This window comes from Scyliorhinus canicula, chromosome 6 (genome assembly GCF_902713615.1).
Source record: "Scyliorhinus canicula chromosome 6, sScyCan1.1, whole genome shotgun sequence".
Classification (NCBI taxonomy): domain Eukaryota; kingdom Metazoa; phylum Chordata; class Chondrichthyes; order Carcharhiniformes; family Scyliorhinidae; genus Scyliorhinus; species Scyliorhinus canicula.
Window position 1 is genome coordinate 20070538 of NC_052151.1, and position 72089 is coordinate 20142626.

Below are 72089 nucleotides of genomic sequence, written 5' to 3' on the forward strand. Positions count from 1 at the left end.
GGCAGTACAATGCTCCTCCTGCAGAATGTTTGAGGTGAGGGACACCGTCAGTGTCCCTGCTGATTTCATCTGTGGGAAGTGCACCCAACTCCAGCTCCTCAAAAACCGTGTTAGGGAACTGGTGCTGGAGCTGGATGAACTTTGGTTCATTCGGGAGGCAGAGGGGGGTCATAGATAGAAGCTTCAGGGAGGTAGTTACACCAAAGAATAAAGATAGATGGGTGACAGTGAGAGGGGCTGGGGGTAAGCAGTCAGTACAGGGATCCCCTGTGGTCATTCCCCTTAGTAACAGGCATACCGCTTTGGATACTGTTGGGGGGGGGGGGGGGGACTTACCAGGGGTCAGCCATGGGTACAGGTCTCTGGCACAGAGTCTGTCCCTGTTGCTCAGAAGGGAAGGGGGGAGAGGAGAAGAACATTAGTCATTGGAGACTCCATAATTAGGGGGATAGGTAGGAGATTCTGTGGGAACGGGAGAGACTCGCGGTTGGTGTGTTGCCTCCCAGGTGCCAGGGTCCGCGATGTCTCGGATTGTGTTTTCGGGATGCTTAAGGGGGAAGGGGAGCAGCCTCAAGTCATGGTCCACATAGGTACCAACGACTCAGGTAGGAAAAGGGATAGGGATGTAAGGCAGGAATTCAGGGAGCTAGAGTGGAAACTTAGATCCAGAACAAACAGAGTTATTATCTCTGGGTTGTTACCCCTGCCACGTGCTAGTGAGTCGAGGAATAGGGAGAGAGAGCAGTTGAACACATGGCTGCAGGGATGGTGCATGAGGGAGGGTTTCAGATTCCTGGACAATTGGGGCTCATTCTGGTGTAGGTGGGACCTCTACAAACGGGATGGTCTACACCTGGACCAGAGGGGTACTAATATCCTGCGAGCGAGGTTTGCTAATGCTCTTCGGGAGGGTTTAAACTAGTTCAGCAGGGGATTGGGAACTTGAATTGTAGCTCCAGTACATAAGAAGCTGAGAGTAGTGAGGTCATGAGTAAGGTATCAAAGTTGCAGGAGTGTACCGGCAGGAAGGAAGGTGGTTTAAAGTGTGTCTACTTCAATGCCAGGAGCATCCGGAATAAAGTGGGTGAGCTTGCGGCATGGGTTAGTACTTGGGACTTTGATGTTGTGGCCATTTCGGAGACATGGATAGAGCAGGGCGAGGAATGGTTGTTGCAGGTGCCAGGGTTTAGATATTTCAATAAGCTCAGGGAAGGTGGTAAGAGAGGGGGAGGGGTGGCATTGTTAGTCAAAGACAGTATTACGGTGGCTGAGAGGACATTTGATGAGGACTCGAATACTGAGGTAGTATGGGCTGAGTTAAGAAACAGGAAAGGAGAAGTCACCCTGTTAGGGCTTTTCTATTACCCTCCGAAAAGTTCCAGAGATGTAGAGGAAAGGATTGCAAAGATGATTCTGGATAGGAGCAAAAGAAACAGGGTAGTTGTTATGGGGGACTTTCACTTTCCAAATATTGACTGGAAACACTATAGTTCGAGTACTTTAGATGGGTCCGTTTTTGTCCAATGTGTGCAGGAGGGTTTCCTGATGCAGTATGTAGATAAGCCAATGAGAGGCGAGGCCATATTGGAATTGGTACTGGGTAATGAACCAAGACAGGTGTTAGATTTGAAGGTAGGTGAGCACTTTGGTGATAGTGACCACAATTCGATTACGTTTACTTGAGCGATGGAAAGGGATAGGTATACACCACAGGGCAAGCGTTATAGCTGGGGGAAAGGCAATTATGATGCGATGAGGCAAGACTTAGGATGCATCGGCTGGAGAGGAAAACTGCAGGGGATGGACACAATGGAAATGTGGAGCATGTTCAAGGAACAGCTACTGCGTGTCCTTGATAAGTATGTACCTGTTAGGCAGGGAGGAAGTCATCGAGCGAGGGAACCATAGGTTACTAAAGCAGTTGAAACACTTGTCAAGAAAAAGGAGACTTATGTGAAGATGAGATGTGATGGTTCAGTTGGGTCGTTTAAGAGTTACAAGTTAGCTCGGAAGGACCTACAGAGAGAGCTAAGAAAAGCCAGGAGGGCACATGAGACGTCTTTGGCAGGTAGGATTAAGGATAACCCTAAAGCTTTCTATAGGTATGTCAGGAATAAAAGAATGACTAAGGTAAGAGTAGGGCCTGTCAAGAACAGTCGTGGGAAGTTGTGCGTGGAGTCCGAGGAGATAGGAGAGGTGCTAAATGAATATTATTCATCTGTATTCACACATGAAAAAGACAAAGTTGTCGAGGAGAATACTGAGATACAGGCTACTAGACTAGAAGGGCTTGAGGTTCATAAGGAGGAGGTGTTAGCGATTCTGGAAAGTGTGAAAATAGATAAGTCCCCTGGGCCGGATGGGATTTGTCCTAGGATTCTCTGGGAAGCTAGGAAGGATATTGCTGAGCCTTTGGCTTTTACCTTTAAGTCATCTTTGTCTACAGGAACAGTGGCAGAGGACTGGAGGATAGCAAATGTTGTCCCCTTGTTCAAGAGGGGGAGTAGAGATAACCACGGTAACTATAGACCAGTGAGCCTTACTTCTGTGGTGGGAAAAGTCTTAGAAAGGTGAGGCCTTTCTAAGGTCTAAAGAAAGGTGGGGCCTCACGGTAGCATGGTGGTTAGCATCAATGCTTCACAGCTCCAGGGTCCCAGGTACGATTCCCGGCTGGGTCACTGTCTGTGTGGAGTCTGCACGTCCTCCCCGTGTGTGCGTGGGTTTCCTCCGGGTGCTCCGGTTTCCTCCCACAGTCCAAAGATGTGCGGGTTAGGTGGATTGGCCATGCTAAATTGCCCGTAGTGTAAGGTTATTGGGCGGATTGTTGGGTTACGGGTATACGGGTTACGTGGGTTTAAGTAGGGTGATCATTGCTCGGCACAACATCGAGGGCCGAAGGGCCTGTTCTGTACTGTTCTATGTCTATGTTTATATGAGATAGGATGTATATAAGAGATAGGATGTATAATCATCTGGAAAGGAATAATTTGATTAGAGATAGTCAGCATGGTTTTGTGAAGGGTAGGTCGTGCCTCACAAACCTCATTGAGTTCTTCGAGAAGGTGACCAAACAGGTGGATGAGGGTAAAGCAGTTGATGTGGTGTATATGGAGTTCAGTAAAGCGTTTCATAATGTTCCCCCCGTGAGGCTGTTGCAGAAAATACAGAGGCATGCGATTCAGGGTGATTTAGCAGTTTGGATCAGAGGTTGGCTAGCAGATAAAAGACAAAGGGTGGAGGTTGATGGAAATGTTCTGACTGGTGTCCAGTTACTAGTGGTGTACCACAAGGATCTGTTTTGGGGCCACTGCTGTTTGTCATTTTTATAAATGACCTGGAGGAGGGCGTAGAAGGATGGGTGAGTAAATTTGCAGATAACACTAAAGTCGGTGGAGTTGTGGACAGTGCAGAAGGATGTTACAAATTGCAGAGGGACATAGATAAGCTGCAGAGCTGGGCTGACAGGTGGCAAATGGAGTTTAATGCAGAAAAGTGTGAGGTGATTCATTTTGGTAGGAATAACAGGAAGGCAGAGTACTGGGCTAATGGTAAGATTCTTGGTAGTGTGGACGAGCAGATAGATCTCGGTGACCATGTCCATAGATCTCTGAAAGTTGCCACCCATGTTGAGAGGGTTGTTAAGAAGGCGTACGGTGTGTTAGCTTTTATTGGCAGAGGAATTGAGTTTCGGAGCCATGAGGTCATGTTGCAGTTGTACAAAACTCTGGTGCGGCCGCATTTGGAGTATTGCGTGCTGTTCTGGTCGCCACATTATAGGAAGGATGTGGAAGCATTGGAAAGGGTACAGAGGAGATTTACAAGGATGTTGCCTGGTATGGAGGGAAGATCATATGAGGAAAAGCTGAAGGACTTGAGGCTGTTTTCATTAGAGAGAAGAAGGTTAAGAGGTGACTTAATTGAGGCATACAAGATGATCAGAGGATTAGATAGGGTGGACATTGAGAGCCTTTTTCCTCGGATGGTGATGTCCAGCACGAGGGGACATAGCTTTAAATTGAGGGGAGATAGATATAGGACAGATGTCAGAGGTAGGTTTGTTACTCAGAGAGTAGTAAGGGCGTGGAATGCCCTGCCTGCAACTGTAGTGGACTCGCCAACACTAAACGCATTCAAATGATCATTGGATAGGCATATGGACGATAAGGGAATAGTGTAGAGGGACTTAAGAAGGGTTTCACAGGACGGCGCAACATCGAGGGCCGAAGGGCCTGTCCTGCGCTGTAATGTTCTATGTTCTATGTGGTGCATCAACAAATAGTGATTGGTTCCAGTGCAAACAAGACCAAACAAGAGCAGCATAGGGCATCGTGAATAGTGTTCTTACAGGGAACAGATCAGTCCTAGGGGGAGTCGTTGAGGAGTCTAGTAACTGTGGGGAAGAAGCTGTTCCTATGACTGGATGTGCGGGTCTTCAGACTTTTGTATCTTCTGCCTGATGGAAGGGTCTGGAAGAAGGAAAAGCCTGAGTGTGAGGGGTCTCTGACAATGCTGTCTGCCTTCCTGAGGCAGAGGGAGGTGTATACAGAATCATTGGGAGGATGTTAAGCTTGTGTGATGTGCTGGGCTGAGTTCACCACACTCTGCAGTTTCTTGCGACCTTGGGCCGAGCAGTTGCCATAACAGTCTGTGGTGCAGCCGGATAGGATTCTCGCTATCGCACATCTGCAGAAGTTTGTGAGAGTCAATACAAACATGCCGAATTTCTTTAGCTTCCATAGGAAGTAGAGATGTTGTTGGGCTCTTTTGATAGTGAATCTGTGGAACTCTCTACTGCAGAGAGCTTTAAGGCTGGGTTGTTAAGTATGTTCAAGGTTGAGACAGACAGAGTTTTAATGAGGATTATGGGGATAAGGTGGGAAATTTGAGTTGAGGATTATCATTTCAGATCAGATGATCCCATCAGATTTGTACTTTCAGTGGAAGAATGAGGGATGAATATTCATCTGTCAATTTTATAGTGGGTGGAGGAATAGAGCAACCTGGGGATGTATGTACATAATTAGCCTGGGAATGTATGTACATAATTGACACTGAGGTGTAAATTATTATTTGTGAAGGATCGATATTCCTCTGGCTTAAAATATCCAAAGATTCTGCTTCCCCGCCTATTGAGGAAGGCAGTTCCAAATACTAACTACCCTCTGAGAAAGAAATATCTCCTCATCTTTCTCTATTGGGCAATTCACAACTTTGAAGAGAGACCCTTAGCTGATGACCCACTGCTCAACTCCACTTTCCTGACTGCCCTGCATAACACTTGACTCCCTTGTCGAACAAAATTCTGAGGAGAATTCCACAGATTCACAGTCTTCAGAGACAAAATGTCCTCACATCTGCCTAAAAAGGGAGATTTTGGGCCCGATTTTACGGCCATGTTGCGCTGAAGCGAGAGCGGGACATTTGTCTCCAAAATTATGAGGGGCATAGACAGAGTGAATAGTCAGTGGCTTTTTCCCAGGGTAGAGGGGTCAATTACTAAGGGGCATAGGTTTAAGGTGCGAAGGGCAAGGTTGAGAGGAGATATACGAGGCAAGTTCTTTACACAGAGGGTAGTGGGTGCCTGGAACTCCCTGCCGGAGGAGGTGATGGAAGCAGGGACTATAGTCACGTTTAAGGGGCACCTTGACAAATACATGAATAGGATGGGAATAGAGGGATACAGACTCCGGAAGTGCAGAAGATTTTACTTTAGACGGGCAGCATGGTCGGTGCAGGCTTGGAGGGCCGAAGGGCCTGTTCCTGTGCTGTACTTTTCTTTGCTCTTTGTTCTTTGGGACAAGGCTCTTAAATCACAGGAGAGGCCAACAATGAGAATAGCGCTGGGTGCCAATCTGCAATCCAATCGGTCTCACCCGTTGGCGAAATCCGGATCCAAAGCATGGTGAGAAACCAATGATCACCACTTAAAGCCAATCTCTATATAATTAATGGGAGCAACCCTCTATCCAACGACCTCCCATGATCTAACCCCCTTCCCAGCAAGTGGTCACACTGGCGCCCATTAGTATTTCATTTTAAAAACGTGAAGTTGGTAGAAGAGGTGCTGCGGGGACCCAGCGAGGTGAGTAACCAAATTCACTCACAGGCAGAGAACCTCAGTGCCCTGAGGGTGGGGGTCGGGAGTAGACCTCAGGCTCTCAGTCTCGGTCAGGGTGGGCTGCCATTGGTGGTGGGGCTTGTGGAGCGGGGATGGGGGTGGATAAAGAGATGTGTGACTCAGCACCCACGGGTCCACCATGCCAATCCCTGGATTGTGTGCCTTGTTTCGGGTGCATCCCTAGCCAAGCCTACCTGCCCGACCGACTATCCAAAACCCCCACTGACCACGGAGGCCTCAGTCTGTGCAGCTGAGGGCTATTGAAAATAGGGAATTGGCAATCGTAGTTAAGTGAGCATTTCATACCACCCAAGAAGACCCCTGTGGGTAGGCATGCCATGTAGCATCTGGGGGTTCTTGTCTAGTAACCCAATCAGGCTGTGATGCCTGGACACTGGGCCTGGAAACTGTGGGAGGCAACACCCCTGCTTCAGCGGCCAATATCCAAGCACTCAGCGGGATCCAAGCACAGCACCGGGGATAGTTCAATGACCAGAGGGTGGTGTGTGCATTGTGGAGGGATCCAGTGCCGGGCCCAGATAACGTTATGTGCTGGTGCCTGGGTTCAGGGTCTGGGGCCTGATGAGCAGGGGCCCTTGCAGCGATCAGCGGTACACGGGCAGAATGTGTGAGATGACAGGGGACGGTGGAATGGAGGGACCCGGGTTGGAAGACACCACTGGTTATCAGTCTGATCTCCAATTCCTTGCAGCTATCAGACAGAATGGATGATATTTTGGATCCAGTGGAAGCTGTCCTTGTGATGCTGCTGGCAGTCTAGACGGCCAGACGCCGAAGGAAGCGGCAGCAGCAGCGTCGACAGACGTTCGAGGCAGCGGCACATGTGCAGTTCCCCACCCCACACCTTGAGGACCTGGCCGCCCATCAGGCCAGGGAGGGACCCAGAGGGGGAAATCAGCAACTAGCCAAGGTGTACAGACACCGCTGGACGTTCGAACAGATGGCTGACAGCGTGTGCCACAGGACCTGTGGGCATCTCACAAGCTACAGCCCACAAATGTGAGGTCACAGATGCCCTGTTTGCCCTGGGCAGTGAACTTTGTCATGAATCAGGCCCAGCAAGATGCCTGGGCAGCAGCATTCTCCATCATTGCTGGGATGCTTCAGGCCCAGATGGTAGTGGATAGCACGCATGCACCTTGCACTCGCCATCTGGGAGTGCCCAACATCAACAGGAACACTTGCGACCAGTACTTGAAGATCATGCACGTGTGTGCACGCTTCCCAGAGAATGTGCACAACAATTACATCCTGGGGCAGTCGGACATCCTCGGACTCTTTGAGGACCATCCGAGAATGACTGGTTGCCTCTTGGAGGATAAGTGCTACCCGCTGAGGACCGTAAGACCATAAGACCATAAGACATAGGAGTGGAAGTAAGGCCATTCGGCTCATCGAGTCCACTCCACCATTCAATCATGGCTGATGGGCATTTCAACTCCACCTACCAGCATTCACCCCGTAGCCCTTAATTCCTTGCGACATCAAGAATTTATCTATCTCTGCCTTGAAGCCATTTAGCGTCCCGGCCTCCACTGCTCTCCGCGGCAATGAATTCCACAGGCCCACCACTCTCTAGCTGAAGAAATGTCTCCGCATTTCTGTTCTGAATTTACCCCCTCTAATTCTAAGGCTGTGCCCACGGGTCCTCGTCTCCTCGCCTAACGGAAACAGTTTCTTTGCGTCCACCCTTTCTAAGCCATGTATTATCTTGTAAGTTTCTATTAGATCTCCCCTTAACCTTCTAAACTCCAATGAATACAATCCCAGGATCCTCAGCCGTTCATCATATGTTAGACCCGCCATTCCAGGGATCATCCGTGTGAATCTCCGCTGGACACGCTCCAGTGCCAGAATGTCCTTCCTGAGATGTGGGGCCCAAAACTGGACACAGTACTCCAAATGGGGCCTAACCAGAGCCTTATAAAGGCTCAGTAGCACATCGCTGCTTTTATATTCCAACCCTCTTGAGATAAATGACAACATTGCATTCGCTTTCTTAATCACAGATTCAACCTGCATGTTTACCTTTAGGGAATCCTCGACTAGCACTCCCAGATCCCTTTGTACTTTGGCATTATGAATTTTCTCACCGTTTAGAAAGTAGTCTATGCTTGGATTCTTTTTTCCAAAGTGCAAGACCTCACATTTTCTCACCTTGAATTGCATCAGCCATTTCCTGCACCACTCTCCCAAACTGTCTAGATCCTTCTGCAGCCTCCCCACTTCCTCAGCACTACCTGCCTGACCACCTAACTTCGTATCATCGGCAAACTTCGCTAGAATGCCCCAGTCCCTTCATCCAGATCATTAATATATATGGTGAACAGCTGCGGCCCCAACACTGAACCCTGTGGGACACCGCTGGTCACTGGCTGCCATTCCGAAAAAGAACCTTTTATCCCAACTCTCTGCCTTCTGTCAGACAGCCAATCCTCAACCCATGCCAGTAGCTCACCTCGAACACCATGGGCCCTCACCTTACTCAGCAGCCTCCTGTGTGGCACCTTATCAAAGGCCTTTTGGAAATCCAGATAGACCACATCCACTGGGTTTCCCTGGTCTAACCTACTTGTCACCTCCTCAAAGAATTCTAACAGGTTCGTCAGGCACGACCTCCCCTTACTAAATCCATGTTGACTTGTTCTAATCCGACCCTGCTCTTCCAAGAATTTAGAAATCTCATCCTTAACGATCGATTCTAGAATTTTACCAACAACCGAGGTTAGGCTAATTGGCCTATAATTTTCCATCTTTTGTCTTGATCCTTTCTTGAACAAGGGGGTTACAACAGCGATCTTCCAATCGTTCGGGACTTTCCCTGACTCCAGTGATTTTTGAAAGATCTCAACCAACGCTTCCGCTATTTCTTCAGCCACCTCCCTCAGAACTCTAGGGTGTAGCCCATCGGGGCCAGGAGATTTGTCAATTTTAAGACCTTTTAGCTTTTTTAGCACCATCTCTTTTGTAATGGCAACCATACTCAACTCAGCCCCCTGACCCTCTATAATTTTTGGGATATTACTCATGTCTTCCACTGTGAAGACAGACGCAAAGTACTTATTAAGTTCTCCAGCCATTTCCTCGTCTCCCATCACTAGCCTTCCGGAATCAGTTTGAATTGGCCCAATGTCTACTTTGGCCTGTCGTTTGTTTCTTATGTATTGAAAGAAACTTTTACTATCATTTCTTATATTACTGGCTAGCCTGCCTTCATATTTGATCCTCTCCTTCCTTATTTGTCTCTTTGTTAACCTCTGTTTGTTTTTGTAGCCTTCCCAATCTTCTGATTTCCCAGTGCTTTTGGCCACTTTATAGGATCTCTCTTTTTCTTTGATACATTTCCTGACCTCCTTTGTCAGCCATGGCTGTCTAATCCCTCCCCGGATAATCTTTCTTTTCTTGGGGATGAACCTCTGTACAGTGTCCTCATGCATACAAACTCCTGCCATTTTTGCTCTGCTGTCTTCCCCACTAGGGTCTGCTTCCAGTCGATTTTCGCCAGTTCCTCTTTCATGCCCTCGTAATTACCTTTATTTAACTGTAACACCATTAGATCCGATTTTGCCTTCTCTCTTTCAAACTGCAGACTGAACTCAACCATATTATGATCACTGCTTCCTAAGTGTTCCCTTACTTTAAGATCTTTTATAAAGTCTGGTTCATTACATAGCACTAGGTCCAGAATAGCCTGCTCCCTTGTGGGCTCCATGACAAGCTGTTCCAAAAAGCCAACTTGTAAGCATTCCATGAATTCCTTTTCTTTGGATCCACTGGCTACGTTATTTACCCAATCCACCTGCATATTGAAGTCCCCCATGATCACCGTGACCTTGCCTTTCTGACATGCCTTTTCTATTTCCCGGTACATGTTGCGCCCCTGGTCCTGACCACTGTTAGGAGGTCTGTACATAACTCCCATTATGGTTTTTTTGCCTTTGTGGTTCCTCAATTCTACCCCACAGACTCCACATCATCCGACCCTATGTCGTTTAGTGCAATAGATTTAATTTTGTTCTTAACTAACAAGGCAACCCCACCCCCTCGGCCCACCTCCCTGTCTTTTCGATAGGTTGTATATCCTTGGATGTTTAACTGCCAGTCCTGAACCCCCTGCAGCCATGTCTCTGTGATGCCTACCACATCATAATCATTCACGATGATCTGTGCCATTAGGACCTGGCTATTGATGCCAGTACGGGAGCCAGTGACCAAAGCGGAGACCCGATACAACGAGGCCCGTGTGACTGTCATTGAACGGTGCATCGGACCGATGCCTAGACCACTGCAGTGTTGCACTGCAGCACACACCCTTCTCACACCCAGAGGACCACCCGCTTTGTGGTGGTCTGCTGTTTCCTCCACAACCTGGCACAGCAGCAGGGTGACATGCTGGAGGTGGAAGGGGAGGAACATGTGGCCACCTCAGAGGAGGATGACAAGGATGAGGAGGAGGAGGCATCGGACCAGGAGGGGCTGGAGGACAAGCCTGTGGATGACCCACAGGACCAGTCTTAGGGTGGAGGTCAGACGGCAGCGGTGAGGGACCAGCAGGCTGGGGAGGCCTCATCCTCGCACACTTCACATAGGACCTGGCTTTGTCCGGCCTCCCCACCCACCCCCCAAATGTTTTTTTTTTATAAATTTAGATTACCCAATTATTTTTTCCAATTAAGGGGCAATTTGGCGTGGCCAATCCACCTACTCTGCACATTTTTGGGTTGTGGGGGCAAAACCCACGCAGACACGGGGAGAATGTGCAAACTCCACACGGACAGTGACCCAGAGCCGGGATCGAACCTGGGACCTCAGCGCCGTGAGGCGGTTGTGCTAACCACTAGGCCACCGTGCTGCCCTTACCCCCCCAAATGTTTGCCCATTCATTTAACCGTCCATATCTCTTTATAAACTTTCAACCTCTCCTTGGTAACTTGGTGCTTTCAGATAATTTAACAACCATACTATCTTGTTATGCTCTAGGTGTAGCATAAGCGGCTTCCTTGTGGTGCACTCGACAAAGGAAGGATCAGACGTGGAGATAACTCCAACACGTTTATTAAACTATATACACTATGATAACTTGGGTTCGACACTACTGTAAATCCTCCTATAGCTCCTCAGACTGACTAACCAGATTGCTACACTCCACGTGGTAAGAATGATATCGAATCAACCTTGTCTCTGTACTCTTTAACTGTCTCTACTGGAAAGAGGCAGATCATGTGTGTGGTGTCCTTTATATATGAGTTGGTGTAATGCCCTCCTGTGATCGTGTCACCTCTGTGAATATTGTGAGTGCCCATTGGTCGTGTCCTATCTAACTGATGTATTGGTTGAGTGTGTGTGTATGATGTCTCTGGTGCTCCCTCTAGTGTCTAACTATTCCACATTAACATCATCACATCCCCCCTTTTTTATACGTTACATTTTTCTGTATAGTAAGAAAATTTAACACAAAACAGGTAGATAAGTTAAGATATGTACAAGTCAGGAAAATAGTGATTAAACAATAAGTCTAAATTATATGTGTGAGTCCAAAAAAAAATCAAACAGCGAGGTCAAATGTCTCTCTTGATGGTTTGGTGAATTTGATGATTTTGATGGTGGCATGACCTTGTGAACGCCATCATTGTCCCTGTGCCACAGGAACCAAGAAGTGGTCAAATCACTTCACAGACTGTGTTGAAGTCTCTTTTTTTTTCTTACGATTCCTGTGATAGCGATCAATTTTATCTCCAAATATTGTTTCTGTCAGATGCTCAATTAGTTCAACCATTCTTCGTTGATCATTCTCTCTTTGAGTGTCCTGGTTAGATCGCATTGAGCGGGTGCTGTCCCACTTGCTTTTGTGAAAACACACAGTGAAAGGAGATACATCTCGAAGAGATCCCTTCCCTTTTTTCTGTTTGTCCAGATCACACTGAAGCAGCTCTGTATCCTTCTCACGGCGTACCCTCCCGCACATTTTAGTGGCATCTTGAAAATTAGATTGACATTCAGCATCGCATTTATCCACAAACATTTCTTCACATGATTCTGTTGTACTAGTACTATCCTCAGAATCTTCAAATGTGTCAGATATGCTTATTTCCGGACAGATGAATTCACAAGCTGTAATATCAGATTGACATGCAGCATTACTACTAGCCATCCCTGAATTGGTACCCCTGCATGGTTCTGATAATGTAGTCAGATTTTGTTGATTAGATTTTTCATCTGGATAATTAGGGTGACAAGGAGTAGGATCTTTGTTGGTCAATGAACATACACTTCTATCTTATGAGAGAGTAGATATTCCATGGCAACTTCCTATTGTAAAATTCAATCCATCATCTTGCTGACTGAATTCACAGGTGTCATTGTTTGAGCCTTCAGTCATACACTGTTTACTTTGTGTTGGAGATTTTGATTTGATATCTGGGAAACTGAATTGACACAGTGAAACCTTTGTCCATCAGTGAATGCCCATTGTTTATTGAGGTTGTCCCTGGCAGTTCCATCGAAGAGTTTTGTGTGATATCTGTACATGGAGAGCGGTTGATGGCATTTGATGAACATTTACTTTCACATTGCTCTTTTTCATCTCCCATCTCATCCTCAGGTGCCTCTGAACCTGTGGTATACTCTTCAACTTCAGAATACATCACTTACTGCTTCAGCTGCAAACTCCAGTTTTGCAAAAGTGAAAAAGTTGTAACATCTCCGATTTTCTGTCCGTTCAATGAATTAGGTTCAGCTAAGATGTCAAAATCAAGCTCCTGTTCCGCAGAAAGATGTGTGTTTGCATTACTTCCCTCCGTGTTACAGAATGGCACACAAACAACATTCTTGTGCTGCAAGACATCACAGTACAATTGACTGACTGGTACTGAAGTAACATTGCCATTTTGAAGCTGATTGGCAAATTTGACAACACGATCCCGCACTTTACAACCTGTGCTTGCCTGAAGAGGATCAAACCGTAGTACTTTCTGCTTCCAGCAAGGGTAGAACCCAATGCCAGGAGTAGGCAGCTGGTTGTTTATGGAAAGAGACATTACTTGTTCTGGGTCATGATGTGGAGATGCCGGCGTTGGACTGGGGTGAGCACAGTAAGAAGTCTTACAACACCAGGTTAAAGTCCAACAGGTTTGTTTCAAACACGAGCTTTCGGAGCACGGCTCCTTCTTCAGGTGAATCAGGTGAATAGGGAGATTCACCTGAAGAAGGAGCCGTGCTCCGAAAGCTCGTGTTTGAAACAAACCTGTTGGACTTTAACCTGGTGTTGTAAGACTTCTTACGTTGTTCTGGGTGATACTGGCAATGGGAGAGGTCAGTGCATTGGAAAAAGTTTTTATATTTTGTGCAGGGCAACCAACTTATAGTTCCCCATAATCGCCAGTACACAGCTTGCCAAGACTTCAAGTCTACATAAAGACTATTAATGTACTCGTGCACATCCCAGCTTTTATCTCCAATGTGCAAGTATATTATATTTTCTCGAAGATTGATATTTATTTTCAGAGGAGTACAAGGAAGCATTTTCTCAGTTTCTTTGGTAAGAAGTTTCTTACATAGGCTACCTCTGTACAATGTATCAACACTTGCTGGGGAGTCTGGGTCCTTGTACTCTGGATCAAGCAGCCGCTCAACTTTCTTGCAAAATAGTTTACTTTTAAACTTATCTTTTGTTTCTTTTATTTCGTCAGCTTCATTGTGTGTGAAAAGGTCAACAACACGCGAGGCCCGTGTTCCATTAGTACAGTTCATATTACAGTTGGTGCAATGCCCTCCTGGGGTTGTGTCACATCTGTGAGTATTGTGAGTGCCCATTGGTCGTGTCCTAATGAAAGTTCCTAAACATCAGTCCGGATGCAAATATCAGTCAAACACCAGATGACTTCAAAGATTCTTTTATTCACCGCGGGGCTGCACCAGAGTAACTCGTAAGGTTACAGCAAGTGAAAAAGCAATTTCTTTTATTTACAGTTACAAAACCCCTCAAACTCCTCCTCCATACATTTACCCCTTTGTCGCACCAATCACACAGTAATACATTAGTCATATACCGCAGCATTTTTATCTTTAGAAGGAGGAACCCATTCCCCCAGCTACATCTTGTTATTGCAAACTGTTGCTGCCAGGAATGTATTTTTAGCAACAGCGACCATACTCAGCCGAGTGCAAAAGCAGAAGCGATTCATCTCAGAAGTTATGTACACACTCCACACAAAACATTGACATTCCATTTCCCATCAAGCTCTGATTCTATCTTGAGCCAAACTCTCACTATCTAACTGATGTATTGGTTGAGTGGTGTGCATGATGTCTCTGGTGCTCCCTCTAGTGTCTAACTATTCTATAAAACTATAAAAACTATAAAACTATTCTATAAACTATTCTGTAGTCAATAAATAGGAGTCTGACATCGGTGTATTTGGTATCTAGGTTTTTCAGTGCTGAGTGCAGGGCCAGGGAGATGGTGTCTGCTTTGGACCTGTTGCAGCGGTAGATGAACTGCAGTGGATCAAGGCAATTTGGAGGAGAGAGTTGATTTGTGCCATGACTAACTTTTCGAAGCACTTCATACCAGGGTAGCATGGTAGCACAGTGGTTAGCACTGTGGCTTCACAGCACCAGGGTCCCAGGTTCAATTCCTGGCTGGGACACTGTCCGTGCAGAGTCTGCACGTTCTCCCCGTGTCTACGTGCTGTTAGGTAATTTCGACATTCTGAATTCGCCCTCTGAAATGAAAAATGAATGAAAATCGCTTATTGTCACGAGTAGGCTTCAATGAAGTTACTGTGAAAAGCCCCTAGTCGCCACATTCCGGCGCCTGTCCGGGGAGGCTGGAACGGGAATCGAACCGTGCTGCTGGCCTGCTTGGTCTGCTTTAAAAGCCAGCAATTTAGCCCTGTGTGCTAAACCAGCCCCTGTGTACCTGACCAAGTGCCGAATGTGGTGACCAGGGGCTTTTCACAGTAACTTCATTGCAATGTAAGCCTACTTGTGACAATAAAGATTATCATTATGTTGCACTACTGCCCAGGAGGAGATTCCAGCCTTTCTTGTGTCTAAAATTGTCTTTGGTTATCTCCTGATCTCTGTGAGGGGAAGTTCCCCTGGGATGTGGAACTGAAACATATCGTATCAGGAATGTCCCACCTTTAGCGGGCAGCACGGTGGCACAGTAGTTAGCACTTCTGCCTCATGGCACCGAGGTCCCGGGTTTGATCCCTGGTCTGGGTCACTGTCCGTGTGGAGTTTGCACATTGTCCCCGTGGTTGCGTGGGATTCACCCTCACAACCCAAAGGCGTGAGTAGGTGGATTGGCCACGCTAAATTGCCCCACAATTGGAAAAAATGAATTTGGTACTCTAAATGTATTAAAAAAAAGAATGTCCCACCTTTACTCTGCAGTCTGTGCTGACTTCTCTGATCTCAACCTGCTGGCAGCTGGGCCAACAACAGGTAGTTTATTCCTGGTCTGGGAAAGGGAAAAATTAAAACAGTAGTGTTCCTGCTCCTGGTGGAATCCATCGTCCTCTACTCTAAAAACTCCAGGGCCGGGAATCTCCCCGCGGGGCAGGGGGGTCCCGGCGTATTAGAGTGGCGTCAACCACTCTGGCGTCGGGCCTCCCCAAAGGTGCAGAATTCTCCTCACCTTTAGGGGCCAAGCCCTCACATTGAGGGGCTAGGCCCGCGCCAGAGTGGTTGCCGCTCCGCCGACCAATGCGAACGCGTTTGGCGCCGCGGCAGCCAGGGCCGAAAGGCCTATGGCGGCCACGGAAGTCCACGCATGCGCCGGTGCGTCAGCGGCTGCTGATGTCTGTAGCCCTCTAAAATGGACACCAGTCTACGAAATGGAGAACTGCTCAGACTGCAGGGAAAAACAGCCATAGTAAGGACACACAGCTTGCAGAAGCATTTAGCATTTTGCACGTACAAAACCGGTTTCAAGGCAGGTGCAGAGACTCAGCCAAAGGTGCAAATAGGAAAGCGATCTGCATACTAATGAGATGATATCGGCCCAGTCCCAGATACAATAGAAACATTTTAAGTATCGATTGATACTTTCTATAGCTACCCAGCCAGAATGGCGCCAGAGAACCCAGGTCAATGACCCCTAGGAACCGCCCCCGCCATCGAGGAACGACTCCAGGATAGGGGAATTCAAATGATATCGATTGGGAAAGACCCAATCGATACCTAGCAGGTGAAAGAGCCCGCCCCAAGGGGCACGGACCTCTAGGACCTATAAAAAGGAGGTCAAGCACATGATTCGGTCTGTTGCTTCCAGACTCCGGCCCAGATCTGTTGCTTCCAGACTCCGGCCTAGGCTGTTGCATCCTGACTCCGACCCCAGCCTCCAGATCCTGTCTTTCATCACCGGCTGTTGAGCATCAGCCATCTTTCAGTAAGTTCCAAAACAACGATCGCTACGTGACCCAGGCATTGCTTATACTCTTGCCGACTATTAGTGAACAGAAGGTGCAGTCCAGAAAGGAACAAAGGCCTTGTCCCCTGACCTTGCTGGTTCCTACTTAGATAAGTATTTAGTCGTTTAATAGTAGAAATAAGTATTAGTCTTTTAGCGTGTGCGTGAGTATTTATTATATCTGTTATAATAAACACTAATTGTTTAGACTTACTGATCGGTGTTTAGACTTATTGCTTTGAACTTGACCTTGATAACTTGTGACGGTGTCTCTGACGGCACCTGGCGACTCCTGAGCATAGATACAGATACAGAGCCAAACCAGTGTTAAGCACATGTCCTTTAAATGGAGGCGTGTTAATCACACTAACAGTAGAACGAGCAACATTTAGTGGCGACATCCAGACGGGACGCGATTAGAAGTGGCATCCCCACTCCGTGAGAACCCCAGAAATTTGAATTAGAAATCTGTTGGAAAAAAGGAAAAACAAATCACAAGTGGTCAAGGTGTTCAAACCAATAACGATAATTCGGAAGTGTGTTTTGTGCATGCGTACTAACAGGGTTGTCAGGTTAATCTGAGAGCTTTTTGTTGCGACGAACTATCGGGAGTTTTGTAAGCGGAACATAGCGAAAGCCTGACCCGTCTTTTAAAACATTACCTCAACAACCCCTGTTCCAAATTTATGTAAAAAAGAGAAAATGGCCATGCAGGCAATGGAACGCCTCATGAATCCACAGCAGTTCTTGGTCGCAGCGACCAGCAGTAGCCGAGTAGGTCAGTGTCCCGTGTGGGAGCTGGAACTCCGCAAGTATCTGAAAGGAAAGGGATGGCCCCTTTGGAACGAGTTTAGTATGAATGAGGAGACAGGTCCCGGGAGTATAGGACATACTTGGTGGGAAAACATCTCTCAAATTCATAAAAAGAATTTAAGTAAATCACGCAAGCCGATGGCAATCGTGTCCTGTTTGGCACAGTTGCGAGGCACTGAGGAGGTCGTTCGGACGCTCCGAGCAGAATTAGAAGAACGCAATTGAATGAGTAAAGTGGATGTCAGGGACATCAAGAAGGAAAACTTAGAACTAAGAGGGAAGCTGGCAGAGAAGGGTAGAGAGGTGGATGATGCCAAGAGGGTACATCAGTCATGTCTAGCCCATCTGAGCAGTTCCCAGACACAATACGAAAAAGCCTATCAAGATGTGCAACGTGCAGTCCTGATAAGAGAGGAATCGGAAAAGCAGGTAGAGGCATTGCAGAGGCAATGCTCTGACCTAAAGGCAGCTTTAAGATCTGCCACCACTGAGCAAAGACAGAGCACAGTAGACCATGCAAAATGCAGGAAGCAGATTGCGGAGCTGCAATCTCTGCTTTCAGTGCAGAATGGGTTCCAAAGCACCTTTGGAACGCAGTTAGATGAGGAGAATGCCCCAGACTGGCAGGAACTGAGTGCGACAGCGCAGCATTATGTTCAAGGAACACGTGCGCCAGCAGCGCAGCAGAAGAGGAAAGCACCCCAACCCCCCACAGATCAGATAGCACCCGTACCTATGAATCCAGTCACCACCCAAAGAAAGGCCACCACAGACGGCGCACCCAATATCACCTACACCACCCCCTTAACTGTAACCCAACTCAGGGACGCGTGTGAGAAAATAACTCCGTTTCTCCCCACCGCAGACCCCCACCAATTTTTCGCAAATGTTAAACAGCAGGCTACCATGTATGGCCTGGACGAGAGAGAGCAGGTTAAGCTCACGGTTCTGAGCTTAGACCCATCCGTAGTAGCAGCCCTCCCTGACCCACAGAACGTTGGAGGAGGCACACTAGAGGAAATGCACACCTCCATTTTAGATGCAATAGGGTATAACCGAGGAGACCCAGTTGAAGGACTAAATAAATGCAGACAAAAGAGAACAGAGCATCCCACAGCATTTGCAGGAAGGCTGTGGATCCATTTCACGGCAGTTTTCGGCGAATTAAACCGAGCGCATTTGAACCGTGACAACATGGTTAAATGGACGCGCACCATAATCTCCCATGCCACAGATGCAGGACAGAGTGCTTGCAATAGCTATGACCCCTCAGAGGAGGCCCATAACGAGAAATGGGTTCTGAAAAGATTGTCCCGCGCTTGGGAACAATCGGTTCAGGGCAAAATTAAAATAAAGACCCCAGATGAAGCTCAGGCTGCAGCGGACATTCAGGCAGTGAGAGCGCACCAAAACCCCGCATGGGTAAATGAAGGGAAGACCAGCCCCCCACAGAAGTCGCAGGAATGCTACAACTGTGGTCAGTTAGGACATTTTGCTAAGGAATGCAATGCCCCACAGAGATCACAGAGAGGCCAGTAGATAGGCACTCTGAACAGAAATAGAGCGAAGCCTATTCACAGTATAGGAATACAGTCAAGACAGACCAATGTGGACGGAACGGACTGACGGTGTTCGGGCTCCCCCACTTGGGTCTGTGACACCCTCTGGGATCAATCTGGGAGACCGGTAGTCACAGCAAAGGTTCGAGGGAAGCCCATAGAGTTACTTTGGGACACAGGAGGGTCCCGCACCACAATTAATTCCACCATTACAGCACAGGCAGACACGTGGCCGACTACATCCACCATTACACTCAGCGGTTTTACAGGTCACTCACAGCAGGGACACATTACAGCCCCCGTAGCAATTCAGCTAGGGAACATCTCCACCAGACACCCCGTTGTATTAGTTAATCTACCCCGTACAGCAGAACACATACTGGGTGTAGATTTCATGAATGCCCATAGCCTGTCGTTCGATCCAGTAAACCAGTGTGTCTGGCGAATGGCAAAATCAGACAGAGCACCCGCTACTCTCACAGTAGGAGAGTATGCGAATAGGATTAGCGCAGTAGGCGACTTTTGTTTTGACCCGACAACGCTTAGTACGGACAGACAAGTGAGAGTAGTTTTGAATAAACACAGGACAGCATTTGCCAGTCACCGGCACGACTGCGGCAGAATGACTGGACAAGTTCACGTTACCGGACCTGACCCCCGACCACAGAGACAATACCGATTTCCCCTAGAAACAGAGGGAGAAATAGGAAAAGTAATAGATAGCTTATTGGAGCAAGGTGTACTTAGGACAGTAGCCTCGACCAATAATGCTCCTATTTGGCCAGTGAGAAAGCCCGACGGATCATGGCGTCTGACCATTGATTATCGGGAGCTCAACAAAGTAACCCCAGCAGTAGCCCCCACGGTAGCAACAAGTCCCGAGACCATGCTCAAACAGGGACTCCACTCCAAATATTTCACGGTATTGGACATTAGCAATGGCTTCTGGTCAATCCCATTGGCAAAGGCGTGCCAGTACAAATTTGCTTTCACATTCAAAGGACAGCAGTATACGTGGACATGCCTCCCACAAGGATTCCACAATTCACCCTCCATTTTCCACCGACAGCTGGCAAATGGTTTACTAAAATTTTCCAGCCCCGAATGTCTGGTACAGTATGTGGACGACCTATTACTGCAGACAGACACAAAGGCAGAACACATTACGCTTCTGGCCGAGCTCCTGAAACTTTTAACCTCGATCGGATGTAAAGTTAACCCCAGAAAGGCCCAGATATTAGAAAACAAAGTGATGTATTTGGGTACAGTCATCACACATGGCAAACGCGAGCCGGTAGCATGGTGGTTAGCATCAATGCTTCACAGCTCCAGGGTCCCAGGTTCGATGCCCGGCTGGGTCACTGTCTGTGTGGAGTCTGCACGTCCTCCCCGTGTGAGCGTGGGTTTCCTCCGGGTGCTCCGGTTTCCTCCCACAGTCCAAAGATGTGCGGGTTAGGTGGATTGGCCATGCTAAATTGCCCGTAGTGTAAGGTTAATGGGGGGATTGTTGGGTTACGGGTATACGGGTTACGTGGGTTTAAGTAGGGTGATCATTGCTCGGCACAACATCGAGGGCCGAAGGGCCTGTTCTGTGCTGTACTGTTCTATGTTCTATGTTCTATGAATTCAAAAGGATTGATTCTATTGTCAAATTGCCCCTTCCCCAGAATGTTTCAGCCCTCCGGTCGTTTTTAGGACTGGTTGGTTACTGTCGGAACCATATCGATGGTTTTGCGACAAAGGCAGCCCCACTCTCAGACCTCCTTAAGAAAGGAGCCCCATGGGAATGCAGCATACAGAGGCTGTGGAAGATTTTTTAAAAGCCCTTAGCGCAGCACCCGCGCTACAAGTCCCAGACCAACTCTCCCCCTATGCAATAGAGGTAGCGAGCACAGATCTGACCCTCTCGGCCGTGTTACTTCAGGAACGGCACGAGCAGCTAAGACCAGTGGCTTATGCCTCCTGACTTTTAGACCCCGTAGAGCAAGGATTTTCAGCCTGCGAGAGGCACCTCCAAGCAGTTTTTTGGGCAGTACAGTACTTCGCGTACATTACCGGACTCAATCCCATCACCATTTTGACCGAGCACACCCCCACACAGTTACTTCTAGACGGTCGACTGAAGGACGGTTCAGTTAGCCAGATTAGAGCAGCTAGATGGACACTACTTTTACAAGGACGGGACATCACAGTTAAACGGACCTGGACACAAATTTTTAGCCGACAACCTCCAATATCCAGGACAGCCCCATGAATGCAAAATTGTAGCACCCCTACACAACACAGGACCCTTCATAGCAAAGACACCCCCCAGAAAGATAGGGAATTCAAGCCAGAGCCCCCAGCACACAGACACGTGTGGCCCACTGAAAATATATGTGGACGGTTCATCCACAGTTTTAGATGGAGAACGCATCACTGGATGCGGAATCTATGTTGAGGATGTGCAGGGTCGCGCATTAGAAGAAATCTCTTTAAAATTACCAGGACACTTAGACGCGCAGGCAGCAGAGCTCACGGCCATCGCATACATAGTGGACCACCCAGATTCGTTCCCCAGCCCAGCAGACATATATTCGGACAGTTTGTATGTCTGTAACAGTTTAACAGATTTTCTACCCCTGTGGAGGACACGAGGTTTTGTCTCCGCAGACGGGAAGCCCCTTCCATCAGCCCCATTACTCCGCCATATCTTAGACAAGGCAAAGGATAGGACGTATGGCATAATCAAAGTTAGAAGTCACCAAAGGTCATCCCCCCCCGGAAATGTAAAAGCCGACGCACTGGCGAAAGCAGGTTCCAGGCGAGGACACTTTGGACACCCCCAGCTAGCGCACCAGCTAGCGCCCCTGTGAGTGCAGTTCAGGTCTCACAGACGGAAATTAAAGATTTAGTTGAGGCACAGAAACAGGATAGAGATCTCAGGGAGATTTTTAAAGGAAATTTTGTGCACCAATACGATAAGTTCAGACACTCTTTGACCACACATGAGGGTGTGATCATTAAGGATAAACTTTATGTGGTTCCGGAACAGGATAGGAATCAGATGATTGCCTTGTTCCATGACAGTCATGGACACCAAGGGATCGACCCGACCACAAGGCACCTCAGGCAACTCTGTTGGTGGCCAAATTTAAGAAACGATGTGACCCATTACATCGAGAATTGCCTAATTTGTGCACAAAATAACCCGGAGAGGTACTCGAAAAAGGCACAACTTAGACATACTCGACCAGTTAATGGCCCCTGGACTAACCTCCAGATCGATTTTATAGGACCATTGCCCCCTTGTAGGAATGCCTATGAATATGTTCTGGTCGTTATAGACACCTTTACCAAATGGGTAGAGGCATTCCCCTCACGAACGAATACAGCTAAGACAGCTGCAAAGATCCTGACCCACCACATCTTCACGAGATGGGGTCTCCCAAGAAGTATTGAGTCAGATCAGGGATCTCACTTCACAGGACGGGTCATGCAGAACGTCCTGACAATATTTGGCATTAAGCAAAAGTTCCACATTGCGTATCACCCCCAGTCAAGCGGGATAGTTGAACGCATGAATCGGACCCTAAAATCGACCCTTAGAAAAATGGTTCAGGAGCACAATTCAACATGGGATTCAGTACTCCCATTTGCACTAATGTTCATCCGCAACACGGTTTCATCATCCACAGATTCACCCCACACACACTCATGACCGGACGCCCTATGAAAGGTACAGAATTCCTTTTAGGACTGGACATGACTAGCCCCGAAGTGACGGCCCTCACACATGAGAAGGCAGTCAAAGACCTAGTTGAGACTGTGAGGTCTGCACAGTTAGCAGCCGCAGTAAAATTGGGTAAAAGACGAAAACAAAGCACAGCTTGCTTTAATAAGTACGCACACCCCACAGAATTTCAGGTTGGACAACAGGTAATGTTATCTGTTTATAACCCCAGCAGCTTTTTGGCACCTAAATTTTTCGGCCCGTATTCAATTTCGGACAAAATTAGCCCCTCCGTTTACAGAATAAAATACCCCAACGGTAAGACTGCGTGGTTTCATATTAACCAACTGAAGGCATATGGAACACAGTCTAACCACGCACACCATGTCCTGCTAGACGCAGCAGAACATCTCACCCCGCCCACTAGAGACACATTTCCACCATCCCCCTCACAGACCAGTTCCTCATCGGACTCGCCCACGACTCCGCCCACTGACTTCAGACCACGCCCCAAAACATCCACAAGCTGCCACAGCAGAGACAGCGACACTGACTCTGACAATGAGGACAGCCACAGCACCCCACCCTACAGCCCCCACTTCAGCGACTACGACCCCGACTCCAGTGACCCCATGGAGGTCACCTACGTTAAATACCCAGACCCACCACCCGACCCCGATGATACCGACAATGCCCCTTCAAACTTAAATACCACACTTTGGCACAGGGACAATTCATGGAGACTTGTCCGCAATGATGAGAGTGACCCCCGGTCACATAACGCACAGATTGCATGCCTGATCCACACAAGAGTGTGGGATCCGGGAGAAGTGAAAGACGTAATGTCTGTCCACGATACGGCAACCCCTTTGTGACCCTGTTCACAGAGAAAGAGGAGAAGTGAGGTGTCCAGATGATGTAAAAGAGGAACCGCTTGAGGGAAGCGATATCCTTTCTGATGGAACCTGCACGTATGTTTTGTTTGTTTGTGTTTGTTTGTTTGCTTGTTGATATGTTAAGGGTTTGATTGGAGATCAGGTCACTTTGTTGTTTGTTAAAGGTTTGATTGGAGGTTGGCCATCTTCTTTTCAGCTGAAAAGCTTGTGACCGCCTCGCACGCACGTTAGCTTGTCTGCAGAAACTTCTGAGAACTTCTGTTAGGTATCCTCTGGTGAACCGACAAAGTTCACGGCTTGTAGTCTGTTTTCAGATGTTGGAGCATCTTGGTTCCTCCCTTGTTTTTCAGGTGCCCCTCTATTCTGCGAATAGAGGCTGCAATCCCACGATGAATACATTCCTACCCGTTCATCTCAGGTCGCTCAGGCAGTGGAGAAACGGCATTGAGGATCCGCCCTGTCTGAGAACCCCTTTGGTCAGCCAAGCTCGGGTACGGCACAGCACGACTTACCCGGGGATCCCATTCAAATCTTACCCGTAGCGGCCCATACGCAACTCATTCGACCTTTTCGTTCCAAACTTTGTTTCATTTGTCTTTAGGTAGCCCTTCGGCAGCCATCCCACATGCTATTTACATCCAGGAACATTCGGATGGTAAATCGCAAAGCCTGCGAGACGGCTCGCAGAGGTAAAGTTGTTAGGTGTATATCTGCTCCTAAATTCGCATTTGAATAAAAAATGAGGGGAGTCACAGGGTGTGACTTGGCCAGTCATTTAAGGGTCAATTGGAATGAGAGGACAGATACACTAACAGTACAGATATTAAACTGTGTATTGACAGATGCTGTGCTTGATCCCATAGCTTTCAAAAAGTCGAAGGAGGGTTCACGGCAAGGATCGGCCATACAAAGGAAGAGAAGGAAGAGAACAAAGAAGACCATGATGGAAGCTTACCTATTACTATTAAATGTTGTATTTCTGCATGTAGAAGCAAATCATGTTTCCCCCACGACCCCCGCCGTTAATGTTTCCCACATACCGACTTCTCCGTGCTCAGCGATGATCAGCGAGGTTCAGACCTGGTGCACCAAATTCATGACCTGGTACTCGATGTCGTATATAATTGAATCACTGTTGGTGATTGCAATTCTCTGCATCATAGTGCAGACCCTCAGGTTGAGGAAATGGAAAAGGAGAGCCTCCCGTTCCTGCCCCTCAACCATTTACGGAGTTCAATCCCCTATTTTCGGTTTTCACCAATCCCCCCAACTCCTTGATGCATAGGAAATGTATTGATAGCGATATGTAAATAAAAATGAGACACTGATGTATTATATGGTTCTGAACTCGACTGCCAAGTCAGAAAGCGACATGTAATGTGGTGTGAATGGATAAAACTTTAGAATGTGATGAAATGTTTAAAGTAAGATGATAGTAGGAATTGTGATAGGTAGAGGTTCCAGAATATTGGTAATGCATGTCCCCTTTGACATAGCGGCAAGTAGAAAATGTGAGTTAAAATTTCTTGCCATAGTTAAGGACAGGATAGACGTCCAGGAACTTGCTGAGGTCAGGGAACCCAAAGAGGAAATCGAAGTAACATAGAAGAACCATACATAGGTGATCCTTCACAATTTCTCGTGAGGATCACAAGGAGGGAATGTAGCCCTCTAAAATGGACACCAGTCTACAAAATGGAGAACTGCTCAGACTGGAGGGAAAAACAGCCATAGTAAGGACACACAGCTTGCAGAAGCATTTAGCATTTTGCACGTACAAAACTGGTTTCAAGGCAGGTGCAGAGACTCAGCTAAAGGTGCAAATAAGAAAGCGATCTGCATACTAATGAGATGATACCGGCCCAGTCCCAGATACAATAGAAACATTTTAAGTATCGATTGATACTTTCTATAGCTACCCAGCCAGAATGGCGCCAGAGAACCCAGTTCAATGACCCCTAGGAACCGCCCCCGCCATCGAGGAACGACTCCAGGATAGGGGAATTCGAATGATATCGATTGGGAAAGACCCAATCGATACCTAGCAGGTGAAAGAGCCCGCCCCAAGGGGCACGGACCTCTAGGACCTATAAAAAGGAGGTCAAGCACATGATTCGGTCTGTTGCTTCCAGACTCCGGCCCAGATCTGTTGGTCCCAGACTCCGGCCCAGATCTGTTGCTTCCAGACTCCGGCCCAGATCTGTTGCTTTGAGACTCCGGCCCAGATCTGTTGCTTCCAGACTCCGGCCTAGGCTGTTGCATCCTGACTCCGACCCCAGCCTCCAGATCCTGTCTTTCATCACCGGCCGTTGAGCATCAGCCATCTTTCAGTAAGTTCCAAAACAACGATCGCTACGTGACCCAGGCATTGCTTATACTCTTGCCGACTAGAAAGTCCAGAAAGGAACAAAGGCCTTGTCCCCTGACCTTGCTGGTTCCTACTTAGATAAGTATTTAGTCGTTTAATAGTAGAAATAAGTATTAGTCTTTTAGCGTGTGCATGAGTATTTATTATATCTGTTATAATAAACACTAATTGTTTAGACTTACTGATCGGTGTTTAGACTTATTGCTTTGAACTTGACCTTGATAACTTGTGACGGTGTCTCTGACGGCACCTGGCGACTCCTGAGCATAGATACAGATACAGAGCCAAACCAGTGTTAAGCACATGTCCTTTAAATGGAGGCGTGTTAATCACACTAACAGTAGAACGAGCAACAAGTCATACCGGCGCATGCGCAGGGGAGGGGGTCTCTTCCGCACCCGCCATGGTGAAGGCCATGGCGGGGCGGAAGAAAAAGAGTGCCCCCATGGCACAGGCCCGCCCGCCGATCGGTGGGCCCCGATCGCGAGCCAGGCCACTGTGGGGGCACACCCCAGGGTCAGATCGCCCCGCGCCCGCCCCCTCCCTGGATCCCGGAGCCCGCCCGTGCCGCCAATCCCGCCGGCACCAGAGGTGTTTTGATTCCCGCCAGCAGGATTGGCCTGTCACCGGCGGGACTTCGTTCCATCGCGGGCAGGAGAATCGCCGCGGGGGGGCCCGTCGACCGGTGCGGCGCGATTCCCGCCCCTGCTGATTCCCGGGTGGCGGAGAATTCGGGCCACGGCGGGGGAGGCATTGACGCCGGCGCTGGGCGATTATCCGATCCCCCGGGGGGGTTGCAGAATTCCGCCCCAGAGGTGGGTTTTAATGACGACAGGATTGGGATCAACTGTGCCAATATCTCAGTCAACAAAGAACATTACAGCCCACCAATCCCTGCTCCGATTCAGATTCCTTATTTACACCTACTACATTTTGCCCAAACAATCCATATCCCTCCATTCCCGCCTGTTCATGTGTCTGTCAAGATACATCTTAAACATTGTTGTTGTGCCTACCTCCATCACCTCCACTGGCAATGCATTCCAGGCACCCACCACCCCGATTTGTGTCAGCTCCTGCAGAACCCTACACCCCCTAACCCCACAATGTAGGTCCAGGGTGTGTGTGTGCGCAGGAATAAGGTTTGTTAGAGGTGAAAATATTCACACGTAGGCCTATTTGAGTAAGTAAAGAAGCAGTTTAGTATTTCAGATCTGGGAGAAAGATTTGGAGACCTTCTCTTTCTCACTTGAGCTAAGGTTCGCAATGGGTTAATATACAGATTCAAGGGGTGGAATTAGTTGTATTTTCATTTACATACAATCAATCAACTATATCCACGTCACAATTCATTACATTGAGTCAATCAATTTTCTTAGCATCTCAGTTATCACATATATGGTTAAAGTGGGTCAAGGTACATCTTAAATATTGCTATTGTGCCTGCCTCTACCACCTCCACTGGCAACACGCCTTACCCGCCCCTAACCATGCAAAAGTCACTCAAGACTAACATAAGGATATGTCCTGTCTGCAGCTGGGGCCCTTGAGCTTATTAAGGATACATTGCATTCCTTGTTCTGTGAAGCTGTTATCAGAAGCTGTTGAGATACTCCCGACACATAACCACGCCTGGTTCTCATGAGGTAGTTTACAGAGTTTGTCACTTATTGTTCAGGAATGTGGCTGGTTCAGCCATTTTGTGTCCTTTCTGATATTAACAAGCATTGTGTATACACTATCTATTTCTACAAATTGCCTCTGCTAAACAGGCATCTAAGCCAATGAGTACTTTTGTCTCAGCAGAACTATTCAAAAGTAATATAGGAGCACAAATGTAGTTACAGAGCCACCTCTAATTTATATCATAGTCCAGTATCAGAAAATGTCCCACAACAGGTTGAAAGAGAAACTTATTGACTCGCTGTCGCTCCATTCCAGGCCAAACCCCATGTTAGCTTCACCAGCAGAGGTAGGCAGGGTCCCCTTGAACATTTAAATGCTGGGGTCCGGGGACATCTATTGGAGCCTGATGCTGGTTAACTGCCAACAGTGACAACGAGGCAGTGACACCATTTGTGAGATCAATAGGGGCAAACACCCCAGAAGTTACATTGTGGCTGGGAGAAGGCCGGATTTTTACATCTTTTTAAGGTGAAAGGCACCTGGTGGGCAAAGAGGGCAGAACAGATAGTTCAACCCCTCTCGACTGTCTGTCCATTCAGGGTCCCCGGTCTATTCGAGTGTCACACAAGGACAACATCGAAACACTGGACCATCCTTTGGTGCAGAATTCTCTTCACCTGACCAGATATTTTCTCTGCAATTTTCCCGATGCCAGGGATCATTCCCTGCGCTCTCTGGTGGTGTCCTCATGCTGTGTGGAATCACACTCACACCCACCACCCACCTCATTCCTGTTAGATTCTGGTTTGATAACAAGCTGTGTAACTAATCCCGGGAATAAAGAGTCAGGGAGAATTACAGGTACTTTTTGATATCATGTTAGAAAATGAAGTCAGTTAAATTCAGGGATTTAGTTTGTCCAGGTGCATGTGAAGTAACTTTGATCTTGTGACTGTGTTTTTCTTCATCTCCCATGAGTTCAACATCAAAAGGTGCAAAGCACCATGTAAATGTTACTGTGACGAGAGGCCAAGAGATGGTGTGGGGCTCTGTCAATGCAAAGTAATCAAATCAGCTGAGTGCCTCACTCAAAAACAAGGTCATTGGAAATGTCGGTGAGATCTGGACCACCCAATGACCACTGAAGTAAAGCTGCCTCCAAAGGCAGATCTGAAACCCCATTTCCATTGTCCATCGGGACATTTACAAAGACCACATTTCAGAGCAATAGGTTTAGCTGACTTTTACATTTTAATTTGTTCTATTGCTCTTCAATCCTGTAGAAAAATGAAGCTGTAAAAAACTTTAATCAGGAACACATTTGATTGAGTCATTGCAGATTGTGATCACATGGTATTTATTATTGCTTCTTGGGATGTGGGAGTTGTTGACAAGGTTGATATTTATTACCCTATCCTTGGTGTCCCAGGTAAAGTCGCCATAGTCCCAGATGACCATAGGCTGCTTTCCCCTTTGAGGGGGAGAGCTGACTGCTGGTGGTTTAACCTGAGGGTCACTGCACCTCAGACAAGGGCTGAGGTGGTGAAGTGGGACCTTTATGAATAACCACAGTGTCCTAACATGTTGGTGAGGTGGCAGCAGCGTGGCGCAATGGTTAGCACTGCTGCCTCATGATGCGGAGTACCCGGGTTTCATCTCAGCCCCAGGTCACTGTTTATGTGGGGTTTGAGCATTCTCACTGTGTCTGCATGGGTCTCACCCGCACAAACCAAATATGTGCAGGGTAGGTTGATTGGCCACACTAAATTGCCTCGAAATTGGAAATTTAAAAAAAAAATGGTGGTGAGCCCTCTTTTTGAATGCTGCATTCCATGTGGTGCAGGTAAACCAACATTGTTAAGTTGGCAGTTCCAGCATTTCAAGCCAGCGACAGTGAGAAAATGGAGATTGAGGTTTTGGCGGAGAACTTGGATTGTTCCCACTTCCCAGACCATAGAGTCAGAGAGGTTTACATTCTGAAAACAGGCCCCCCAGCCCAACTTGTCCATGCCGCCCAGTTTTTAATCACAAAGCTAATCCCAATTGCCTGCATTTGGCAAGTAGCCCGCTCCAGCCATCTTACCCATATAACTGTCTAAATGCTTTTCTAAAAGACAAAATTCTGCCCATCTCTACTACTGCCTCTGGCAGCTCATTCCAGACACTCACCACCCTCTGTATGAAAAAACTGCCCCTCTGGAACCCTTTGTATCTCTGCCCTCTCACCTTAAACCTATACCTTCTAGTGTTAGACTCCCCGAGCTTTGGGAAAAGATGTTGACTATCTACCTTATCTATGCCTCTCATTATTTTATAGACACTTATCAGGTCACCCCGAAGCCTCTTATGCTCCAGGGAAAAAAGTCCCAGTAGCATCCCAGTCAATCTTTTCTGCACTCTTTCTGGTTGAACAATATCCTTTCTACAATAGGGTGATCAGAACAGTACACCGTATTCCAAGTGTGGCCTTACTAATATCTTGTACAACTTCATCAAGACGTCAATGTTCTGATCAGGAAGGTTAATCTGCCTGTTGTAGCCTCATTGACATCTAGATGTGATTGGATAATGTGGCGGCCCGGTAGCACAGTGGGCAGCAATGTTGCTTCACAGCGCTAATGTCCCAGGTTCGATTCCTGGCCTGGGTCACTGTCTGTGCGGAGTCTGCATGTTCTCCCCTTGTCTGCGTCTGTTTCCTCCGGGTGCTCTGGTTTTCGCTTAGAAGTACCGAAAGACGCTCTGTTTGGTGATTTGGACATTCTGAATTCTCCACTGTGTACCTGAGCAGGCGTCGGAGTGTGGCGACGAGGGGCTTTTCACAATAACTTCATTGCAGTGTTGATGGAAGCCTACTTGTGACATTCAGAAAGATTATTATTATTATAACTCAGTCGAGATTACAGCAGGTGTTTAAATTTATCTTGGACAGTAGCACAAAATGTGTGACCGTCACCAGCCACCGATTTGACCAGCTGAGATCCAATAACACAGCACAGGCTGGAGGTTAAACCAGGGACTGAAAACCATCCTGGGCAGCATTGACTCTGATGGAATGGATTGGAGTGTAAATCAGGTGCTGATCTGCTATTACCCAATCTCGCATACCGCCCAAAACAACTCGACTCATAATCCAGAGACCCACGGTAATGCTCTGGGGTCCCGGGTTCAAACCCCACTCTGGCAGAGGGTGAAATTTGAATTCAATAAAAATCTGGAATTAAAAACTGACCAGGAAATCATTGTTGATTGTCGTAATAACCCATCTGGTTCACTATTGTCCTTCAGGGAAGGAAATCTGCCGTCCTTACCCGGTCTGGCCTATGTCTGACTCCAGAGCCTGACAGCAATGTGGTTTCCTCTTTACTGCCCCCACTGTAAAACCCCAGCAAAAGTGGCCTAGCAAGCTGCTCAGTTCAAGGGCAATTAGTGATGGGTAAGAAATGCTGGCTCAACCAGCAACGCCCACATCCGAATAATGAATAAAAAGATGGGAGCTGGAATAGATCAATCAGCCCCTCGAACCTGCTCCATCATTAGATTAGATCATGACTGATCTGATTGTGGCCTGAACTCCACTTTCCTGCCTGTCCCCATAACCCTCGACTCCCTTTCCCACCAAAAATCTGTCTGACTCAGGCAGGGAGGTCAATCCTGATTGTGTGAACTGGAATCAGTAATGGAATGGCTGCCCTGGGCTGTTCAGATTGCCCAGAAACCAGCACTCACAGGGTTAATGATTTCTAAATTCAAGGCTGGCACCAAAAAACCTTTCCATAGTTAATTAGCTGGGGCAGTTCTTCAACATCTGATGTTCCTGTGGCTGAATTTTATACAAAACCATCTCCCAAAAACAGTATTAAAATCTCTGAGCTCTCTGCTCAAACTGCAGATCGAGCTGAAGGTGCTGAGAGTCATTCAGTGGATTCACCAGTGATCTGAGCCGACACCAAGATGCTGAGAATCTTCTTAACCGTGTCTGTCCTCTTCTGGAACCAACTCGCTGCACAAAAAGCAGTAGACGAGGTGCTCGACCTCTGTGAAGACGATAACTGCTTCAGTCCCGCAGTAGTCATTGAGGACAAGGTCAGTATAGTTCAGAGTTTTCTGCATTCTGTAATGTTTGTACCAGCTGAAATTATTTAATGCCTGTATTTTTGGGTTGAATACCCTTTAGTCTCTTTACTGTCAAAAATCTGTCTAACATAGGAAGGGAGGGTTGTCAATCCTGAGTGTGTGAACTGGAATAAATAGTGAAATAGCTGCCCTGGGCTGTTCAGACATCCCGGGGACTGGCACTCACAGAGTTAATGATTTCCAAAATCAAGGTTGGGACCAAGAAAGATTTCTGAGGGACAGAATATATCTGCACTTTAGACACGGATTAATCAGGGATAGTCAGCATGGGTTTGTGAAGGGAAGGTCTTTCTTGACAAATATAATTGAATGTTTTGAGGAGGTAACCAGGAGTATTGATGAGGATAATGCATTTGAAGTGGTCTATATGGACTTTAGCAAGGCTTTTGATAAGGTCCCTTGTGGCAGACTGATCAAGAAAGTCAGGGGCCATGGGATCCAAGGAAAAGTGACACATTGGATCCAAAATGGGCAGCACGGTAGCATGGTGGTTAGCATAAATGCTTCACAGCTCCAGGGTCCCAGGTTCGATTCCCGGCTGGGTCACTGTCTGTGTGGAGTCTGCACGTCCTCCCCGTGTGTGCGTTGGTGGCAATGCTCTGGCCCCTCTCCCTCCGGTGCCAAGGCAGCCATTGATACCATTCACGTATCTTCTGCATGATCCACCATTGGGAACTCGATTTAAATTGCGCTTTGTCTGGTTCCTCCCACTCGACCTTATCATCATGGGTGACCCTGTCAGGAGCTAAAGATGCCCAATGACATTGCTCTTGTGATTAACAGAATGTTCCAGCCTCTCCACCACAGCAAGGAGGCAATCCAAGGAAAAGAGAGCGAGAATCCTGGTGTCTTGTTCCAATTTCCCAAGTCTTTGCTGAGGCCACACCTGGAGAATTGCGGGCAGTTTTCATCTCCTTGTGTAAATTTCTCTGATTCGCGACAATGTAAACACGAACAGGGCTCAGCCAGAGAATGGGCATCCAGCCAAAAATCAAGGTCAATTTGGGGGGGGGGGGTTACTCCGCTCCTTCGCTGGTGGCGATTTACTGCAGGTATTTGCAAACGGAGACTGGGTGCCATGTCTGCTGTAGGGGAGAGAGAAGGTAAGCAAAGTTGGAAAAACTGTTTAACATTGTACCAATTGCTGGGGGGGGGGGGGGGGGGGGGTGGAGGTGAGTAGTGGGACCGACTTCCTGACAGCTCCGTGGATTTGGGGCGTCCCCCTCGGGATCGGGATGGCCTGGCTCAGGCTGCCATTGCTGCAGTATTTGTTTTAAACTCACCCATTTGGTACAAGTTCCAGGCCCCTGGCTGCTCACTCTGCTGACTGCTCACTGTGTCCTGTAAATGTTCACAGAACCTCTGGCCATTTGGGAGCCCACCCAGGCCACCCCTCTGGAAACCCTCAGACTCCAGCTGACCCATAACCAGGATGGGCGTGGCCAAGCTCACTCAGTGTCACACCAGGTGCTGCCACTCCTCAGCGCCCTCATCAGAAGCTCAGCCCCACTGCAGGGGAAGCAGGGGAATAGCAGAGCTCACCCCAAACAAAGGACACATGCACCGTGACCTTTGGCACCTTCCCTGGCACACTGACCCTCTCAGGGCAGAGGCCTCACCAGTGACAGTATCAGCGCGCCCACTCTGCAGGGCCAGCAGCGTCTCCAAGCCCTGCCTGCCCACCGCGCCCCTGCTCCCATCCACCCTGCCCCCAGACAGACTGTCACAACCTGTGTGTCACACCCAGGACCCACATCACACGGCAGCTACACTCCCAGCAGACGCACACTTCCCTGCCTCACCCCCATCTGTAGGACCTGCCCACACACAACCCTCTAACACGGAGGCAATTGAGGAGATGCTGGAATGACTGTGCCACCAAAGAATTTGGAAACCAAGGAGGCCATGGATCACTTGTGCTCGATGGATAAGCTGTCCTACAAGGCAGCCTCACACTTCGGACCCTCTTCCCTGCTGCCTCGAAGGATGACCCCAGGAGGAATGTTCAGTTGTTCTGGAAGCCCTGCCCCATGCCATCCTCCAATACCCACACCACCAACCTCCCACATTCCCCAGCCGGCACACCCTCTGCACCCAGCCCAGCCCGTCCCTCACACCCTTCAGACAGAGGGGTGAGGCAGGTGTAATGTTGGTGAAAAGGTGTTTAATAGTGACTGTATACATTATTGTGCCCTGACCCCCAGCTCTAACCTTAGCCACACCCTGGCCAAAATTAACTGGTATCTAACTTGCTTATTTTACATGGCCTACCACTCCTATTAGATGTGACCCAGACAGCACCGCAGACATGGAGGCGGCCTGCTGCATATCTCACCCTATGACCTGATATGCCTTTTTGCAGCCGTCCTCTGGAAGGCCTGGATTTGGATGGGCCAGGTGGATTTTCGGGTGTCACACCCTGTTCTGCCCACTGCTCCAGTGTCAGGTGGACGGGGGGATTCAGAAGTGCTGAGGAGTTCCAGTACATCCCCTGCGGGAGGCTCCTGCATGGGCCCCAGGCTACTCCATGGGATAGAGATGAGGCCGGAGTGGGATCCGGAGGTTTCACCGTCACCTGGTGATGCCAGTTCTGGAGGCCCGCTCTCTTCTCATCCAGGATCTCGCTGCCGTCAAAAATGGATCACAGAGAACAAAGAACAATGCAGCACAGGAACAGGTCCTTCGGCCCGTCAAGCTCGATTCAGTCCCAACGTCAACGTTAGTCTCCTGAACAGAGAATTTCACACCTGATCTAAAACAGGATGTCCATTCCTTGGAGATGATGCAGTGAAGATTCACTGGATTGATTCCTGGGTTACAGAGTTGTCCAATGCTGAAAGGAATCATATTGTTGCGTACTCTCTGGAATTTAGGAGAATGAGAGCGATCTCATTGAAACATACAAGCTGACAAGGTAGGAAGATTGTTTCCCATGGCTGGGACATCGAGAACTGGTCAGCACAGATTCAGGAAAAAGAGCTAATAATAATTATAGCTTATTGTCACAAGAAGGCTTCAATGAAGTTACTGTGAAAAGCCCCCAGTCGCCACATTCCGGTGCCTGTTCGGGAATGCTGGAACAGGAATTGAACCCGCGCTGCTGGTCTTGTTCTGCATTACGAGCCAGCTGTGTTAGCACATTGTGCTAAACCAGCCCTTAATCAAATAGGACTGGTGGGGAGAAATTTCTTCACACAAAGGGTTATGGAAGCTTCATCATTGAGTTTACTGAAGGCTAAGATAGCTGGAATGTAGGATTCTAGGTTCATCGCAGGTATAATATAATGGAGGATATTAGGAATAGTCCTGTGAAGGGTTAACCCTGTGATGTCATTGGAAGGAAGTGACATATACTCGTGATCTCAGAGTCTCGAAGAAAGCAACATGAAAAGAAGCTCATGTCGGGGAATGTTCTGATAACTGTAAATGTGTTACAATAGAGTTAGAATGTCTGCAGCCAGCAGTCTTTGGGAATTATGGAAACTTCTCCAACCCAACAACACAATATAACAGCTGGGGATTGTGTGGCAAGTAGAGTTGGGGTTAAAGGTGAGGCATGATCTTGTTGATTGGTGGAGCAGGCTTGAGGAGCTGTCAGGCCTCCTCCAGTTACTATTTCTTATGGTCCAATGACATTTTTTTTTTGTTCCATCTTGTATTAGTGCCTGGATACATAGAACATAGAACAGTACAGCACAGTACAGGCCCTTCAGCCCACGATGTTGTGCCGACCATTTATCCGAATCTAAGATCAACCGAACCTTCACCTCTTCAACTGCTGTCCATGTGCCTGTCCAAGAGTCACTTATATGTCCCTAATGGCTCTGACTCCACCAACTCAGCTGGCAGTACATTCCACGCACCCACCACTCTCTGTGTAAAGAACCCCCCTCTGACATCTCCCCTATACCTTCCTCAATCACCTTAAAATTATGTCCCCTCATGACAGCCATTTCTGCCCTGGGGAACAGTCTCTGGCCATCCACTCCATCTATGCCTCTCATCACCTTTATCAAGTCACCTCTCTTCCTTCTTCACTCCAGTGAGTAAAGCCCCAGCTCCCTCAACCTTTCTTCATAAGACATGCCCTCCAGTCCAGGCAGCATTATGGTAAATCTCCTTGCACCCTCTCCAAAGCATGCACATCCTTCCTCTAATGAGGCGACCAGAACTGGACACAATGTCCCAAGTGTGGTCTAACTAGAGTTTTATAAAGCTGCAGCAAAACCTTGCAGCTGTTGAACTCAATCCTGCTTTTAATAAAAGCCAACACACCATACTTCTTCTTAACAACCCTTTGAGGGATCTGTGAATGTGGACCCCAAGTTCCCTCTGTTCCTCCACACTTCCAAGAATCCTGCCTTTAACCCTGTATTCAGCATTCAAATTCGACCTTCCAAAATGAATCACTTCACATTCATCCAGGTAGAACTCCATCGACCACTTCTCAGCCCATCTCTGCATCCTGCAAATGTCCTTTTTTAACCTGCAACAGCCCTCAACGCTATCTACAACTCCACCAACCTTTGTGTCATTGGCAAACTTACTTACCTACCCTTCCACTTGCTCATCCAAGTCATTAAACACAAAGAGCAGAGGTCCCAGAACAGATCCCTGTGGGACACCACTGGTCACCGACCTCCAGGCGGAATACTTTCCATCCACTACCACTCACTGTCTTCTTTCGGCCAGCCAGATTTCCCTGTATTCCATGCCCCCTGACTTTCTGAATGAGCCTACCATGGGGAACCTTATCAAATGCCTCAGTGAAATCCATATGGGTCCAAAAAGGCTAGGTGGGGTTACGGGGAAAGGTTGGAAGTGTGGGCTTTAATGGGGTATTCTTTCCAAGGGCCGGTGCAGACTCGATGGGCCGAATGACCTCCATCTGCACTGTAAATTCTATGTGAACATTCTCTATATTTATTTTAATTGAAAACCCAAGGGGAAGGAATGAGGCCAATCGTGCAGGACATTTCTAACGTTGAAAGAGTGCATGAGGGGGGGGGGGGGGGGGGGGGGGGGGGGGAAGGAAACTGTATCCGGAAGTGGTGATGCCTAGACTTCCATCAAAAACTCCAAACCCTTTTACAAGGTCAGTCCATCCAGGACATGAATACTGCTCCCACACCTGGGAACCCAGGACAGTCCTCTCAACATTGAGGTGCTTTGGTGCTCGTTCAGTTGTGTCATTTGGTGATAGATTTTATTTTCTTGTTCCAGAATTATGATGAGATGGAATTCAAATTTGACCAGTTGGTTGAAACTGAGGTTCATACGGTGAATTTTAAAAGTGCGATGGAGATCGGGCTGGAGAAACTTTTCAATTATTCACATTGTGGTAATGCTGCAGGTATGTCAGATGTTTCTTCAAAGTAACAACAGAATATAAAACAACCATTCACTCTTTAACCTGTCACGTTTGAAACTTTCTGTACAGACTGACACACTGACCAAAGAATTCCACCATTGTCAATCCCAGAGCGTTCCTCGTTCACATGTGACTAGTGGGTTGAAGGGCCATTTCGGGTGCTTCTTTGATACCTGCAGGATTTATGTTCCCAGAATCTGGGAAGGTTTCCCACGTGTGTGGGGAGTGAGATTCCAAACTCATGTTCTGACTCCAGCTGTAGTTGCTGAATTTTCCGAGTATAATAAAGGTTCTTTGTCAGGCATGAATCCCACTATTGGAGTCGACATGAACCCGTGTGGAAGCTGATAAACTGCATCTCTCTCAGTTTACTGGATGCTGCGGGAATGCTGGCTCCTGGCTGAACATAGAACATACAGTGCAGAAGGAGGCCATTCAGCCCATCGAGTCTGCACCGACCCCACTTAATCCCTCATTTCCACCCTATCCCCTCAACCCAATAACCTCTCCTAACCTTTATTTGGACGCTGAGGGCAACTTAGATTGGCCAATCCACCGAACCTGCACATCTTTGGACTGTGGGAGGAAACCGGAGCACCCGGAGGAAACCCACGCAGACACGGGTAGAACGTGTAGACTCCGCACAGACAGTGACCCATCGGGGAATCGAACCTGTGAAGCCACAGCGCTAACCACTATGCCACCGTTCTGCCGTCTCTGGCTGAGACTTAGTGGCAGGAAATTCTGCTCGTTTAAGAGGAATTGTGTTTGAATAACTTCATCCAGATATTTAATGGTTTAAAGGGTGTACAGTTGATGTTATGTCTGTGCAATTTCAAAAGGTGTTTCACAAATTACAATATTTATAACAGACTGTCAGCAAAACTGAAACTCATGCGATGGAAGGGATTGGCAGCATGGAGACAGAATGGATCCAGTTACAGAAAGCAGAGAATAGTGGTGAACAGTTGTTTTTCAGACTGGGGCAGTAGACAGTGATGTTCCCCAGGGTCCTGTATTCGGACTATTACACTTTTGATGTATTTTAATCATCTAGATTTGGGTCAGCAAGGTATAATGTCAACATATGCAGATAATCTCAGGGTTGTAATATCAGGATTACTCCGTGCCACGTGGCAATGAGGATAGAAATAGGAGGATAGTGCAGCTAAATACGTGGCTAAACTGGTGGTGTAGGAGGGAGAGTTTCAGATTTCTGGATCATTGGGATTTTGTCCGGGGCAGGTGGGACCTGTACAAGAAGGAAGGGCTGCATTTAAACTGGAGGGGCACTGATATCCTGACTGGGAGGTTTGCGAGAGTCACTCAGGAGGATTTAAACTAGTATGGCAGAGGGGTGGGAACCAGAGGGTTAGCTTAGAAGGTGTAATAGCTAAAGGGAAAATCAAGAACAAAAATAAGAGAACACCATCACCCTCAGCAGAGGTGGTCAATGTAGGATTAAGGGTGTTGTACCTAAATGCGTGCAGTAAATGAGCTTTTTGCGGACATTAAAATTGGCAGGTATGATGTTGTGGGCATCACAGAGACATCACATTTGCAAGGGGATCAGGAATGGGATCTAAATATCCAAGGTTATGTGTCCGATCGAAAGGGCAGGCAGATGGGCAAAAGGGCGGTGTTGCATTGTTAGTAAGGAATGAAGTTAAATGGGGATGAGAAAAATATCAGCCATGATTGAATGGCGGAGCAGACTCAATCAGCCGAGTGGCTGAATTCTGCTCCTATGTCTTATGGTCTTATAAACCTAGCATGCAGATGCAGCGTGTAATAAAGAAAGTGGTCGGAATGTTGGCATTTATAACTACAGGAATTGAATTTAAAGGTAAGGCTGTGTTGTTGCAACTAGACAAGGCATTGGTGAGACCACACCTGGAGTATTGTGCACAGTTTTGGTCCTCTTATTTGAGGAAAGACATCGTAGCATTAGAGGCAGGTCAGAGGAGGTTCACTAGATTGATTCCAGAGATGAGGGGCGGGGTTTTCCGTTGCCCGACACTGAAATCGGGAACGGCGATCGGGCGGAGAATAGCTCCTGGTGCCAGGATCGGTTTGACGCCAGGTTGCAATGCTCCGCTCTTCCAAATTTGCCTCATCGGGATGCCCGCCACGTGTAGTCCCGGGTGGTCATTGCCAGTGTTCTGTTCACCAGCATATTTATACCTTATTTCTCAAGGAGGTTTGTGGCTCGATTCCTGCATGAAGCAAGTCACACAATCCTAACTTTTCAGCAGAAACAATCTCATTGTACCAGTGAATCAGGTTTACTCCTGCTGTTTATCTCATCAGACAACATCTCGTTACTTCAGTTATTAAGTTAACTTCTGATGCAGCTGCAATCATGGAGCAGGCTCTAAGGGCCGAATGGCCTATTTGTTATGGGCCAGGGTTTAGAAAACTCCAATATACACCACCTGACCTACAACTGTTTATTGAATGTGGCTGGGATGAGCACAAGGGCCTGCCATTCGGGTGTTATTGCCATTCGGGTGTTATTCAACAGAGTTCTTTGGCGCTTTTAATCAAAAAAACAAACTTTATTCTACGAATTTAGTTAACATTTGTATGACCACACACATGCAAGAATTGTTATCAACTATAAACATAAATATCCCACACAGCTATAGTAATCTATTTATAACCCTTAATGAATCCCCCTTAACTGTTCCAATTTTATAACAATATCCAAATCAAAACCAGAAACCCCTTTTCAAAGGTGTGGCCCTGCACTCTTACTGGTAAAAGATGTCGTATGGATACTCTCGTTTCATTTCCAAACAGCAGGTTTGAATTCCTTTCAGAAAACAATTATTTCTTTTAAGTTATCAAACAGTCTGGAAACAGCTTTTAAACTGAAGACAGAGAAACCCTTCGTTCAACCTGTGCATTACGAACCAGTCCAAGCTCAAAGTGAAAGTAAAAGTCAAAAATGAAAGTGAACTCACAGAGCCACAGCCCAGCTCCACCTATACAATGACATCACTGAAGTCATGTGATAAGACAAAAAACATTTCTCTAAGGGACACTCACATGACATCCTCTAGCTCCTGTTTTCTATATTTCAAGCGCCTGCCATGACCTGTTGTCTGTTTTACCAGTCGATGGTTCTGCCCATATTTGGTTAGAGCCTCAGAGTTGGCCACTTTCCACCAGCATGCAATTCGATCTGGCTACAATATCTTTGTAGGCTCCTCAATTGACGTCAAACATAAAAACAAAAAGGGGCCAATTACTTAGCTGGGAGTGTACTTTAGATAGCACGGTAGCACAAGTGGCTAGCACTGTGATTTCACAGCGCCAGGATCCCAGGTTCGATTCCCCACTGGGTCACTGTCTGTGCGGAGTCTGCACATTCTCCCCATGTCTGCGTGGGTTTCCGCCAGGTGCTCCGGTTTCCTCCCACAGTCCAAAGACGTGCAGGTCAGGTGGATTGGCCATGATAAATTGCCCTTAGTGACCAAAAAGGTTAGGAGGGGCTATTGGGTTGCGGCAATAGGATGGAAGTGAAGGTTTAAGTTGGTTGGTGCAGACTTGATGGTCCGAATGGCCTCCTTCTGCACTGTATGTTTTATGTTCCATGTCCTAAGTCAGGAAAAGGAAGTAAAGCAGACATGTAGGAAATCCTTAGAGAGGTGTAAAAATTAAAGGGTAATATAAGCAGGGGATTTCAACTTCCCCAATATTAATTGGCAGAGTAAAAGTGTAAAAAGTTTAGAGAGGACAGAATTCTTAAAATTATTTTTAAAAATTCCTTCATGGGATATGGGCGTTGCTTATTATTGCCCATCCCTAGTTGCTATTCAGAAGGTGGTGGTGAGTTCCCTTCTTGAACCGCTGCAGTGCCTGAGGTGCAGCTATACCCACTGTGCTGTGAGGGAGGGAGTTCCAGGATGTTACCCCCAGAGACAGTGAAGGAACACCGACCTATTTCCAAGTCAGGGTGGTGAGTGACTTTGAGGGGAACCTCCAGGTGGTGGGGCTCCCTGGTATCTGCTGCTCTTGTCCTTATAGATGGTAATGGCCGTGAGTTTGGAAGGTGCTGCCTCAGGAACCTGGCTGAGTTACTGCATCGTGTCGATGGTACACACGGCTGCCACTGTTCATCAGTGGTAGACAGTTTGAATGGTTGTGGAAAGGGGAGCAATCAAACGGGCTGCTTTGTCCTGAAAGGTGATCCAGGAGAGCTTTTTGAGTTAGCATTTAGAAACTCTTGCAAAAGAGGAGATGTACTGGACTTAATTTTTAAAAATGAAGTCAAAGGGGTCGGGGCAGGTCAATGGGTGTCAGATTTCAGAGGGGTGGATGTTGGGGGGTCAGAAGTTGGCTGTGGGTTGTCAGAGGTGTGGAGGTCGGGAGGTGTGGATGGAAGTTTGAACATCGGGAATTTGGGGGGTGCGAGTGTCAGGACTCAGGTTGCGGGATTAAGTTGGAGCTCCACCTATGGTGGGGGTTGGATTGGATTGGATTTGTTTATTGTCACAAGTACAGAGTACAGTGGAAAGTATTGTGAAACGTGAAAAGTAAACAGTATTGTTCTGCATACAGCTCAGATTGATCATTTTGTACATGAAAACAAAATACACAGAGCAATCATGAAATACACAGCGTAAACACATGGACACAGGTATCGGGTGAAGCCTACGGAGTGCAATACTACTCAGTAGAGAAGATGTGTCAAGGGATCAGTTCAGTTCATAAGATGGTCATTCGGGAATCTGGTAACAGAGAAGAAGCTGTTTTTTGATCTGTTAGTGCATGTTCTCAGACTTCTGTTTCTCTTGCCCGATGGAAGAAATTGGAAGAGTGAAATCAGCAAGGAAGAGGGAGAAACCTGCATTGATGGGGGTTCAGAGGATTGTGGGAATCCCCTAGGGGTGGATGGGAGGTGGCACCACAGATACGGGGAGGTTTTGGGATGTGGGAGGTGGAGGGAGTATCGGCGATGTCGGGTGTGGGGGTTTTGTGAGTATGGGGGGATGTTGGGAATGTCGGGTACATAGTGGATGTCGGGGATATAGGGGATGTCGGGAGTAAGGGGGGGATGTTGGGAATGTTGGGTATTTAGGGAATGTCGGGGATATGGGGGATGTCGGGATATAGGGGATGTCGGGAGTAAGGGGGGATGTTGGGAATGTCGGGTGTGGGGGTTTTGTGAGTATGGGGGGATGTTGGCAATGTTAGGTACATAGTGGATGTCGGGGATATAGGGGATGTCGGGAGTAAGGGGGGGATGTTGGGAATGTCGGGTATTTAGGGAATGTTGGGGATATGGGGATGTCGGGGATATAGGGGATGTCGGGAGTAAGGGGGGGATGTTGGGAATGTCGGGTATATAGGGAATGTCAGGGATATAGGTGATGTCGGGGATATGGGGGATGTCGGGGATATGGGGGATGTCAGGAGAAGGGGGTTGTCGGAGCGTGGGGGGTGTCCCATGCTGGGAACAATCGTGTTGTTTAAAATAGTTACGCAGAAGTTAGAAAAGGTTTTATTAAAACTGAGCATTTAAAAGTTCCTACTTTCACGGGGAGGTGGTATTATCACTGGACTAGTAATCACAGGACTCAGGGTAATGTTCAGGGGAGCCGGGGTCAAGTCCCACCACGACAGATGGTGTAAAAAAGACTGAGATTTAAAGTTTAATGATGGCCATGAAACTGTTATAAACTCATCTGGTTAACTATATCCCTGTTGTGAAGGAAATCTGCCAGTGTTACCTGGTCTGGCCGATGTGTCATATTCACTGCAGCCTGGTTGACTTTCAATGCCCTCAGCTTTTTAAGAATTAATTTGCAGGGTGTGGTTGTCGCTGGCATGACCGGCATATATTGGCTATCGACCACGCAGAGTACATTCTGCACCCTTGCCACCCTCAGTGGTTCCTCCAAATGCTGAAGGTCAAATCGGGATGGGCAATAAATGCTGGCCCAGCCAACGATGCCCACAGTCAATGAATAAAACATCAAATTAGCAGAAACTTGGCGGAAAGCAGATTTAATTCGCTTTATCGAATAACTCACAGCTCAGAAGCACGTCCAGCCAATTACAAATGCTTACTTGGGAAGTTCCGAGAGTCATTCCCCAGCATATGTTTGGAGTATGCTCTCCAAATCCAACTCTGGGGAGAATGGAAGTCACGGCAATGATCTGGAATGTTCTACTTGAACTGGAAGCAAATGCAAGACTAAATTTCAAAAGAGGAATATTTAACCGATAGGGAAAGTGTGTCGGTCTGTGGGAAAAGAGCGAGTCAGTGCAATTAAATGGATAAATCCAATCGAGGAATGAGACCAACCTCACACACAGCTCTGTTAAACTAGGGACACAATTCTCCCAATTCTCTTAGTGTCGGGCGGATGCGGTGAATCTGGAGGGCGGCAACAGGCCGAACACAGATGGTGTAAAATTACGTTGTAATTTTCCCAATGGCGGGTTAATGGTGGCTCAGTCAACCCGCTGGCAGGTGGCGTAAATGTCAGATACATTCATTTGTGCCCATGAATGCTGATTAAAGCAGCTGCCCGCCGGTATCATAGAACATAGAACAGTTCAGCGCAGTACAGGCCCTTCAGCCCAGGATGTTGTCCCGTCAGGTTTTCCAATCATGCGTCACATCAGTCGCAAATCACATTGGCATCAGACCCGAGTGATTAAGGCTGGCGTGATCAACCATCCTGGCCCTGGGTCACTGTCTGTACGGAGTTTGCACATTCTCCTCGTGTCTGCGTGGGTTTCATCCCCACAACCCTACGATTTGCAGAGTAGGCGGAATGGCCACGCTGAATTGCCATTTAATTGGAAACAATACTTGGTAATCTAACTTTATTTTTCAAAAAGGCTGGAGGGTTTAAGGTGACCCTCGGTTCACCGGAGATTTTGAGGTGAATGGAACACTGCCATAGTGCTACGCTGCTCCTGATGCACTGTTCACCACTGTGCCGGGGCAGACCAATTCCTGCCCTCCATCTCCATGCCGAGCTGGTCTCCATGGACAGCACCGTGCTGCTGGACCCATGGACAGCACCGTGCTGCTGGGCCCATGGACAGCACCGTGCTGCTGGACCCATGGACACTCCTGTGTCACCGTTTCCGGGTCAGTAGTGCGGCTGGGCTTGGCGAGTACAGGGGTCTCCTTCTCCCCCGCCCCTCCCCCTTTCACCGGTGCCACACACCAGTGTCTATCTGGACAGTTCTGTGCTGCGGGACTCATGCAGCCAATGCAGCAAAGGTACAATGTTTGACCAGGGGTGGAGTGCACAGTGAGCTGTGGGGTCAGGGGGGTGTTTTGATGGCTTGACGAAGACAAAACGGGCAATATGGAAGGAGGGTTATGCAAGGGTTGGGGGGCTAGTGGGACGGCTGATGATTTCAGGCTGAGAAACAAGGAGGTGGATGAATATAATTATCAATGGAAGGCAGAAGGAAAACCAAGGGGAGGGAACCTGGAGCCTGATATGGCTGCCTGAGAAGCTCACAAACAATGGGGTCAAAGGGATACCACACAATTTACTGGAAGGCACAAAGATGCCAGAGGCTGTGGGTGGAGATCCATGTGGGGCATGGGAACCTCACAGGTGATGGGCTCGGGGAGAGGCTGGTTGAATTGGGGAACAGACTTTCTCTCGAGGCTGCTAGACTTTTCCAACTGTGTTGTTAACATGCTACACAGTCTGCTGAAGAGAACAAGGAACAAAGAAAATTACAGCACAGAAACAGGCCCTTCGGCCCTCCCAGCCTGCGCCGATCCAGATCCTTTGTCTAAACCTGTTGCCTATTTTCCAAGGTCTACTTCCCTCTGTTCCCGCCCGGTCATATACCTGTCTAGATGCCTCTTAAATGATGCTATCCTGCCCGCCTCTACCACCTCCGTTGGTAAAGCGTTCCAGGCACCCACCACCCTCTGCGTAAAAAACTTTCCACGCACATCTCCCTTAAACTTTCCCCCTCTCACCTTGAAATCGTGACCCCTTGTAACTGACACCCCCACTCTTGGGAAAAGCTTGTTGCTATCCACCCTGTCCATACCTCTCATAATTTTGCAGACCTCAATCAGGTCCCCCCTCAACCTCCGCCTTTCCAACGAAAACAATCCTAATCTACTCAACCTTTCTTCATAGCTAGCACCCTCCATACCAGGCAACATCCTGGTGAACCTCCTCTGCACCCTCTCCAAAGTATCCACATCCTTCTGGTAATGTGGCGAACAGAGCTGCACGCAGTATTCCAAATGTGGCCGAACCAAAGTCCTATACAACTGTAACATGACCTGCCAACTCTTGTACTCAATACCCCGTCCGATGAAGGCAAGCATGCTGTATGCCTTCTTGACCACTCTATCAACCCGCGTTGCCACCTTCAGGGTACAATGGACCTGAACTCCCAAATCTCTCTGTTCATCAATTTTCCCCAAGACCCTTCCATTGACCATATAGTCCGCTCTTGAATTTGATCTTCCAAAATGCATCACTTAGCATTTACCTGGATTGAACTCCATCTGCCATTTCTCTGCCCAACTCTCCAATTTATCTATATTTTGTTGTATTCTCTGACAGTCCTCCTCGCTATCTGCAACTCCACCAATCTTAGTATCATCTGCAAACTTGCTAATCAGACCACCTATACCTTCCTCCAGATCATTTATGTAGATCACAAACAACAGTGGTCCGAGCACAGATCCCTGTGGAACACCACTAGTCACCCTTCTCCATTTTGAGACACTCCCTTCCACCACTACTCTCTGTCTCCTGTTGCCCAGCCAGTTCTTTATCCATCTAGCTAGTACACCCTGAACCCCATGCAACTTCACTTTTTCCATCAACCTGCCATGGGAAACCTTATCAAACGCCTTGCTAAAGTCCATGTATATGACATCTACAGCCCTTCCCTCATCAATTAACTTTGTCACTTCCTCAAAGGATTCTATTAGGTTTGTAAGACATGACCTTCCCTGCACAAAACCATGATGCCTATCACTGATAAGTCTATTTTCTTTCAGATGTGAATAGATCCTATCCCTCAGTATCTTCTCCAACAGTTTGCCTACCACTGACGTCAAGCTCACAGGTCCATAATTCCGTGGATTATCCCTGCTACCCTTCTTAAACAAAGGGACAACATTAGCAATTCTCCAGTCCTCCGGGACCTCATCCGTGCTCAAGGATGCTGCAAAGATATCTGTTGAGGCTCCAGCTATTTTGACCCTCGCTTCCCTCCTTAACCTGGGATAGATCCCATCCGGACCTGGGAGGTGGGCTGAAGAGAGTGATATGAGTCTCCTGGACTGGTATATGATGTCAGGACACACACTACGAGTGTGACCATGCTGGCCACATGCTGCTCTACATCCTGGCTACTTGTTCATTTGCATTTTCCCTTAAAGTGATATCACAACTTTTCCACAACTCAGCAAAATCACCCTGTCCCTTCACCTGGAACTTTGACTCCCCATCAGTTGATCTCCTAGTTAAATGCTGTAACAGATGTTTATCTGTCTACAGGTACTGTTGTTCCTATCTCCGCACCTTGGGGAGTTTATGGATACTTGGAAAATGGCAAAATACAACAGAAATTCAAAGTATTTCTAGAGATAGTGCCTGAAGTCATCAATCCGCCTGAACCAACAGATCCAACAGTTAAAACAGTATTCATACCTCCTGTTTGGTACTTTGCCAGGTGAGTTTAGTGACTGATATATTGTGATTAATGTTTCTTTCTGTCAGCTCTTGGATCAACATCACTCAACCTGGAGCGGAATTCTCCCATTTTGAGACTAAGTGCTGCGGTGTGGGCAGGAACATGGAGCGTTTTCTGCTGCAGCTGCTTGCCGGAAAACACTCCGAATCTTCCCACCCAACCTCATTAATTATTCACCTGGGTGTTTTACGCTGTTTTCAGTAGTGGGTCAGGCCTGGATGGTGTGTCGTCCGCCACATGTCCGGGTTTTATATTAAAAGGATATCCAACAACACTAACCCACCATTGAAAAAAGAAGGTGGACCTCCTGAAAATGAAGATCGATCTCCAGGAACATTGTGGGGCCGGAGGATGGACTCCCTCCAGGACACCATATCTGGAAGGTCCAAGTTCACATGCTCCCCTAACCCATTGCTGGGGTGTTCCAAGGTCCAGGGTTGTGGGCAGTCTTAATCCTGAACTCTGTAGGCAGCGTTATGCATCCGACTTTGGCACTCTACATTGTGAAATATATTTCTCACACTGGTGCATTTCCCCGCCAGAACGACAGAGAATCTATCCTGATAGGGGGACAGTTCTCCCTCTATATCCATTACCAGATGGAAATTATGTTTACATCGGTCTCTTTCCTTCCAGTCATGGTGGACATGACTGCACACTCTTTCAGGTTGTGTATTTAAGTCTGTATCTCTCCATCCTTTCTGAAAAATACATCACCTCACATTTCCCTGTCTCTTTTTGTCACTTGTCTGACCATTTGGTGAACTTCTCTATGATGTTACTACAGCTGTGGACAAACTGAATGGTGGAGGCGGCTCAGTGGGCTGAATGGTCAACTGTCCCTGTTGTCCTGACAATCGACTTGGTTTTCAAACAGGTTTTATCAGGAAGAATAAAATTTTAATCCCTCTGTTCTTAATTCTGTTACAGGGGTTTTGACAAGAAACTTGATGAACAACAAATTGAAGAACGTGTGACTCAATTACTGAAGGACTTGGAACAAGACAATCAACCCTTCAATGAGACATTTTTTCTCATTGCTTTTTATAATACACATGGGCTAATGGGAATAGCTTTTGAAAAGGCAGGAGAATGAAGGCTTTCTGGAAGGTTCTGTTACCTTTCTAGACATCAAACAGTGAGATGCGCTTAACTACTTTGAAACTGTTTAACTTTCCATTGAGTTTAACCTGGAAAACTGAGCATTTTAAAAAAGTAAATTTGGAGTACTCAATTCATTTTTCCAATTAAGGGGCAATTTAGCGTGGCCAATTCACCTACCCTGCACATCTTTGGGTTGTGGGGGCAAAACCCAAGCAAACACGGGGAGATTGTGCAAACTGCACACGAGAAGTGACCTAGATCCGGGATCGAACCTAGGATCTCGGTGCTGTGAGACAGCAGTGCTAAGCACTCTGCCACCGTGCTGTCCTTTAGTTTTAATCTCCTTCCTCAATAAGGATATATTTACCTTTGAGGGAACGCAATGTCTGTTCATCGGACAGATTACGTATATGTGTATATTGGGATTTTTCCAATAATTCCACCAATGTCCCATCTCCAAATCCCTGTGACCCTTTTATAAATATTGCCCTCTACTGGCAGTTAGTAATTTTGACTCCCACACACACTGCAGCATTTATTCAGATTCAAAATTGTTCAACCACATTAATATTAACAGTGAACACTTCTTCTTCATTTACACACGCTGTTCCCATTGATTGTTTAGCTGAATGATTCTGAACAATGTTTTTTTTCTTTTTTCTGGATGTCCAGTTCAGTTTGTCCACACATGGTCCTGTGACAGATAGATCTTGCTTCTCACCAGGGGCTGGACCTTGTTATCTTTCCCAAAATTAAATAAAAACAGAGACTCTTCAAGTCCGCTCCACCATTCAGTAAGATCATGGCTGATCTCGGACCTTAACTCCACTTTCCCACTCTGTCCTTCGAGTGTGTAATCTGTCTATGTGATGATATGATCTGCATATTCGTCTGCCATTGGGCCAGAACGTCGGCTTACCATTGGCCCTGGTCGGTCATGTGCCTCTCGACTGATTGGCCGAGAGGCTGAGTTAACCACGCCTCTATCAACGTGGTATAAATGCTCAGAAGCCTGACGATCGTCCCTTTCCACTGTAGACGATCGCCAGGCTGTGTTCTAGTTAATTAAAACCTGACTTTGGTAAATCACTCGCCTCACGTGCAATCGATGGTACATCAGTCTAATAAACAGGTAATGCAGTCCCACTAAAGTCATCCTTAACTAAAGAGACCAAACATCACAACATCATATTCTACCTGTTATGTTCTTAACCACTCACTTAACCAACTTAATATGGAGCAAACACATGGTAGTCCACCCACACGTTAACCATCCATGTGACTCCAGCCCTGAAAAATTTGAATGTCCCTGAGTCCTGGCTGCTCTTTTTCCTTTAATATTGTTTGTAATGAGGTTTCCCGTCTACATCTCAAATTCATTGCTGAACACGTCTCCACACTGCACATATACAGGGCAAAACTCAATGGTACAGGATGGTGGGCGCTCTATTGGGTAACGGGGATTAATCACTGCAGTAATTCGCTTTTTCTGTAATCTTGCTTTAAATGAATTGTGCACAGACTGAGACTGAGATGGTCCGAGTTACAGACATAGGGCGGGATTCTTCCCTACCCAGCGGGACGGGCCTTACCGGCGCCGGGGAGTGGCATGAACCACTCCGGCATTGGGCCTCCCCGAGGGTGCCGAATCCTCCACGCCTTCAGGGGCTAGGCTGGCACCGAAAGGCTTGGCGCCACGCCAACCGGTGCCGAAGAGCCTCCGCCGCCCGTTGCGAGTTGGCGCATGCGTGGGAGCATCCCGCCCATAGTTCCCGGAATTTACTATCTTTATACAGCGATGAAATATGTTCATATTTAACCATCAAACTGACCAGAATGTCTAAAGTTGATGTGAAAAGAGTGAATTGAAATTGGGATTTGTTACAGAGCACAGAGTATTGAAGCTATTCAATGTGAAATCATGAGGTGTTCAGATGTGGGATTATTCCTGGGGTCTCTCACTCGGAGTTAGTTCCAGATGGAATTATTTAATTAGAAGGGAATGTTTAAACTGTAAAGAGACAGTGTGTTCACCATATGTAAAATACTGAGATTTTCACCACATCATCTGGAAGAATTTCCTTCAATGTTTTAATAGTTCTGTCTCCTGTGCTCTGAAATATAATGGGAATGGACCATATAACAGACTGTGTGGAATAGACACTGTACACTGTAGGAAGAACACAACACTCACTGGATAAACCTGCTAATGGGGACACCCTGTGTGGGGAGTAAAGTATTCCCTTTTCCTGTCATTCCTGATAATCAAACACTGGACATTGTAGTGGGGATGATGGAAAAGTTTGTTTCTCAATCCAGTTTGGTCTGACTCAGACCAGTCCAGGTACAGGAAACAGATGGGCCCAGGTCAGGAAAGTGAAGTGGGAGTTTTGTGACTCAGGTGTGAAGCAGCTTAAAACTAGTCCTTAAACCGGAGAAAGGATCTAAACTTAGAATCCAGAGACTGAAGATTGAATAAAGTTTCAATTCAGATCTCCTCAAACCCACACTGGGAGCTGACATTGGGAATATCGACAGATTGAATCTGTGATTGAGAAAATGATCTATTCAGATCTGACTCTTGTTAACAGGTGACCCATTCACAGGTTTCGCTTGTGGAGTAAATAAGCCATCGTCTTCTAGTCTTTGTTTGTCTTTTGTTTTTCAAACTGCTGGGAATGTATTCTCACTGTGAAATAAAGAGGGTGATGCATTTACACATTTGGTCTCGTGTTAGATTCTTCCTCAGAAATAAATCTGGGTCAATGATCACATCACTGGTTTCATATTCGATAAACTCTCCACATTTTAGTGAAATGATTCTGTTAAAACATTGAGGTGTAAAATTAAAGAATGAGTAAGAATGAAGAGATGGAGGGTAATTTATTGAGAGATGTAACACTTTGAGAGCGAGCTCCATATTGGTGACAGCTCACATCCCCGTGCAGCCTGACACTTCAATCTGTCAAACTCCACCCTGAACAGTCTTTCTAACTCTGTCAATGGGATATCACTGGATAGGTAGTGGCCAACAGTCAACAATTCATGGATCAGTCATCGACCTGGTGTTGGGATTTTCTTCCCTGTTTGGAAAATCTCACCAATCAGGGTCCTTGAATTTGAGATGGGATTGGGCTCATAGAATGCCGACATAGAAACATACATAGACACAGGAGGAGGGCCTTATAATAAAAATGTTTCTTAGTGTCATACGTAAGCTTACATTCACACTTCAATAAAGTTACTGTGAAAATCCCATAGTCGCCACACTCTGATTGTTTGGTTACACTGGTTACACTGAGGGAGAACTCAGAATGTCCAATTCTCCTACCATCTTTCGGGACTCATGGGCAGAAACTGGAGCACCCAGAGGAAACCCACGCAGGCACGAGGACAACCTGCAGACTCGGGACAGACAGTGACCCAAGCCAGGAATCAAACTGTGTACCTGGCGCTGTAAAGCAACAGTGCTAACCATTGTTCTACCTTGACGCCCGATTCTGCCCTTTAAGCCTGCTCCACCAATCATTTTGAACATGATTGATCATCAAGTTCAACTTCGAGCCTGCTCTGCCAATCATTTTGATCATGGCTGATCATTAAGTTCAATATGCTGATCCTGCCTTCCCCCCATATCCTTTGATTCCTTTAGCCCCAAGAGCTATATCCAATTGCTTCTTGTAAAACAAATTCCAAAATTAGAGTACCCAATTATTCACTGGGTTACAGTGATAGGGTGGAGGCATCGGCTTAAGTACGGTGATTTTTCCAAGGGACTCAATGGGCCAAATGGCCTCCTTCTGCACTGTAAATTCTATGATTCTATCTAAACTCTCTTCATAACTTAAATGTTGTATCCTAGACAACATCCTGGTGAATCACTGCTGTAGCCCCTCCAGTGCAATCACATCCTTCATATAATGTAGCGACCAGAATTACACACAGTATTCCAGCTGTGGCCTCACTAAAGCTCTATACAACTCCAACATGACCTCCCTGCTTTTGTAATCTATGCCTCGATTGATAAAAGCAAGTGTCCCAAATGCCTATTTCACCACCCTATTAATCTGCCCTTCTGCCTTCAGGGATCTATCGACAAAGATGCCAAGGTCCCTTTGTTCCTCGGAACTTCCCAGTGTCGGGCCATTCATTTAATATTTCCTTGTCACATTACGCCTCCCAAAGTGTCTCACCTCACACTTTTCAGGGTTATATTCCATCTGCCACTTTTCTGACCATTTGACCATCCTGACTATATCTTCCTGCAACCCTCCAATGCCCTCCAATTAGAAAAGCACCCTTCCATTGCTACTCTCTGCCTTCTATGACCTAGCCAGTTCTGTATCCATCTTGCCAGCTCACCCCTGATCCCATGTGACTTCACCTTTTGTACCAGTCTACCATGAGGGACCTTGTCAAAGGCCTTACAGAAGTCCAAGAGACACCATCTACTGCCCTACCTGCATCAATCATCTTTGTGACCTCTTCGAAAAACTCTGTCAAATTAGTGAGACATGACCTCCCCTTCACAAAACCATGCTGCCTCTCACTAATATGAAATGAAATGAAAATCGCTTATTGTCACGAGTAGGCTTCAATGAAGTTACTGTGAAAAGCCCCTAGTCGCCACATTCCGGCGCCTGTCCGGGGAGACTGGTACGGGAATCGAACCGTGCTGCTGGCCTGCTCGGTCTGCTTTAAAAGCCAGCGATTTAGCTCAGTGAGCTAAACCAGCCCCTTATTGTGCAGAGTTCTAAGGTGCGGAGGGATCTGGATGTCCAAGTGCATAAATAGCACAAGACTACCATACAAGTATAGCAAGTAATTAGGAAAGCTCATAGAATGTTATTGTTTATTGTGAGGGAATTAATTGCAAAAGTAGGGAGGTTATGGTGCAGATGTACAAGGTATTGTTGAGTATTGTACACAGTATTGGTCTCCTTACTTAAGGAAGGATGTAAATGCTTTCAAAGCAGTTGAGAGGTTTACGAGACTAATACCAGGGCCTGGATTTTTCTGCTGTTGATGTGTACAGTTGGTGGGCCCGGAAGCAGAGGCAAACTGTGCGTCCGACTGTGAGCAGTCGCAGGCCACAATTTCAAGCTGGATGACTAATTAACAGGGAGTCAGTGTGAAACATGTGCTGGGAAAGGCTCAGACCTGCTGGGAAAAGTGGGAAGAGGATAGACACCGAGAAAAGGGATGATGCGGGCTGGCACTTCTGATGTGCTGCCTTAGGGGGACAGCCAATGCGATGCTGACCCGTACAACATACAGAATGATGGAAATATGCTGCAAGAGTGTCTACGCAGCACATTCAAACACAAACCTCAGTTCCCAGACGAGGCTGGATTCTCTGGTTCTGGGGTTGTGTCCCCACGCCGGCGTGGGAACGGTGGTGTTTTACGCTTGAAAACTGGTGCACAACGGCCACCAATTCCCCGTTTTGCTGGGGGCTAGCAGGACGGCAGCGTAGAGCACCTGGCTCTAGCTGCCGATATGGCCCGAAGAATTGCCGGGTCTGTGGCCGCGCATGCGCACGGTAGCCGCCTGCAGCGGCCTCGCCGTGCAACATGGCGGCGGCCGCTCGCGGACCCGACCCACGAAATAGTCCCCCCTGCGGCCGACTGGCGCAAATTGGACCACCCCTCACTGTGCCCCCAGACCCAAATGATGTCCCCCCCATCCACGGATCGGCCCTCCCCCGACTGTGACAGCACTGGGCTGAGTCTGCAGTCGCCAAGCCGAGTTCCCGACAAGTGACACGACACGTGTCCCACGCCGTCGGGAACTCGGTCGGTCAGGGGCGGAGCATCCGGGGGCGGACATCAGGTAACGTCCTGAGGATGACAAAATGTGGCGTGGTGTACTCTTAGAGTAGGCTGCTTTGGATGTGCGGAGCATTATAAAAGTGGCGCCGCTGCTGATTTGGTCAGGAACACAGATTCTCTCTAGCCGGTCGTTGAACGTGATTTTGGCGTCGGCCACCGGAGAATCCAGCCCAAGGTGTTAAATTTTGCTTCAGCCTGGAGAGTTTGACCTTCCCTGGATGGAGTTTGCAGCTAAAACGTAAAGGCGGCCTGGACAATCAGCCTGCTCGTCATCCGCAAAAGCAGACGGGTCATATAGAATTAAGGTCAATTGCCCCATAATGGCCAAATCGCCTGTTTGATTGTGCACGCCCGCTGACGGAAATATCGAGTGAGTGCGCGACGACGTCCATAGGTACATCCGACATCTTTAGATGCAATTTCACGCTCTTCCTGTTTTAGCGAGCCTGCCTGAGCAAAATTAAATTCTGCCCAGGAATGGGCGGGATGTCTTCTGAGGAAAGGTGAGAGAGATTTGGCCTATATCCACTGGAGTTTAGAGTAATAATTGATTGAAACAACTGAGATCCTGAGGGGTCTCAACAGGGTGGGTGTGGAGAGGATGTTTCCTCTTGTGGGAGAATCTGGAATGAGGGGTCACTGTTTAAAAATAAGGGATTGCCCACTTAAGACAAGGATGAGGAGAAATATATTCTCTCTGAGGGTCGTGAGTCTCTGGAACTCTCTCCCAAAAAGAACAGTGGAAGTAGAATCTCTGTGTATTTTTAATACTCAGAGCCAGATAGATTCTTGATTAACAAAGGGGTGAAAGGTTATCAGGGGTGAGCAGGAATGTGGGGTTGAGGTTCCAATCAGAGTAGCCATGATAGTATTGAATGGCAGAACAGGTTTGAGGGGCCGAGTGGCCAACTCCTGTTACCAATTGATACTTTGTACGCAACATGCACAATAGCATGTGTCTGTGATTAAAGCCCAAGCATTATGAGCAAAATATGTTATGCCCTATGGATCCCTAAAGTTCAATATAATCACACTTTGAAACTTAAATGCTGGAGCTTTATCGAATGTATTTCTCAGATCACACCATGTGCTGCAGACTCATACATTGTTCCTTCAATACACAGAATAGTGTATTGTCTTTCCAATGTTCTTTACAACTGAACTGCAGCATGACTTTCCAGCTTTTATGCTCTATGTCCCGTCCAATGAAGACAAACATTCCATATAGTTTCTTAACTACCTTGTCCACTTGTGTTGCCACATTCAAAGACCTGTGGACCTGCACACCCAGATCTCTCTAACTTTCTATATTCCTAAGAGTTTTGCCATTTATGGTATATTTCCCCTCTATGTGAGTCCTGCCAAAATCCATTACCTCACATTTGTCTGGATTAAACTCCATTTTGCCATTTCTCTGCCCAAGTCTCCAACCTATCTTTCCCCTTTCAATTCCATCCATCACTCCTTCCCCCTCCTTCTGTTCCCTTCCCTCCCTCCCGCACTCCTTCCCTTCGCCGCTGTAGAGATCTACCATGCGGTTCAAATGAAGTCTCGCAACATTATGGAACTCAGTAGAAATTTGAGTTGCCCTTCTCAGATGCAAATAAGAATCTTTTATTGCCTCAACTGATTACAATTGAGAGAAACTTAAATCTATTCTCAATAAAGTCTTGCTGGCTAAAGACTTAAAGAAAAGTAATTTACAAAACAATTTAACTTTCAAAATAATACAGAAATGGTTTCTTGCTTATGGAAAAACAGCTTGCGCGAACTTCAAGAGCTAGAGTGGAAAAGTGAAAATATGAAAATAAGGATAGCAAGTCGTTAGATCAAAGTATAGAGTGATCCTGGATAGAAAATGGATGTGCGGACCATCATGTTTAAGGAGACTTTTATCAGTCTGGAGCCATCTGTCCTTACCTCTATGTCGTCCTAATTGGTTTGGGTGAGAATCAAATACATTTGATTTAATGGTTAACTGTCAATCCTCAATGTGCAACATAAGTTTTAAATGTTACATGTTTGAATATTTGTGTGTACTATGGAATGTGATTTTGTGCTGTAATCAAGTCTGGCTTTTACTGGTTTTCTGCTGACTTTCACTTTATCCATATTTTGAACAATGGTGCTTCATATTGCGATGGTGCTTATTTCGACCTTGATCTTGATTACTGGTACAGCTCATTTCTTAATATGAAACTTACTTTGAAATTTGTTCATTGGTTTGAACGTTCATATTGTCAATAAAAATGTCGTTTTTATCTTGAATTAGTTTGTGGATGTGTCAGGCTTTGAACCCCTGTTTAAGTTATGTATTTTGTCATGACCTAAGGTTATGACACAGTCCAAAGATGTGCGGGTTAGGTGGATTGGCCATGCTAAATTGCCCGTAGTGTAAGGTTAATGGGGGGATTGTTGGGTTACGGGTATACGGGTTACGTGGGTTTAAGTAGGGTGATCATTGTTCGGCACAACATTGAGGGCCGAAGGGCCTGTTCTGTGCTGTACTGTTCTATGTTCTATGTTCTATGTTATGAAATTCTTATTTTAAAATGGGTATTAAAGACTGGGCTTTAATATTTACATTAAAATAGCCTTTTACCAATCAGAAATAGTTGATTTCCTTCAGCCGCCCTCCCACCATTCCCTCCCTCACCTTACCTCCGTCCGCTGCCTCTCACAACATTTCTTTCCATTTCTTTCTCTTCCCTCCCCTTCCCTCCCAACCCATCCCCTCCTCTCCTGTCCTATCCTCTCCCCTACCCTCCCTCCCCTACACTCCCCTTCCCTCTCTGATCTCCCCTCTCCCATCTTGTCCTCTTCCCCAACATTCCCTTGCCTCTACTGTTTAAATCATGCTGCCAAGTCTGGTTTATAATAATTTTTATTAGTGTCATAAGAAGGCTTACATGAACACTGCAATTAAGTTACTGTGAAAATCCCCCAGTCGTCACACTCCGGCGCTTGTTCGGGGACACCAAGGAGGAACCCAGAATATCGGGCAGCACGGTAGCATTGTGGATAGCACAATTGCTTCACAGCTCCAGGGTCCCAGGTTCGATTCCTGGCTTGGCTCACTGTCTGTGCGGAGTCTGCACATTCTCCCCGTGTGTGCGTGGGTATTCTCCGGGTGCTCCGGTTTCTTCCCACAATCCAAAGATGTGCAGGTTAGGTGGATTGGCCATGCTAAATTGCCCTTAGTGTCCTAAATTGCCCTTAGTGTTGGGTGGGGTTACTGGGATAGGGTGGAGATGTGGACCTTGGGTAGGGTGCTCTTTCCAAGAGCCGGTGCAGACTCGATGGGCCGAACGGCCTCCTTCTGCACTGTAAATTCTATGAATATAAAATTGACCGAACTAGCACATCTTTCGGGAATTTTTGGGAAGAATTGGAACACCCGGAGGAAACCCACGCGGAGAATGTGCAGACAGTGACCCAAGCCAGGAATTAATACCGAGCCCCTGGTGCTGTGAAACAACCGTGCTAACCACTGTGCTACCATGCCACTTCCTCCCTCGCCCTTCCTTTTCCGCTTCTCGTCCCATTACCCACCACATCTTTAATTCCTTTCTAACCCCTCAAACCCACCACACCATTTCCTAATATCCAACCCCTCCCCCCATGTCCCCCACCACCTTATTGGACAGCAGGAAGTGTCTGTCCAGACACAAATCCTCACTGGTGCAAGGAGACCAATATTATTATGTCAAGGATGTCCATTTGTTCCAGAACAGAAGCTAATTGTGAACTTCTCACTGAAAGACCCACATTTTCCCTAATTACCCACATTTTGTTAACTCCCCAGTTCCAGATGTTTGTCATACTCTGCTTCTACTGGGCCTGGAGCCTACACCTGGCCTACACTAGGGGCTGGTTTAGCTCACTGAGCTAAATCGCTGGCTTTTAAAGCAGATCAAGCAGGCCAGCAGCACGGTTCAATTCCCGTAACAGCCTCCCCGGATAGGCGCCGGAATGTGGCGACTAGGGGCTTTTCACAGTAACTTCATTGAAGCCGACTCGTGACAATAAGTGATTTTCATTTCATAACAGACTGTCGAGATGTCTGGAAACTAAGGAATTGAATTAGAGGAATCAGCAAGGTCATCCTGGTGTTTGGTCCAGGAGGGATGTCCTGCTGATGAGAGAAACAGACACAAGGGCAGTGTCGGTCCATTCGAGGGATTGACCTCCCACACATGAAGTGCTAGAAACTGGTTTCTACGTCAGTCAGATGAAGCTTTCTGTAGATATGGAGATGTCATCAAAGTACTTCAGCGGACAGGGCCTCAGCTCCCCCATCAGGCTCAACATCAACTGGAATGGTGACTGAAGGGGACCAGGAGTTAGTTGTCCCTTGTGTCTCCATTGATCTGGGTTGGTCGGCTCTGGGAGGGAATGTTACGATCAACTAAATTTCAACACATTGAGTATTAAGAAGAAATGCTGAAATTGACTGTAAACCCATTCAATGGGGGCTGAGCCACTCCATAAACAGAAGAGGGAAAGTTGATCACATGAAAGCAGGAAAAGTTGATCATGCTATCCAGTCCAGAACAGAGTACATTCGAGCGTCAGTGTCTGAATTATTACAAATTGACACCTAGCTTCTTTCTTTCTTTCCTTCAGGTTCAAATTTCAGCTCATATCTATAATTCACATTGTTCCCACTGTTTAATACTCCTGTGCTAGCATTCTTTGTGCTGTTCCTTTCCAATACCTTTAGGACAGGCCTCGTGCATGTTCTTCTGGATTGACTGCAGATTCCTATTTTGTTTAGAATCCAGTTCCTCAAAGCCGTACATTTTCTGATCCTGTCCTTCACCATCTCTTCCTTTGAGTGACTATTTAATCCAACAAACCTGCCGTGATCTCCATTGCTGGTGAAATCCAGCACTTCCCCATCTGAGCAGCACAGCAAGAGGTTGTGGACAGGATGGATGCTGTGTACATGTCCTCCTTCTGTGCTGACACTGGCCAGGCCTGGGAAGGGGCTGTCAGGAAACACATAACCTCTGTTGGGTTGTTGGGTGGGAGTAGACAGGGGCTGATCACAGGACTCTATTGGAAACAAAAGGAATGACGTTTTCTGCACCCGAGAGTTTCATAGAGCAGCAGAACACCAGAAACCTGCGGCTAGAAAGGGGCAATGGAGCTTGGAGGATCTTGCAATGTCCAAATTACCTATTTATTAATAATATAGAATGAAGTGTTAATTTAGTTGTCACCCTCTTCATGATTTCATTCCAAGCAGAAATCCAATCATATTCCCTCTGAGCTACAACAACACAGCAGCTGGTAAGTGCTCCCAATGAGGCCTGAGCTCTGGTTTGGTTGAGATGGTGCTGAGATGGGACAAAGGGCCAGCACCGTGAGCTGTAACACATTTGCTGAATTTTATCAGCTTGCCGTTGGCTGGATTGGTGTCCAGCGGGGCTGTAATTGAAAATTAGGGGAATAGGCATTGGACTGGTTCCCTAACCCATTTTCATTGACATGAAACTTTCACCAGGGAACGGCGCACGATGGAGATACACGCGGCTGGGGGACTGCCCGTAATGTGTACATCCTTCTAGCACATTCCGTCAAATGAGGGGGGAGGGGGCAGGGAGGGGGGGACAACGGGGAAGGGGGAGGAACCATAGACAGATCCAGAGGGCAATGAAATGTGCGTAGGGTCAGTTAAACGAAGGACAAACTAAACCTCTCTTTACAATGAAGGAAATTAGCACAGGTGAGAAAAATGTGATGTGCATATATACAACTGTTTATAAATATGGGAAATGTCACTAAAAAGATTTTTTTTAAAAACAATCCCTGGACAGGGTTTGTCCTGATTAGTACCTGAACAAATTCTCATTTGCATTGACCCACTAAACATTTCCAGGCATGAGTTTTATACAGAGTAAAGTATCTGAGATAATGTTTTATCAAATATTTAGATATCAGGACTGAATTTCATCTCATGTCTACAATTCATACCTTCAATTTGATTGATACTTCAGTACTAATTATCTTTGAGCTTCCAATCCCTTTGTAATGGGCCTTTTATATGTTAACCTGGATTGACTCTTTCTCCTCTTGGCCTACAGGCATTCTGGATTACACCTGGACACAAACCTTTCTGACACATGGATCTGCTGTGACTGTGCCCTGCCCTAGAGAACCTCAGCTGATTCAGAATCCAACACCTCAAAGCTTTGTACTTTTTGATTCTCTCCTTCACTATCTATTGTGTCGAGTGACTATTTGATCCAACAGACCTGCCGTTACCGCCCTCTACAGGAGAAATCCAGCATTTCCCATCAGCAGTGCCGCAATAGCTGTTGATGAATGTGAGTGGATACCTCCTTCTTCTTTGCTGTTACAGTCCTGAAAATGTATTGGCAGGAATTCGATGACATCTGGAGGACAGGCCTGGTTTTGAAACATGTGCTGAAATTAAGAAATTGAGCAGTCAAAGATGGGATAATCCTTATGTTTGACATGACCCGTCTACAATATTCCAAATGGAACCACTATTAAATCATAAAATAGGATGGGGGCGAACAGAGGCTGATCACTCAGAATGTTGGAAGTAAAATATGTTTGTGTCACAGAATAAATGAAATCACTGACACTCCAATGTTTCACACCACAGCACAATGCCAGAAACCTGTGGGTAACGAGGGACATCACTTCATAGGAGGGAGTGTTCAGCCGTTAATGAGAAAGGACATGGGAAGGTAGGTGTAGAGGAATGATACAGATAATGATAACCGCAATGTGACAAGAAGGGATAGAGCATACAAACAAATAGGGTCAGATAAGGGAGAAATGGAAAAAGACAGAGCTCTCTATCTGAATGCTCACAGCACAAGATCTATGAATTGATAGCACAATTGTAAATCCATGTGATACCCATTACTGAGACATAGACACAAAAGTGATTGAGGCTACAAACTAAATTTTCAATGATTTTTGAAATTATCGAAGGACTGAAAGGAAATTGAGGGGCTGGTATAGCTCTGATATAAAAGGTGACATCAGTACTCAATCAGTTTATGTGGAGTTAAACAACAAAACAAATAATTCACTGGTGGGAGTAGTTGATAGACCACCTATCAGTAGCTACACTCTGGAAAGAAATGTCTTTTTTTATTTTTCATAAATTTAGAGTGCCCAATTATTTTTTTTCCAATTGAGAGACAATTTAGCGTGGCCAATCCACCTAATCTGCACATTTTTGGATTGTGGGGGTGAAACCCACGCAGATATGGGGAGAACGTACAAACGTCACATTGACAGTGTCCCGGAGCCGGGATCGAACCCGAGTCCTCAGCACCGTGATGCAGCAGTGCTAACCTCAGCACCACCGTGCCGTCCTCCTGAAAGAAATGTACAATAAGAAATCTTGGGGGGCTTGTAAGTAAGGAACTGAAATAATGGTGAACAATTTTGATCTTCATATAGATTGGACAAATCAGATCGTCAAATGTAGCTTTGAGGACAAATTCATTGATTGATTCACAACAGTTTCTTGGACCACACGAAGTGGAAACAAGCAAGGATATTTTATACTTGTTATGTAATGAGGCAGGATTAATTAGTGATCTCCTCATCAAGGATCCTCCAGGCAAGAGTGATGATAACATGCTGGAAGTTCACATTCAGATTGAGGGTGAGCAACTCGAGAATTCCACAGGCTCCCCATTCTCTGGGTGAAGAAATTTCTCCTCATCTTCGTCCTAAATGGTCTCCTGTATCCTCAGACTGTGACCCTGGTTCTGGACACTCCCACCATCAGGAACATCTTTCCTGAATTGATGAGATCCCACTGCCCCTTTTTCTGAACTCCAGCAAATATAGAGTGGGATTCTCCCCTACCCGGCGGTGCGGGGGGTTCCCGGCAGGACGGAGTCGAGTGAACCACATCGGCGTCGGGCTGCACCAAAGGTGTGGATTCCTCCGCAGCTTTAGGGGCTAGGCCTGCCCCGGAGTGGTTGGAGGCCCCAGAGGCTGGAGTGGAAGGCCTTTGGTGCCATGCCAGCCGTGGCCGAAGGAGTCCGCACATGCGCGGGAGCGTCAGCGGCTGCTGATGTCAACCCCGTGAATGTGCAAGGGGGGCGTCACCTACGCGTCGGCCATTGAGGAGGCCTACACGGCTGACATGTTGGAAAAGAATGCCCCCACGGCACAGGCCAGCCCGCGAATCGGTGGGCCCCAATCGTGGGCCAGGTCACCGTGGGGGCACCCCTGGGACCTCCGGAGCCAGCCCGCGCCGCCAGGTCCCGCCGGTAAGGAACCTGGTTCAATCTACGCTGGCGTGAAAGGCATAGAAGCAGCGGGACTTTGGCCCATTGCGGGCTGGAGAATCGCCGGGGAGGGCTAGCCGACCGGCGCGCCGCGATTCCCGCCCCTGCCGAATCTCCGGTGCTGGAGAATGTGGCGGCCGGTGGGGGCAGGATTTACGCCGCCTCCCCGCCGATTCTCCAACCTGGCGGGGGGGGGGGGGGGGGGGGGGGGGGGGTCGGAGAATCCCGCCCATTGTCTTTTTTCTTCTTTATAAATTTAGAGTATCCAATTCATTTTTTCCAATTAAAGGGCAATTTGGCGTGGCCAATCCATCTAGCCCGCACATCTTTTGGGTTGTGGGGGCGAAACCCAGGCAGACACGGGGAGAATGTGCAAACTCCACACGGACAGTTACCCAGAGCTGGGATCGAACCTGGGACCTCGGCGCCATGAGGCAGTAATGCTAACCACTGTGCACCGTGCTGCCCCAAATATAATATTAACCAACCCAATCTCTCCTCAAAGGTCAGTCTCACCATCCCAGCAAACCTTTGCTGTAATCCATCCATAGAAAGAACATCCTTGTTCAGACAAAGAGAGAAAAACTGCACACAATATTCCAGGAGAAAAGCAAATTGCTGCGGATGCTGGAATCTAAAATCAAAGAAAAAATGTGGAAAATCTCAGCTGGTCTGGCAGCATCTGTAGGGAGAGAAAAGAGCTAACGTATTGAGTCCAGATGACACTTTGTCAATATTCCAGGTATGGGCTCCTTAATGCTCTGGTCTCTGCTCATGTACTCGAATCCTTTGCTTGAGTGTATTTACAACATTGCTTGTGGACCAGGAGGGAAATAATGTTTGCACCAAATTCAACAAGTCACACAGTGTAATCTATCCCATAACCAGTGATCTGTCTCCCCCTCATCCAACCACCATCTCTTCCCCAACACACTATTCACTCTCCATGAACACTGGTGAACCATGCCCCAGAAATCATGACCAATCTGCTGCTAACCCCAATACTGGAATTCATCGCCATGATCTCTCTCATTCCCTCAGTACACCTAACTGCTCTCATAAGCTGGGGCCTGGTGAAACAGGCTTGCCACCTGTAAGATTTCCATCACATTACCTGTGGGCAAGAATACAACAGAAAATATTTCAATATTACTGACAAGGGGAACATATTGTCAATGTTTTTCATGTTGCACTCATCAGGACAAATAGAATTATGTCCAATTTCAAACAATAACAGCAACTTAAACTGAAGTGTTCTGATTGATATCAAGTCAACTCTGATTGGCCAAGGTGTTGCCATGGAGAATGCATGAGGAACAACAGTCTCTCTAAACATCCGCGTAATCCTAAAACAATCCAAAACTTGAATATATTCCTTCTTTTTTTGTATGAACCTGTGTCACTTCTAGAAAGTATAAGTGACCCACATTTGAGCTTGACTGATTATCTTAAATTGGTTGTTAGTGTAGCTATCAGCACACTAAAAATTGTTCAACAAGAGCTGCCCAATCACCCTGTCATATCTGATAGGAGACACTTTATTTTGGGTTTTGGGAGCATGGGCTGGTTGAGTACGGTCTGTACTTTGCCTATTATTAACAACCAGAGAAACATGCTGTTTGATTAGATTAGCTGACCATTGGCACTAATGCTTTACGTACCTGACATCGCACCGGCATGGAGATCCATACATAATGTAGTTCAAAATCTTTTAGGACTGATGGGGGATATAACCTCTCAGACACTGAGGAATCCCATTTGTTGCTCTCCCAACAGCTCCCTACATGGACTCACCTCCAGACTAAAGTCCAGATCCTCCCAGAGTGATGTCACACTGTTGGGGCTTAACCAGGAACACAAACCTGTCTCCAGGTGACATCACAAAGGAGTCAACAGCCATCACATAGCAGCTCGGAATGATGTCACAAAGCAGCTGTGGCCCCTCCCACTCCAGATGTAACAGGGTCACATGGGATTTGTTTTGATTGGTTTTTATTGTCACATGTATCAAAGTACAGTGAATAGTATTTTCTGCGGCCAAGGGAGCATACACAGTAAGTACATAGTAGACAAAAGAATAATTGACAGAGTACATTGACAAATGGTACATCAACAAATAGTGATTGGTTACAGTGCAGAACAAGTGCCAAACAAGAGCAGCATAAGGCGTTGTGAATAGTGTTCTTACAGGGAACAGATCAGTCCGATGGAGAGTCATTGACGAGTCTAGTAACTGTGGGGAAGAAGCTGTTCAAGAGGCTCTTGTCCAGTCTGTAGGCTCATCATATAACCTGTGTTCACAGCCAATCAGTCCTGTCTCTGACTCCACTCCCCTGGACTGAGTCTCCTGAGAGAAGTCTCCCAAAATTACCCCTCATTAATCTGTCTCTGGTGTTACAAATGTGATGTTCCACTATTCAATAATATCCCTCACACCTCACACATTATCCCTCACAACTCACACTTTATATCTCACATAGACTCCCTTTCTTGACACCAGGGAAAGTATCTCTGTGCTGCTCCAGTAGGAAGCAGTTTGAGAGAATGGTGTTCGGATAGAACAGAGAACATAGTACAAAAGGTACTACCTTCAGCCCACGATGTTGTGCCCACCATTTATCCTAATCTAAGATTAACCTAACCTACACCCCTTCAATTTACTGCTATCCATGTGCCTTCCAAGAGTCGCTTAAATGTCCCTAATGACTCTGACTCCACTACCTCTGCTGGCAGTGCATTCCATGCACCCACCACTCTCTGTGTAAAGAACCTCCCTCTGACATCTCCCCTATACCTTCCTCCAATCACCTTAAAATTATGTCCCCTCATGACAGTCATTTCTGCCCTGGGGAAAAGTCTCTTGCTATCCACTCTATCCGTGCCTCACATCACCTTGTACACCTCTATCAAGTCACCTCTCTTCCTTCTTCGCTCCAGTGACAAAAGCCCTAGCTGCCTCAACCTTTCTTCATAAGATATGCCTTCCAGTCCAGGCAGCATCCTGATAAATCTCCTCTGCACCTTCTCCAAAGCATCCACATCCTTCCTATAATGAGGCGGCCACAACTGGACACGATATTCCAAGTGTGGTCTAACTAAGGTTTTATAAAGCTGCAGCAAAACCTCGCAGCTCTTAAACTCAATCCCCCTTCTTAATACACCTTCTTAGCAACCCAATCAACCTGGGTGCCAACTTTGAGGCACCCATTTACGTGGACCCCAAGATCCCTTTGTTCCTGCACACCATGTATTCAGCATTCAAATTCGACCTTCCAAAATGAATCACTTGAGCTCCATCTGCCAGTTCACAGCCCAGCTCTATATCCTGTCAATGTCCTGTTGTAATCTGCAACAGCCCTCAACATCATCTACAACTCCATCAACCTTTGTGTCATTGGCAAACTTACTAACCCACCCTTCCACTTTCTCATCCAAGTCATTTATAAAAACCACAAAGAGCAGAGGTCTCAGAACAGATCGCTGTGGGGCACTACTGGTCACCAACCTCCAAGCGGAATACTTTCCATCCACTACCACTCGCTGTCTTCTTTCAGCCAGGCAAATCTGTATCCAGACAGATACATTTCCCTCTATCCCATGCCCGCTAACTTTCTGAATGAGCCTTATCGCTGCATGAGTCCCGCCACGCCGTCCCGGCACCTGCACGCAATTCTCCCACCCGCACCCCCCAACCAGCGTGGCGAGAATCATGGCTGGCCGCTGGGAGAATCGCCGCTCGCCGTTTGCAACGGGTGGGCTGAGTGGCTTGCCCAACATGGCATATTCCAGCCGGCGCCGTCCACACCTGGTCGCTGCCAGCGGGAACAGTGCGGGAACGCTGGGGGGGGGATGGGCTGTGGGGGGGGGGAGGGGGTTTCCTGCACCAGGGGAGGGGGCGTCAAAAGGGGTCTGGCCCGTGATCGTGCCCACCGAGTGGCAGGCCGGCCTCACTGAAGGAGGACCTTCTTTCCTCCGCCGCCCCGCAAGATCCATCCGACATTGGGGCAGCACGGTGGCCTAGTGGTTAGCACAACCGCCTCACGGCGCTGAGGTCCCAGGTTCGATCCCGGCTCTGGGTCACTGTCCGTGAGGAGTTTGCACGTTCTCCCCGTGTCTGCGTGGGTTTCGCCCCCACAACCCAAAAATGTGCAGAGTAGGTGGATTGGCCACGCTAAATTGCCCCTTAATTGGAAAAAATAATTGGCTAATCTAAATTTATAAAAAGAAAAAAAAAAAGATCCATCCGACATCTTCTTGTGGGGCAGCCTCGGGGAGGACGGCAACCGTGCATACGCAGGTTGGCGCCGGGCAACATGTGCATGCGCGGGTGACGTCATTTACGCGGCGCCGCTTTTATGCAGCGCAAGGGCCCAGCGCGCGTAAATTATGCGACGCCGCTCCTAGCCCCCAGGGGCGGGAGAATAGGAGGCTGGGACCGGGCTCCGACGCCGGAGTGAAACACTCCGGTTTTCACTCTGGCGTCGGGTCTTAGTCTCCCGATGGGAGAATTGCGCCCCATGGCTCCAGCCTGTCTATAGAAAATTCATTGTCCAGCCCAGAGCAGGGAGTAAAAACACATTAACACCCCATCAAGGATTCAGGTTAAGGGGAATATTTGTAAAATATTGTAAAGGTGCATTGTATTAGTAAATCATTTTCCCATTAAGCGCCCCAGAAAAATATGCCTCCCGATCACCTTGTATTGTTTAGAATAAATCGATGACATCAATGCATGCTTGTAACTCTGAAAGAACTGTAAACATAAATGCATGTAACCCTGAATATGATCATACCTGACTTATGCGAGCTAAAGGTACCAGCAGAATCTGTCTCTCCTGTGTGCACACAGCAATTTTGAATAAACGTAACTTTTACAACTCCACATGGTCGAGAAAAGACTCTGAGTATTCCTTCCCTCCAACAGTTAGATACCGAGGAAAGCTCCCTCTTCACTGACCCCAATAAAGACTCCCAGGACATGTACACATGTGCACATGACACTGGGGCTGGTTTAGCACAGTGGGCTAAATAGCTGGCTTCTAATGCAGACGAGGCAGCAGCGCGTGTTCAATTCCCGTATCGGCATCCCAGAACAGGCCGGAATGTGGTGACGAGGGGATTTTCACAGTAACTTCACTGAAGCCTACTTGTGACAATAAGCGATTATTTTTATTTATTTATTTATTTTTACAGCACATGGTTAGATGCAGAGTGAAGAATCCTCTAAACTGATTCCAAAGAAAAACTCCCAGGAATAGTACAGCACAGTGTTAGATAGCGAGTATAGAACCCTCTGCACTGACCCCATCAAAGACTCCCAGGACATGTACAGCAAATGTTAGATACAGAGTAAAGCTCCCTCTACATTGACCCCATGAACACTCCCAGGACAGGTACAGCATGCGATTAGCTACATAGAGAAGGCAGTGACAGTGTAGTAATGTTGCTGGACCTGCAATCCAGAGATCCAGATACTCTCAGGATGGGGTGTGAATCCCAGCCCGGCAGATGGTGGAAATCAAACTCGGTGACCATGAGGCCATTGTCGATTGTTGTAAAAACCCATCTAGTTCACTAATGCCCTTTAGGGAAGGAAATCTGCAATTGTCTCCTCGTCTGGCCTACATGTGACTCCGGACTCACAACAATGTGGTTCATTCTTAAATCCACTCTTAAATGCCACTCAGTTGTATTCAACCGTGAGAAATAAAACACAAAGGAATGAAACCGGACGGACCACCCGGCATTAACCTAGGCTCCGGAAATGACAACGGCAAAACCTGCCATGTCGACCCTGCAAAGTCCTCCTTACTTATTAACATCTGGAGAGCTGCCTCACAAACTAGTCAAGCAAAAACCTGAAATATTCCTCAGCGACAGGACAGACCCAGCAGATGTTAACATGTACTAGATGCTATGGTATGAAGAGGCAAGAGTTCAGCTCCTTTTTCACCAACACACATTTAATGGTTCAAACTCACTCTGCACAGAACTCTACAGATCATCACAAGCTCCAGAGTCCACCTGAAGTCCCTTTACATATCAGTGTCAATCACTGAACACTTAACATAAATGAGACAATCATTGAACACTTAACATAAATGAGACAACTAATTGCAATGTCTCTTAACCCATTACTTAACAGTCTCCCCTTCCTTGGAGAAAAAAAACAATTAGGTAAAAACAAAATTTCAAGAAACTAAATTTTCAAGAAACTAAAACACACACCTGATTCCCCTTTTTTTTAAGTAGAAGAGAAAAAAAGAACATTCACAGAAACAGGCGCCCTTCATTCACGATATTTAAAAGTTTCTGTGAACTAGCCCCTCTTTTCGTGAAACAGTCTGACAGTTGATAGCTACTGTCAACCCATTTAATTTTTGTTATTTCCCCTCTGTCCAACATCTGCTTTAAACTGGCGATGTCTATCCGTAACCTCTTTTCATTGACATGTTTTGTAGAGTGCACATTTTCCCACAGGGATTTATTGTCAATGTGACAGTCACTAGGTATATTACCTAAATCCTCTAATCCCAAAATTTCTGTCAATATCTGACTTATATAAAAGGCCATATCCACCACTTCCACTAAGCTTAATGTCTCAGCAGCCAAAGTGCTTTTGACCACTCTCCTTATTTTCTTTGTTTCCCACACAAGAGGGCAACATTTACCATTGTTCCCCAAAAGAAAAATTATAAAACCTCCTGCGCTTGAAACTCCATCACATAAATTTGCATAGGACGCATCACTATAAAACTATGAGGCCTAGGATCACCTAAAACAGGGAACTTCAAAACACACTCCTGCATTTTTAGCTTGGCCAACACTTTATTTGCTATTATTATGTCTTCCACTTTGGGATCATTCATCTTTGTACTCAACTCTAAAACATCAAAACTCACGTCCGGTCTAGTCTGTCTTCCTAACCAGTTCAGTTGCCCAATTAAACTTCGCAGTTGCTCTTTTTCTATCTTCGAAACCATTGCATCTTTTTGTGAAACCCGGCTATGACTAATTGCTATTGGACTGATGCTTTCCAAGTAAGATTGCTGACGTAAAGTTACTCCTAACTGAGTCTGTCCGATTTCCAAACCAATATATTTAAATGCACCGGAAGCCTGATTTCCAACCCTGAATTCTTTCCTCAAACCAGAGATTACAATAACTTCAAAATCACTAGTCCCACCCCACAAAAAATCATCGACATGCATCATGAAGATGCCAGCAAGATTTCCTTTATAGTGCCAGTAAAACATTGCAGGATCTGCTTTCAACTGGCAACAGCCTAACTTTAACAAGGCTGACCTCACCGAAAAGTACCACACTCTAGATGCATCATTTAATCCATACACACATTTGTTCAACTTCCACAGTACCCCTTCTGTGTTAGCTGCTTAGGACGGAGAAAAATGTCTCTCTGGAGCTGATGCCCCTGCAAAAAGGCAGCTTTTATATCTATAGATTTGCAGTCCCATGCCTTTGTGGCTAATAGAGCCAAGAAGATCTTTAAAATAACCTTTCCTGCTGTAGGTGAATCTACCCTTAAGTCCTGATCGTCTAAGTTTTCTTCAAATCCCCTTGCCACAAGCCTGGCCTTTGCCTTATAAGTTCCATCTGGAAGAACCTTTTCTGTACAAATCCATCTGTGGGATAGAGCTTTTTGTCCCTATCCGGTACTTCCGTGTATACCCCAAATTCTTGCTGTTTAGCATCTTTGATAACTTTCTCATCTAATTTATTTGAAGCCACCAAAATCTCATGTGCATGTGGGCTACTACTTCTATTAGTATTCGTAGTCTTACTCCTGTTCCGAGATCTTGATAAACTACGTCCCCTTTCCTGCCTGGTATCTCGTTCTGTACTGCTACTGCTTGATCTTTCTCTTCTGTAGCGGGATGTCCTTTCAATAGTTCTCAACCTTTTCCTGCGAACCTGTTCACTTCCCGATGTACTATCTGAACTAGCACTACGTTTCTGTGCCCTCCATTTTTGAACTTCGTTTTCGCAATCCACTGTCTTAACTTCCTCCTCTGAATGCTGTACATTCAACCAATGTTTATACTTTCCAGTGGCCTTCCCTGCTCTACTAATACCAGTTGCATCCTTCCATTGACTAGACCCTTCAGGCAAGTATGTCACTTTTGTACCAACCTTTGGCAGTTGCCCATTCGGAAAAATGGCCTGATCTAATTTATCAGAAGTGTCGTGTTCCTCTACAGAAACCCTGTCTATATCAGTTAACTGGTCCTCATAGTTCTGTAACACATACGTACCAGATGACTCTGGTTCCTCGTCTTGTCTGTCTGCTCTGTCTAAATTTGATAATTTGTAATCGGTACCCATTATCCTTGATGAATGTACCCTAACAGTTTGGTTACCATGTTGCAAAATAAATGTTTTGCCATCTATGCCTATGATCTTCCCTAAGCCTTTCCATTCATTAGAATTGTCTCTCTTATAGTATACCATTTCTCCTTGTTGAAAAACGGCATCTGATGGCCGTACATTATGTCAGTGGAGGAGGGCGCAGGGCGCAGTATATGAGTATGGAGAGAAGGCGAGCAGGATGTTGGCGCATCAGCTCCGTAGGCGAGATGCGGCTAGGGAAATTGGGGGAGTGAAGGATGGGGGTGGAAATGTAGTGCAGAAGGGGACAGAAGTAAATGGGGTCTTTAGGGACTTTTACGAGGGATTGTACCGGTCGGAACCTCCGAGGGGGAGAGAGGGGATGGAGAGCTTCATGAACAGGCTATGTTTCCCAAGGGTTCAAGAGAGGCTGGTAGAGGGGCTGGGGGCGCCGATAGAGTTGGAGGAGCTAGTCAGGGGGATCGGGCAAATGCAGTCAGGTAAGGCCCCGGGGCCGGACGGGTTCCCAGCAGAATTTTACAAAAAATATGCGGACCTAGTGGGTCCTCTGCTGGTGCGAACTTTCAATGAGGCGTGGGAGGGGGGGGCTTTGCCCCCGACGATGTCGCGGGCACTGATCTCTTTGATCCTAAAACGGGATAAGGACCCCTTGCAGTGCGGATCATATAGGCCTATCTCGCTCCTTAACGTAGACGCTAAGTTGCTGGCGAAGATCCTGGCTACCAGGATAGAGGATTGTGTGCTAGAGGTAATTCATGAAGATCAGACAGGATTTGTCAAGGGGCGGCAGCTCAACACGAATGTGTGGAGACTGCTCAATGTTATCATGATGCCGGCAGTGGAGGAGGAGGCGGAGATAGTGGTGGCGCTGGACGCAGAGAAAGCGTTTGATAGAGTTGAGTGGGGTACCTGTGGGAGGTGCTGGAGAGGTTTGGATTTGGGGAGGTATTCATCAAATGGGTGAGGCTGCTTTACGCGGCGCCGATGGCGAGTGTAGTCACAAATGGAAGGAGATCGGAGTATTTTAGGCTTTATCGTGGGACCAGGCAGGGGTGTCCCCTGTCCCCCCTGCTCTTTGCACTGGCGATTGAACCGCTGGCCATGGCGTTGAGGGAGTCAGGGAAGTGGTGGGGTCTGGTGCGGGGGGGGGGGGGAGGAGCACTGGGTATCGCTGTATGCAGACGACCTGCTGTTATATGTGGCGGACCCAGAGGGGGAATGCCGGGGGTGATGGAACTGTTAGCGGAATTTGGGGGCTTCTCGGGCTATAAGCTGAACTTAGGAAAGAGCGAGGTATTTGTAGTGCACCCGGGAGATCAGGAGGAGGGAATTGGGAGGCTCCCCTTCAGGAGGGCAGTGAAGAGTTTCAGGTACCTGGGGGTGCAGGTGGCCAGGAGTTGGGGGGCTCTTCATAAGCTTAACTTCACCAGACTAGTGGAACAGATGGAGGAGGAATTTAAAAGGTGGGACATGGTGCCGCTATCGCTGGCGGGCAGAGTGCAATCCGTCAAAATGACGGTTCTCCCGAGGTTCTTGTTCCTCTTCCAGTGCTTGCCCATCTTTATCCCTAGGGCCTTTTTTAAAAGGGTGATCAGCAGCATCATGGGATTTGTTTGGGCGCATGGCACCCCGAGGGTGAAGAGGGTCTTCTTGGAGCGGGGTAGAGATGGGGGGGGGCTGGCATTGCCCAACCTCTCGGGGTACTACTGGGCGGCCAACGTGTCGATGGTGCGTAATTGGGTGATGG

General features: G+C 47.1%; 1 protein-coding gene and 1 pseudogene across 1 annotated transcript; one reads left to right on the forward strand and one right to left on the reverse strand.

Annotated features, from left to right (window-relative positions):
- Nucleotides 1–11553: 11553 nt before the first annotated feature.
- Nucleotides 11554–13951, reverse strand: LOC119966937 (annotated as a pseudogene).
- A 17429-nt stretch (nt 13952–31380) lies between these two features.
- LOC119966788 lies at nt 31381–48057 on the forward strand. The gene is made up of 4 exons (XM_038798767.1): nt 31381–31613; nt 36888–37017; nt 46554–46728; nt 47680–48057. The coding sequence occupies exons 1-4, from the start codon at nt 31482–31484 to the stop codon at nt 47843–47845; spliced, it is 603 nt and encodes a 200-aa protein (XP_038654695.1). The 5' UTR covers nt 31381–31481; the 3' UTR covers nt 47846–48057.
- Nucleotides 48058–72089: the final 24032 nt, after the last annotated feature.

What these genes read in the sequence shown, in the direction of transcription:
- LOC119966788 (XM_038798767.1), top strand. Translation starts at nt 31,482, where the DNA reads ATGCTGAGAATCTTCTTAACCGTGTCTGTCCTCTTCTGGAACCAACTC. An exon ending in ACATTGTGGTAATGCTGCAG is followed by an intron (nt 37,018 to 46,553) that starts GTATGTCAGATG and finishes ATCTGTCTACAG; the next exon opens with GTACTGTTGTTCCTATCTCC. An exon ending in CCTGTTTGGTACTTTGCCAG is followed by an intron (nt 46,729 to 47,679) that starts GTGAGTTTAGTG and finishes ATTCTGTTACAG; the next exon opens with GGGTTTTGACAAGAAACTTG.